Source organism: Lottia gigantea (assembly GCF_000327385.1).
Source record: "Lottia gigantea unplaced genomic scaffold LOTGIsca_3, whole genome shotgun sequence".
In the NCBI taxonomy this organism is placed as follows: Eukaryota; Metazoa; Mollusca; class Gastropoda; family Lottiidae; genus Lottia; species Lottia gigantea.
In genome coordinates, this window is record NW_008708986.1 from 1897147 (window position 1) to 1967874 (window position 70728).

Here is a 70728-nt window from a genome sequence, read left to right on the forward strand (position 1 = left end):
ATTTTTTTTCCGCGAAAAGGATAGTGGCATTCAATTCAATCATTAATTATTTATCAAATACAAAAGCACACCATATTAAGACTTTCCATACTCTTTAAGGAAATGAAATGAATGGAGTTTTACGTCCTACTTTTCTGCACCATGTGGGCTAATGAAGACGGGCAACGCCATGCAGGGTGCAATGAGGGAAATTTTGCCAGGACAGCGGCATTAGCCTGCTCTTTTTGGATTTCCAACTGTCGAGGGATCTTTAACGTGCACAGCCTGTAGCACACGGGGCCTCGGTTTTTCCGCGAAAAGGATAGTGGCATTCAATTCAATCATTAATTATTTATCAAATACAAAAGCACACCATATTAAGACTTTCCATACTCTTTAAGGAAATGAAATGAAATGAATGGAGTTTTACGTCCTACTTTTCTGCACCATGTGGGCTAATGAAGACGGGCAACGCCATGCAGGGTGCAATGAGGGAAATTTTGCCAGGACAGCAGCATTAGCCTGCTCTTTTTGGATTCCAACTGTCGAGGGATCTTTAACGTGCACACCCTGTAGCACACGGGGCCTCGGTTTATTGTCCGAACGACTAGACGCTTTTTCCATGTCAGTCCCTCGTACCTGCATCACTGACAGCGGGGAAACCGGGTTGAAAAATCCGAAGGTATTATCTCGACCTATGCCGGGATTGAACCCTGGACCTTCAGGTTAGCGAGCAAGTTTCTAACTTACTGAGCCACCGTGGCTCCCTGCCTCTTAATGAGAAAAACAACATTTGCCTATCAACATCAATACTATTTACAGAAAATTTGAAAGCATAAAAGCATGAACAGTGCAGGAGCAAGCTCCCTTCTTGCCAGACGTGGCTCAGAATGATATTAACTTCTTCCCCAAGTTCAAGAGGTTCATCAAGGGAACCCGTTGCAAACATATGGTTGACATCAAGGCCGTGAATATGTGTCTGCAATGATTCCCAGAGCACTCCTTCCAGAAATGCATGCCTATGGCAAAGATTGGAAAGGAAATTGTACGAGGAAACAAAAAAAATCTCCAGTCAGTCTTTTCCAGTATGTTGATAATTAAGTTCAGAGCATGCAATAGAAAGGAAAATGATTCTGAATGGATGACGAGGATCTTTCTTGTAGAAACAATCGGCAACACATATCAAACTAATTTGATATTATAAATCTTGTCGGAAATGCAATATTCTTGTCATGTAAGCTCACGCACACATTTTGCTCAAGATTCATGCGGCGACAAAAACATTGACCAAGACCGTTAGGAACATTTTTATTGACTCTTTTGTTATACAATATCTAGTCAAATAGCATTGATATCTTGTCAAGTACAGGAAGTTGCAATTTACTGATTTTATTGAGAAAAAAAAGCACAATGTAATATAAGTACAATCTTATTGATAAAATAATATAAGAAATATGAATTATAGATTGTGGCCAAACCTTATCTTTTTCTTGATGTAATCAGGTGGTTAGGTACTTGTAGACTAATTTCAATAAGCAGATATGTCATTTAAAGGATACAATTTTTCTGTAGGACGGCATTTTAAATGTGCATCCATATAATAGGACTTAATCTACATGTATATGAGATCCAAGAAAAAGACCTGCAAATTATGTCATATTTTGTGCCTGGATACCAGTATTGTCATAAGTACTTCTGATCCGAACAAACAGTAACAAGTTCAGAGTGCCACTTATGTGCATGGAAGGTTTAAATAGGGCTATCTTTATGTTTAATGTTTAAATTCCTATCGAGCCGTAGTGGCTCAGTGAGTTAAGACGCTTCCTTGCTAACCTGAGGGTCCAGGGTTCAATCAGATAATACCTTTTTAAAACCCGGGTTCCCACTATCCGTGATGCAGGTAAGAGGGGCTGACATGGTAAAAGTGTCTAGTCGTTCAGATGGGACAAAAACCGAGGCCCTGTGTGCTACCGGCTGTGCACATTAAAGATCCCTTGCCAGTTGGAAATCGAAAAAGAGCAGGCTTATGCCGCTTTCCTGGCAAAATTTCCCTCATTGCACCCTGCATGGTGTTGTCAGTCTTCATTAGCCCACATGGCGCAGAAAAGTAGGACATAGAACTCCATTCATTTCATTTCATTTTTCACAATTCCTTTAAGTTTATAAATTCAAACAGATGTAGCAGAGAAATTCCAGACATTATATAACATTTATTCATGGTTATATTATAAATAATCTGTATCATCTAATATACAATTCATATAACAAGTTTTCTTTCATAAATTTTTAGTGTGGAAAGTCTACAGCTTATGCCTAAGATCCGGTAGAAAATGAAAAACACATTAAAATTGTAACCAAGAGAGTGAGCACAAAGATTTTCTGGAAAGATTTATGGAAACTATAACCGAAATTATAACTTGCAAACTTGATCTTCTTTTTAGGTATATTGATAGCAAGACAAATTGATACATTTGACCATTTGTTAACAAAAATGACTTGAATCGAGGAGCAAGATATGTCAACAAGAGTAGCCATTGTAAACAATGTTAATCACACTTAACTAATGTTTACAACATGAAATGCATGTGTTAATATTTGACTTGAGTAACCAAACTGTTAAATAGTATCAATCAATTGTATCTTTGTTTTAGGAAAGGCCAGATGCATTTGTTGCTTTCATTTTCTTAGAATCAAAATCAAATGAATCAGGGAGTGATGCATAGAGATTGTAGAGATTGAAATTGATATTTCTGAATTTAAATCCTTTCAATTAAATATTATTGCTATAGAATGAATCTACCATGGCCTGGGATGATGAAATTTTCAATGTAAAGCAGTAGTCTTCCTGCGAAAATCTTGATTATCAATTATAGATTTGTTGAATTAGGATCTGTTGTCACCAACAAAAGTGTCAATAACTCTTTTATATTAAAACACGAAACGTACAAAATTGTCTTGTTTATACCTAATAACTTCTTATTGTTGTATGCTTATACATCAAATATATACAACTCTTTCAATATTGGTCAAATGGCCATGAAGATATTTTCTCAATGGATGAATGATACTTGTAAATTTTGACATCACCTTTCGTGGAGACACTAATCACTATGTGTGTATTTTAACCCTTTGTTTCCAGATTTGTGTTAACCCATGTAAATATTGACTTCCAAAAAGACTTGACTGTCTGGCCCTTTAACCAAATTAGTCTTGATCTACCAGACTTAGTGAGCTCTTACCAGCCATGTTAAAAGTAACAATTGATTTGATTGGTTTAAACTCATCATATCCTAGACATTTGTACATCAATCATATTAATCTTGCCGTTTGTTGACGCTTCTAGATCATCATTGCCAAAATAAATCTTGAGTTATTATTTTTCGATCATTTATGTCTGCGAGACATTTGGCAGTTACTGGTGTAAAATTAGGCCAGTAAATCCAGTGAGGATATAGGTCACATTTTATTCTCACAGTATTTCATCTTCACATTCACTTTCAATAAGTTCAGCCAAATTAAATCATGAAGCAAGATAGAAGATTGCTCACTGTTATGGAGATTCTGGAAAATTAAAATAACCAAACCAGATCAGCAACCAAAATGGCTAATATGCTTGTTGTATCTGAATGACATTGCCATCCAGAACTTTCAAGATCTCAGAAGAGGGAAAGTTCTCACAATCTTTGGCACCTAGTGTGGTCACTAGGCATAAACTAGTTGTATCTAAATCATACATACAGATATCAATCTTCACAACTTTCATACTTTGAAAGAGTCAACAGCTCAAGGGAAAAAAATATCAGAATTTTATGAAAAAGAATCATTTGTGAACAATCAGCTATCTTCTTCTAGCTTAACTTCCCAGGTGTAAAGTGTCACATGTATTTTGTTGATGGAGGCTAGCTTCAAGACAACTTACTATATTGACATGTCACGAACTTTGATCTTTTGAACCTCTAAATGACCTTCACATGAAAAGGAGGACATGCTAAAAGTTTTGTAAAAGTTTTTACACTGGTATTTGAAAGGTCATTAGGTGCTATATTTGCAGATTCAAATTTGTACTAAACCAAAGGTGGTTCTGATTGGGCAGCAGCTTCCTAATAAGTTTACAGCAGAATTTTTCAAGAGCTATGTTCAAATGACTGATGTCTAATTGCCATTTTTGTGGAGATCAGGAATTTCAGATGCTAAATTGGAAATGAAAAGCAAACATGATAAATATAAGATACAATCCATTTCAAATTCTACTGAACATGATTTAAAGAAAGATTTTCTCAGATCATGGTTGACCAGTGTAGTCACTCACAGAAAATCACTCCAATAAAAGTATACTTGAACTTAGGCATAAGTACTGTCTTGTATTTCTGTTTCCATGGGTATGTCCAGATTTTCCTGGAATATTCTTGTACAAAATAGTAATAGACAAAATATTTCTTAAAAATAAATATATTCATTTTTTTATTTCACATAAATCATAGTAATCATTGTAGAATAGTTTATATTTGTCTCTGTGCATGTCTTGAAATTAATTAAAAAAACATACAAGTTTTCAACTCAGTGCATTTTTACTACCTACGATATTTTTTTTTTATTATGACTACAAAAAAGAAGTGAAAATAAACATCTATTTTTAACATGAATAACCATTCAGGTTACATTCTTTTATCTACCAGCTATTCCTTGATATGAACAAACTTCTTGGCAATAATCGTACTAAACCAAGTTTTTATACAAAACAAATATTACTGCAATTATGACAGTGGTCAAGAAGTCATACAATAGGGGTTGCTTGTAATCATATTCACACTGTATGTAGAAGAGTGTTGATTAGTCAGTTTGAAAATCATGTGACATCATGAATACTTATTACCTCAATCTCTAAAGTGAAACACATTAGAAATAAGTAATGATTTTTGGTGTGTTGAAGAGACGATGCTGGAAATGGTACATGTCAAATAACAGGAATAGACACACATGCCTTATAATAACATTTTACCATTCCATTGACAATATGGCTACATCTGTCCATTGTTATAATTCTATAGTACTAAATACCACATACCATCAAATACTAGTTTCACCTTTAACCTATATTAGTACCATCAATAGTATGTAAATTACAGCACCTGTGTGGGGTTCTCTGAAGGTCAATGTCTACAGATAAACTACATGGAAATATAAACACCAGATTACAGACTTATGGTACCAATACGAAAAGATCTGACATCTTTGATGTTGATGCTGTATCTTTGAAACCTGGCATTTCATTTGTTGACCAATCACATTTTAGTCTGCGAAACTGGAATTTTTTAGCTGAGCTAATGCGTAACAGTGTTCACGGCTCACCGTCAAAATTTAAGCCTTAAAATCCATGTGTGTCCAGAATTACCTGCATTTGAATGTCAAAATGACGACTCGTCAATTTAAGATACTTATTAGTGAGTAAAATTACTAGTTTGAAGTACCGGTATTTTTAAACGAATTATTGTGTTGGAATAATAATTCTGTGTTGCAAAAATATTTTTTAGTATAATTTCTAATTTCAATGACCACTGATTGATAAATCTAGTCTCTAACAACTGATTGTTTAAGTTTCCCAATGTTGAAGGCAGAATATGTTTCTGCAATCATAGCTGATAGAAAATAGCCAATTTCTATTGTTTGACTGATATAAAGTTTGAGTTTCATTCCCCAGAGTCAAACTTTACTTTTTGTCAAACTACATGTTGATGTGAGTTTACATAAAAATAATTAAAATAGAATTTTTTACATCCTGGCAAGAAAAATATGTCAGCCACAGCTCAAAGAAGTATTGATTTGAAATTTAATTGTAAAGTTTCTTAGTCCACCTGAACACCTCATTAGGATAACAAATACTATATCCTCTTCCTTTTAAGGTTGTTTTCTTGTACTGGCTATGGCGTAATCCAAAACTGTCTTATCTGATAATGCAGATGCAATGAAAGTTACTGTGGCTAGATTGGAAATGAAATTTGCTGATAGGAAAGAATGGTACGAGGAAATTGTTCATTTTAAATATATGGCCATTTAAAATCTCTTCAGATTGTTCAGGATGTTGGAAAATCCCAGTAATCTTTATATAACTGTAGCTCACAATGACTAAATATCTAGCAGAGGCTGCTAAGATTCAACAAGTTTCAGACTAGTGATGGATTAAAGCTACCACGCATTCAAAAGTCAACTTAACACTGTATGTTATTTCAATGATTTTTTACATGAAAGAAAGACAGTTTAATTCTAATCCTTTTTTACCAGGGACATAACAAATGGGAAGTGAAATGAAATCTATGACTACTATAATCTGTCTACATCAGAGGTTTTTCTACAATTTCAGTTGAAAGGAACAATTATGCAAGAACAGATATGCAAAGTAAGTTCTACCAGGCAGAAGGATAACAACTGCATTGTCACCTGCAGGGCAATAAGGTGCCATTGGTTAGAAACTAATAATCTCCTGATGCAAATAACCATGGCTATCATTCTCTTTCAAAAAATTGTTTATTCTATTTAAGTATCTCTTTACACTGGTTGTGCTTTCTTTTTCTGGCACTCATACATTTAACAATGCAAGTGGTAGCAAATTCAAATAAGATGGTGTAAACTTCATAACAATCTTGATGTTAATTGGATTTAGTGGACCAAATATATAGGTAGATCTCAATTATAGTTAAAGTACCCAAAGCAATGTTATGAAAATACAATGTCAGGTTTCATGAAAATCCAAACATATACTCACAATAGTCAGCAGACAAGAGTAATTGCCTGTGGTCAAGACTATCAATTCAATAACTAGTGGCAGAGTTTGAATGTGGCAGGAGGAAGTATCTTGGGGTTTCAAGAATGTCTAGCAAATGATGAAATAAACACCTAGTTTTATTATTGTACAAGGAAGCAGACCACCAATGTTTATATAAATAATACTCTCTTACTCATTTGTCTTCTCTTATTCTAAAATTATTCTATCAGTGTAACAGGTACTTGCAGTATATTATACTCTACAGTCATTATTAGAATTCTTGAATAATACAAAAGAATCATTCAAGAGTAAGAGCAGACTAATAGTAATTAGACCAAACTTTTCATTCCATATTTATATTAGCTTTTATTTTTACTCGAACACTCTAGATAAGGTCTAACATCTCCCTTCTTTATTCTTTGTATGAATAATGTTCATGATGACATCTTCATTAACCAATCAAATCATACTGGTCTGGTCTCAACAGCCAATGACAAATCGTGTTTCAAAAACAATTGGCACAATGTTCAGTTTCTGGATTTAATAAACTAATTTTATGGTCCTCCATACACACCTCTTTGTTTGCGCTTCCATTTACAGCTCTGACAAGGTTAGGAATTTGATTGTCCGGTAGTGTCATCAATCAGATGAAAGTTATATAGAGGAGTTAGACCTTATCTTGTGTGATTAAGTAAAATTGAAAGCTCATAAACATACAGAATAAACATTTGGTCTATTTAGACTTGAGTCAGGTGACCGAATATTTTCACATTTTTGGCAAATTTGATGCCTATCTGACATACGTTTTTGTCCACAAAAACATACCTCATCATTTATAACATCATTTGTAAAAAATAAATTCTGCAGGGAGCCATTTTTTCAACCATTTTTCAGAAATATTGTCAATTGTTCTCTCCATCATTTAAAATGTAAGTCATTTAGATTGAAACAGATAACCAACATTCAATAAAAAAAACCCTTGATCATTTTCCAGTTAACACTATTGTCAGCTTGGCCACAATTCATCTCAACACATTGTGTTTTATACAGATCTAATGAAATTTTCTTCCTATTATGTTCAATGAACTATTTCAATTGTTTTATTTTTGCAACAGTTGCAGGAGACAAGCTACCTGCTAGACAACCACAAGTCACATTTTTAACTTTTCAGTCATTGATTCAAAATGCAAGGTATTTATATTTCTGATTGATTTGATCAGTCGTTTAGGTTAATGACAATTAACTCCTTCTCTAGCTTACTATCATAGAACTTTTTCACAAATTTACATTTTTTACAAGACACTGATAATACTTTTTATATCAACCTTCTGAAAAAACCAGAACACTCTCACGAGCAGAAGAAAAGAAACACTCTGTTGGGAAACCAAAACATGTTGATCTATCACAGTTTGAACTGTTAAATAAGGCAATTTAAGGAAATCGTAGACTAACAAATTTCTGGTATTCTTGAAGGCTTTAATTTCAACATGGTAAATAAGGACATTTATAATCGTTAATGATGCCTTGATCGCCCAGACGGAAAACGACAGGACAATCGATTGATCATAGAATGATATAAGACCATATTAAATGACTGGATGTTCCAAGTTATATTATAAGATATTGTGATAATCACGATGAAAATTTACGAATATTAAGTCAGAATCACATTTCAGTGGACTGAAGGGTGTCAAATAACTCCACAAAATCAAATAACATGTGAGAGATCAATACATAAAATGTCTTCCTCAACAATTCCTTCATATTTTTTTTACAAATTGAAAATTGAAACTCAGAAAACAGATAACAAGAAAAAAGGAAAATCTTGATAAATTGTTTCAAATACTTTAGTTTTTAGGTCAATTCCATTTAAATTCTGAATGGGAATAGAACGTAACACAAGCTGAATTGAGTTTTAAAGAAAGTTTATTTATCAAATGTCAAGATAGAACTAAATTAAGAACTTTAAGAAATCAGTGAGGAACGATTCAGTTGAAGCAATCTAAAAAGATTCTGTAAACCAAGAGTCAACTAAAATGGATCACATGTGTGAGTGGAGATTTGTAACTTTTTATTAATGTCACAAAAAATAACAGGCTTTATACTAAGAACCTTTGATTATTGTTAAAATAATATGTGCAAACTAGCAATCTTGTCAACCCTCACACTCTTGGCAAATGCACCATTCAAAACTGAAACTTTGGGAGTGAGAGAGGAAACAGATTTTGCTTGGATCCCAAGAAACTAGTGCCAACTCACCGACTTAAAACTTATTTTTAAAAAATTCACCATTATTTGAAAGGTTGAACATCCCCTTTCTCTTCATAACTTAATTGCTCTAGTGATGTATGAAGACAATATATTGTGGAGATTGAAGAGCTAATATTTACTGCTTGAATTGCCTTATTAAAAATTCTTATTCCACCTAAAATAGTTCAGAAAATTCAAGTCAATGACCCCCCTCTCAGAATACCCAACTCAACATCTGATTTCATCTCTCAAATAACTGTTTCTCAGAATGTAATTGTTGGGTTGAAACAGGAAACAACATTTCAGCCATTTTCGTCTCAATAAAATCAATATAATTACCAGATGTAAGATTGTGATAATCAGGAAATCTAAATTGAGAAACCTATCATTTTAGAACAACAGATTTACGTTCTAAATCAGAAGTAGGCCACGACTATCCTTTCAATGCATTAACAGAACCATTCAGGTAACAGAACTATGAAAACAAATGACAGTATGACTAAACTAGTTTCTATTTACTACCAAAAATAATGGTAGAAACCTAGTAAAAATATCCAAATATCACTACCAATGACTGAATTCTAGCCTTAGAAATAACATTTTTAACATTTCTGCTACTGCAGTTCACAAACCATTTTCTGCTAGAGGGAGAATGGGACAGAGAATTTTTTAAATTAGCCTCATTAAGTTGTGTCTAAATCAATAAAGATATCATTGATATTGACTTTCTTGATATTAACTTTCTTGAGATACATATCTAATCAAGATACATGACTAATCAAGATAATCATTGTACACAATATAAATAGCTATATATCTAACCAATTAGAACCTGTAATGTTCAAAACATCAATTTTCTCTACAGTGCATGGAATTAAATGTTAATCTTCCAGTGCTATAATTAACTTCTGTTGTTCTTTCTTCAGCAACTCAGCAAATGAGAGACTTTGTTGCTAACCAAGACAATTTTGATGATAACACTCATATTGTAAAAGTTGCAACTGTATGATCACACATTTCAGCTGCTTTTCAGCTGTGTTTATAAAACCTGATGAGGCCAATAATCCAGATTCTGTGTGAAACATATCCCTTGAAGAAAAAATCTAGAAGAGCCTAATCCTAAGCCCCTAATACCTCTTACATACGGCATAAATCTGTTAACCCTCTCTATAATAGTGTGTAGGAAGATCGTTAAAAGACTACTCAGACAATAAACCATTTAATTTCCATTCCACCTCACTAGGACACCGACTCCAACTGAACTATGATTCCAATTACATTCCTGGTTTTTTTTTCCACCAATATAATCATGGTTAAATACAGCAAGTCATTGGTATTGTCACTGTTTACATTATACCACAATACTGTAAGACATAAATTTCAGTCATAACTTCAGTTTAAAAGCCAATGGTTGATAATAGCACTATCCAACTACAGTTAGGACTGTGTTCTTGATTCTATATAATTTTAGATTCTGTTCCAAGTCTAATTATACTGTAGATATGGTGCTTGGAAATAACAAAACAAAAGCATGGTAACAAATAATCTAAGAGTTTGAGCAAGTTGACAAAATTGAAAGATAAACTTGTCAAATACGACAAATAACTCATAGAGGAGAACATAATTCAATTTAAATATACATCCTACATAAATCCATTAAATTGACAATTCAAATCAACAATAATTGAAAATTACATTTACTATTGGTAATCACATCAAAGTTCAAAATTCCGTTTTAGAAAAATTTAACCTGATCAACAGTTCAATTTTGTTAAACCATACAAAGTTGTGTATGTGAATCTCTTTATATTGTTTCAGAATTTAAGTTGTACAAATATTATTCATAGAAATGGAGACCAGGAAAGCCATCTCATAAATAATAATCTACTGTACTTTTTGTGTACTTTTATTTAAAAGTGTATTAACTAGGTAACCAGAAGTTGAAAAGATAGCTTGCCAGGCAAAGTAATATATGCCAAATGGCAGCTTTGATTTTAAATAAAAATATTTAGCAGTACAGTAACAATCACAAGTATGAAATATTCAACCTTCAGTCATACACTTCTTTTGAACTCTATAGAGCAATACTGAATAATATTGAGTATGAGTTATCACCCTTGTTCTTGAAACGTGTTCAATTTTTAGCTCGTGAAAACTCGAGAAGGCAAATATTCAATCTTAAGTGCGGGACTGAATAATAAAACCAAGTTTCGTCAAAATACAGCAAGAATCATGCCTTTTAGAGCTTAATTTGAAAGCGTTTTCAAGAACAAGGGCAATAACTCAGACTAAATATTATTCGATTCATCTGATTTTCAATAGAGTTCATCCTTGGGTGATTATGAACATTCATACCAAGTTTTGTCAAAATCCGTCAAGAATTGTGTCTTGTAGAGTGTTTACGAGCAATTGTGGATGGACGGACGGACATGGGTGACGGAAATATACGCCCCCCATTTCATGTGGGCGTATATCAAAATTAGAACAGCTTTTTTGTCTAAAATTGTAAAATAACCTATAAATTTATGTTAAAAGGGAGAAAGTGTTGTCAGGCAGTGCCTGATGTTTTTAATATCCCCATTGCAAATAAACCAGCAAGCAATGAAATATATTTGAAATCATAGGTATTGTTAAGAGGAATGTCTATTGTAATTGTCTTATTTCAACTCATAGTCAGAATTATATCATCATTGGCAGGATTCAGATGAAATTTCCCTTACATGCTTTCAGCTATACATAATTAGTAGTTAGAACATAGCTTACAATACACTTTACTTCAAACGAGCTATGGAACATAAATTCTGTTTGATGGGAAAAGGAAATTTCAACCAGTCATTTCTAGAAAATTCTGATCAAAATTAATTACTTTCACTTTGACAGCTTTGATAATAGAAAAATCTAACGAGCAATTTGACGGCACTTTAAGCCATTTCAATTTACAGCCAAGATAGCATATCATTTTGACGGCACTTACAAGGCTGTCAATTTGAAGGCAGGAGAGCATGTCAATTAATTACCAAGCAGGACAAATTGACCAGTCTCATTAAACTAGACTCCAAATATCTCATGTAAATGATGTGATTATAGGACAGCTTGTACCAGAGGCTAGAAATCAGGGTTAGAATTAATTGTTCACAAGTCCTCTAGGTAACAAATCATTTATTTGCAAAATTGAGGTTTTCGTGAATGCACAAATGGCATCATGTCTGCTACAGGCAGTTTGTTAAGGGAACACAGAGCATTGAGTCATAAGATATTGCCTTAGTCTTAAGTTATTGGAAATATCAAGAGCATAATAGGATTAAAAGGAACTAGTATGAAAAACTTGTTTGAGCTTTCTGACAATGTTCCTCAGCTGGAACTTTATGCGACATTGCATAGACATTTAGTGATCATTAAATGCTTGGATAATAGGCATAAAGGAAGATTAAATATAGTCATAAAATTAAATTCAAACTTGTTGGAGTTTCAAAAATTTCTGATCTTTAATGCTTTGTATCCATGACAACATATTGAACAATTTAGACAACAGACACAGTTTTGCATTATCAATATATTAATTAGGAATTATTAATGGAAAATGGAACATCAAACAATAGTTAAAGACCTAATGAGACCTTATTTCCTCAAGACAAAGACATTTCAGTTCTTGTTACGGTCTTCAACCAAGCCATAAATTTAATAAATCTAGACATGGTTTTTAAAATAATATAGGCTACAAATACTGTATAGTCAATCAACATAAACCTTTATCTGATCAAAACAACAGGCTTATGTTTGTAACCTTTGAATTGGTTTGCTGTTGCATTTTTCAACCTGATTGGATTGCTGTTGCATTTTTCAACCTGATTGGCGTGCTGTTGCATTTGCAAACATGATTGGTTTGCTGTTGCATTTTTCAACCTGATTAGCCTGCTGTTGCATTTGCAAACATGATTGGTTTGCTGTTGCATTTTTCAACCTGATTGGCCTGCTGTTGCATTTGCAAACATGATTGGCTTGCTGTTGCATTTTTCAACCTGATTGGCTATATGAAATTATGCCCTATTCTAAAGTTTTTTTTAGATTTTTATCTAGTCATAGTCATTCTTGTAACAATGCATCGAGTAAAATATTCATTTATTCAGATTGGACTGAAGGACGAAAGGAAACAAAAGTTATATTCAAAAATGTTCCTAAAGTGAGGTCTTTTGTCCTGATCCAGTTTTTATGCAGGTGTATAAGAAAGGATGCATTACAAGAATCCATCTGGTGTCAGCTCAGCACATTCATTAAAATTGATTTGTTAAATTAAATTATGCCTGCTTTTTAAATGTATTATGCTTTTTTATCCTGTATTGAAACAATATACATTTATTTCAGGACAGAAGGAGTCTATTCATATAAGAACATGAGGCATTCAAGGTCAGTAGAAAGCTGTTCCTTAGATGGTGTACCTTATTTCTATTTCTGTGTAGGTATTTAAGAAGAAAGGATGTATTAAAGTAAAGAATGTATTAAAACAAAGGATGTTTTAGAACAAAGGATGTATAACAAGGCCTACTTACAGCTCCATATTGAAATACTTGACAAATATCAACTTACCTGAAATGTAAAATATATTAATAAATTGATGAGTATTTAAAACTACAATAGTACTACTACTACTATAGACATCTTGTTGTAAATCTAAAATACGACCAAACTGTTGTAATGCTACGTCAGATCAGGTAAAGAACTTTCAAAGCGGAAATCTTTAGTATTGGCATAAAATTATTTCCCTGCTGTTTTGGGACAAACATTTTTTGTCAGAAAAGCAATCATGAATTTTAACTCATGCACATTAGGGGGCATATTAGGGAAACAAATAATTTAGGATTCAAAAATATACCCCAGATAGTGCTTTAATTGGATAAATATCATTAATCAAACACCATATTGGACAAGCAAAAGCTGGAAATCCTCTCTTAATTCAAAATCAGATAAACATTAATTCTAGGTCAAGTCAATCTTAAGTCATCTTATCCCAATATATTCATAAGTTAATCAGTGGATTAAAGTTAACCTGTAATGTATTCTATTCACATGTTGGTCAAGCTCGGACACAAACTATAGTAATTAATGTCTGGGCTTATTTACCAGGGAAACTGAAGATTTTCATCCATATTTCCATTCTGTCCACTTGTTGCCATGGACACCAATATAGTGCTATGTATCATTAGCTTCAGCATGCAATTATCAAATATTAATTTTCTCCATGGGTTACTTCAAATCTAACATTGTCAGTGAAATTCAAATAGGATGAGAAGTCTTGCCTACTCTTATGACATTGAAGCCTAGAGCTGATTAAGCTCAATTCCATTGACATATTGAAACTATTCAACCTTCAGTCATACACTTCTTTTGAACTTTAAGGGTGATACAAAATACAATACATGCCAAGTTTTGTCAAAATCTGTCAAGAATTGTGCCTTATAGAGAGTATACTAGTTCTAGAGTTTTCACGAGCTAGAGTTTTCACGAGCTACAGATTAAACACGTTTTCAAGAACAAGAGCAATAACTCATGCTTAATATTTTTCGATTCTTCTGATTTTCAATAAGGTTTATCCTTGGGTGATTACAAACACTAACATCAAGTGTCAAGAATTGTGCCTTCTTGAATGTTTACAAGCCAATATATACGCTCCCATTTCAATGTGCAGCAAATTTTAAGGCAGCCTAAGCTTAAGTCAATTTTGTTGCATTTTTGATTTAACTGAAGGAAGATACAATGCAGTTAAAATTTGAAATAGAAATTATACAAAACCTTATAAATGGCATACAAAGTTTGCAAAAATAAGACAAAAAAGCCTCTAGTTAGATTTTCTTGTGATTACAATATAATGTGTCCATATAACAGCAGTTTCTTTGACACATATTCAAATAGGCATAAACTAAACAAGAGGCAATCATCTATGGTAGGAATAAAATTTAATGATGACTCCTTGAGTTAGAAATTTTAATTGCCTTGAGCTGGTAATAGCATTTACCACATAGTTCCATCTTACAAAACAATTCTGACTGACCTATCCAAATCAATCAAATGCATGTCAAGTAGAAAATCCAGTAAAAATTTAAATTCAGATTAAACATCTGAAATCTTAATTAATGATTTTCAAAATCGGGTTCATGGAAAAAACAACAATGGAATGGAAAACAAATGCATTCTGAAACTGTAAAGATTTATCGAGTTGCTAAGCTGATTAAATCTTTAACTCTTCTATTTAAAAGAGAAGAAATAGTGCGGTAATTGAATTATATATTGTAAATTGGTCCAGGGAGACGTGGATGATAAAATACCTCACACTTTCTTCTCAATTCCATCTTTAATCACATGGATTAATCAAATATGGTCTGAAAATTATTGTCTGATACTCCCAGAAGACATTGCTCATTTCAACACTTCCTTTCTGATTTTACTGAGTGTCAATTTCACACTCTCTAGACTTCTTACAAGATATCTGTCTCCCTGTAGATTCCAGACAGATCACTTTCAACAATTCTTAACCCTACAATTTACTATAGTCTCCAACTCTTTTTATGGATATGAAATTATCTAGTCTGTTGTTTATGAACAAAACATCAAAGGCTCATTTCTTGATATAATATTATCCTTGAAAGCAGGCAACAAAAACATGAATCATGTTTCTCAAAGAAAAGCATCTGAAAGGTGTGAATAGTAGACATACTTTCAGGTACAGTTTTTTTACTTCAGACAAAACACATAGATTGTCATCTTATGCTGAATGACACATGTTTCTGATATCCAAAGTATCACTAGATCAACTGATTTGGAAAACAACTTTCATCAATATCGGTTGAAAACTAAGAGTAATAGCATGTTCAAGATTTTGGGGCAAGGGCAATAACTCTGCTTCTAACGGTCGAAAATTGGAACTTGATCGCCGTTTTAAGAATATATATACACATACCGAATTTCATTTGATTCCATCAAAAAATCTAGTTTTTAGAGCGTTTACAAGCAAATGTTGACCGACGGATGGACTGACAGACAGGGGTGCCAACAATATACGTCCACATAGGGAGATATGGGCATATAAAGTATCAAGTAAAAAACATACTCCAGCTTGTCATTCAGACAGTGAAAAGTGTGAATAGATGATAATTCTTCCTCTTGACTAATCCGACAGTGACAATCTCACTTCATTTGTCTCTGGTCACATGAATGAGGTGACAAATGACACGTTTGATCCCTGGTTTGTCAGATTTAAGGGAAGAACATACTAAGTACAGGTGTCAAATATCAGATAACTATTTCTACATGGTCACTTTAATTATAGATATACATATCTTGAAGTGTCTTTAACACACACTGAACTCACTTTGATGTTATTTCACAAGGTTCTGTAAATATAGAATTCCATTATTTATTTCATGTGATTTTTTAAATATGAGTAAGTTTGTAGAATTAGAATTATGGGTCAGTATTTTCTTGGGTTGTCAGGAAATTATCTTTCAACAGATAAAAAGCAAAGATTCTGTGTTTTAACATTCAAGTAATGGCGAAAACAAAAACGAAAATATTTTATCTTAAAATCTGCTCTACTTTTGTATGTTCAAATCAATAAATTGCAATCAAATCTTGTTTTTTGTGTTCAAAATTTGAATGAAAAGTTGAAAACAACATCAATATTGACTTTATAGTCCTAACAGATTCTTGTTAAGAGAATTTAAAACCTCAGCAATAAAAGATGTTGTTTTAGTCTTGTACATATTTCACTTCCAGTGTTAATGTATCAAGATGTTTTAGACATTATAAGAGGAAAGTGTTAAAAGACGAAATGTTAACACTTTTATTAACACTCTCAGGTGAACACATTAAAGCACTTTTAAACAAGATTAAACTGTTCTTACTCAGAACAGGTCAAATTGACAAACTTGGTCACAAAGTATCCTCAGATGTTAGGAAGAGTAAGCATGATATAGCTTGATAATGTGTAGTTTCATTGGAAAATTAACCGATGCAATTAATCAAAAGGTAACTTTTGAATATTAAATTTTTATCCATTTGTTAAAATTTTTCCAATTATATTATTCTATTTTTCAACTTGAAACCCGTTTTAGAATAACCACATAGGTTATGTTGTTTATTTGGTATATGTACATGTATTGTCAAAAAATAATCTCTATAAATATTGTGTCTGATAGAAAGTTACCATGTAGGTGTATAAAATGTTGATTCATTCCGACCTAGATACCTGTAATCAATTCACAACTACAGTAGAATAAAGAATTCAGAAATAAAATGAGATTGAGAAATAAAACGCCATTGTTACATGAATTTAACTGATATTGACTATCGCTAACTCACTTTAATTAATTGGTTTAAGTATTGTCGTGGAAACTATTCAATTTTTATCTCTTAATCAACTTGTTCTTTAGGGATTTCTCACTACTGGTTATGATAACACTGGCTTCACGCCATACTTGCCGTGTGTTTTATTACTCCTATCAAATCAGACAAGTGGAGCTGTCACGTTAATTTTTTTATTAACTATTTTTTCGATAATAGTCATATAATTAAACTGTTATTTCTTACTAGCAAAGTTAATTTGTTATTATAACTTGCGATTATTCTTGATTTAAACTAAAGTTTTATATCTAGAAATATGCTACAACTCTCCTAAACCTTAAGGAACTAACTTCATTGGCAAGATGGATCTGAAGTCTGAACTTCATTTTCTATTAGGTGACAATCAAAATTTAACTTGATAAACCAAAACTGATATTTGGTGTGATACATTGCTAATCAAATTTTTCACTAATTGAACCCTGATGACAGAGAGTTAGATAGAGCTTGCTCCCCAATTCAGTTTATATGCATAAAGATGTATTCTTACTACATCTGACAGAGTCACAGTGAGTAAATTGATTTCATGTGAACTGAAAAAAACAAACACCTTTCATTATTTGGGATATAAATGAGAGAGAATTAAGTATCAATTTGTAATGTTTAATGAAAATGGACAAGCTTATCATTCTCAACAACCTCCCTAATCAGATGATTGCATGTTAAAATTATGGTTAACACAATTAAATTAACATCCAACAATATAAAATAACCAGTAAATTACATGTCAATCAAATACATTATGAAATAAAAGTTTTACAAAGTGAGGACACTTGAATCTGTAATCGGTTGTACTTCTTTTACTATTACTGATTGAGAGTGGGTTTTTATGTTTTAACTTCTGCTATCCATTTTCATTATCAACCCTGTTAACAGTCATAGTTTTCAGAAGTGTATGGATAACTTGTTTCAGCATTGGAAAAGTGTAGGAGATAGCGGTGTCATGTCATCTTTGAGTGTTTCCTGTGAAATTTCATGTTCAACTCTTGGAACTTTCAAGGGGTTGTAAATGTCAAAAATTTAATTTTGTAAATTTTAAGTAAAATAAGACAAAGTATAAATAACATAATCAAATTATGAAGAGTCTGTTCTTCTGGAGAGTATACATGTAACATTGTAACCTTTCCATGTCTGTTGAACCACTTCCAAATTTGTTGCATGGACCCATGCTAAAAACACAGGGACACAACAAATCTTAAAATCGGCAAACCAAACAATCCTGTGAAGATATAACCATATTGAAAGAGTGACAGAGGCTAATAAAAAGTGAAGACAGTTTAATATTGATAGCATTATTTATATAAACTACTTTAACCTTTCCATGTTTTGTTATAATCTATATAAACATAGCTACCCAGTCAAACAAACCCTGTGACACCATGATACAGGGTGGCTATATTAAACTGAACTGCTAGTTATATTAAGAAATTTTGTCACTATATTAAGATTGTGCCTCAACTTCATTTTGTACATTGTCTTGTCTCACTACAGTCACGCTTCATTACATTATCTTACACCTAAATTTACTATAAAACCACACAGCTTTGTAACCATATACCACAAGCAATTAAGGTATGACTAAGTCTTTTGGCGTGAAACTTACATCTACCCATCTAGAAGACATTCAAAGGGTCATTTTTGCCAATCACTTTGATAGTTACATGAATACCACAAGGGGCTAACTTATGAACTATATGTAGCAATTCTTCCCTCTAACACTGGGTTTAAACACTGACTTGTTTAGGAAGTTTATATTAATATTGCTTCTTGTCTGCTGGGCAAGGGATCCATGTCTTAACAAATATCAAATATTCAGGTAGGAATTCGCAAGCCTTGAACTAATTCAGATTTCAGGAACAAATTGTAATTGGAATCTCCATATAAATATTAACATACTGGTTTGGTAAGACCTTTTTAATCAAATATACCCTCTTCATTCAATAGAAGAATGCATTAAACTCCCTTTTATTGTATACATTTGCATATATTTTCATCATTATGAAAAAAAAAGTTTTCAAAACATATAAATGATTAGAAAAGGTATAACCTTCACCCTTACATTTACAAGTTGTCAACTAGTAGAAGCTTTCAGTTTACAGACTTGACAAACACTAGGTCTATTCATCTAACTTTCCCAATGATAACCTGACCATTCAGCTGCTCTTCCGCCCCAATATTATGATAAAAAACACAGTACACAATGGTCATCTGTCCAAAGCTTAGTTCTCCCCCAATGATTTTGACAGTAATGTGAGTACAAGTGATATTATCTACACTACAACCAGATGTTTTTTAATAATAACATTGGCTCAAACTGAGTGACCAAAGGTCAAAAAAAAAATAGTGATTAGTTGTCTCTGCCTTAGTGGCCAATAGTGAACATAGTCTAAACCTAACAACCACTATTCTAAATTTTGGTGATTACAGATCAAACCCAGATTGACTACACTGTCCAAATCTTTATTGTATTCCCACAATATTTGGTAATCAGACTGATCACAGTTCAGGCTATTCAGAGAAAATATTCTAATTAAAAATAAATAAAGTTACAGCTATTTCCAAAATGGATACTGGTTATAATATACAACAACTGGATTCATGTCAGTGTCTCTTATATTATTTATACATTGTATAAGAACCTTATTTAAGGAATCAGAAGGAACCATTAGGCACCAAAAATAAGCAGATAAGCACCAAACTTACAATCTCTCAAGTCAATGTGTACTACAATTAATAATATGTAATAGTACCTTATGCTGGGGGCAGATGAGCACATTTTATTGCTCCAAAGATTTGCTTGTGTGCTCATTTGGACAACAATTTTTTACGGCCATAAGAATCACTGGTATAAAAAATGTTTATTTACGCTGGCGATTGAGCCCGTGCCCCGCACATTTTGTTAGTCAATTTTGTGGCGTTTAGAATGGCCGCTTCTACCATTGTGTACCAATCAATTGATCGAAATTGAAAATTATGCTGAGTGATAAATGCTCTAAAACAATCGCTACCTGTGCCCCATCATGACTGGTTGTAAAAAATCGCTGGCGATTTTAATAGACTTGATCTGGCATAAATATACGCTAGTCTGCCCCTAGCATTAAGGTACATCTACATTTTAAATTATTATTGTCTATTGGAAGATCTACCTATCATCATCAGATATTATTTGTCTCCTTGATAAAGAATAACAAGTCTGTCTCAAGTAGTACTTTAACACCAGACTTGTAATGGAGTGAAAACAAGAAGAAATTCCTGCTGACCTCTCATGTCATATATAACAATTGGTAAATAATCTCTTCTATTCTGACCAGAATGAATTCTGTACATTTCTCAATAAATTCAGTTAAAGGTTTGATAGGCAAAGGTAGCCCAGAGGGAATTCCTTTAAAATGCTGAATAACTTGATAATGAATTGTGATTGTCCAAGGTCTAAAATTATTTTGTTACAGCCAAAAGGAACTAAAAATATAGTCAGAATATGTTTTCAGATGTCGCTTGTTATTAACCCATATCTGAATGGACACTGCCACCAATTAAATGCCTCTTGTTTTTTTGATAAAGCACAGATTATATAAATACTTCAAAAAACATTGAGTTGTATTTTAACTTCCAGAGCCAGGTAATAACATCAAATAGAACTTGCTGAGCAAAAGAAATTGTTACAGCTTGTTACACAAGCATATGTATCAAATGTTGAGAAACCAACAGTTCCCCATTATCTGTTTAAAATAAGCTTTGGAAATACAAAACAGAACAGAAATATGATTCATTTGATGATATTCATGTTGATACAAAAACATAAAATCTGTCATACACCAACGGTTTATAAAACCATAATAAGTGTACAGAAGCATGTAGAATTCAACATATTGTCAGTGAGGCTGAAATGTGGTATTTAGATTTTGTGATAATACAATACAAATAAATATATATACATTAAATACATGATTTTATTAAAAAAAATTGTAATTTTGCTTCACAATTTGGTCAAACTTGTGCAATTTCACCACAATGACAGCAGCAGGCATTAATTCACCTATGTTATCTTTACCTGAATAACAGAATTATGGTCTAGAAAACATAAATTCTATAAAAATTATCAGGAACTACTGATTCTGATTTGTGATCAAATTTGCAACATTATTCTTTAAGAGTGCATTAAATGTTTGAAAGCTATATTTTCTGTTGATTGTGATGAGATTCAAGTAAAGGCTCAGATCTAACAAACTTCACTGAAATAAGTGTAAAACAATTTTTTATCTAGAATGCATCACAGACATAAGAAAAAAACTTATCTAAAATTGAAATTTGTATTTTTTATATCAGGCGAATATATGTATGCCAGTATATAGCCACTGAAGCTTAACCAGAACTATCTATTTTCCATAATCTATATTATCATCAAGCTGTTTTGATTTCAATATTTTAACAATATTTATTCAAATCTCTACACAATACAATAATAATATTTAAAGCGTAAAACTAAATAAATGAAACATGTACGAAAAATCTTTTCACCTGAAAGCAGAGCATGACACACAATATAAAATATAATACATACAAAAACAAAAGTGCAATGGGTGAATCCAGACCAGAATTCCCCTGATATCCATAATTTTCAATTTCTAATGAACACTTCACAGTACTTGATATGGTTCTTCAGATACAGTTACAGGAGGCACATTCAATTCATGTTCGAAAAATTAATTGTGTATGTCCTGTTCTCTACTTCTCAAGAACCTTATTTTCTTGATTAACCTATTTCATAATCTAAAGACAATATTACGACACAATAACCTAAGAGGAACCCTAGGCTTCCAGAACAGCAGATTCTTATTTTACTGAGTGAACTTGGGCAAATATAAACAAGGGAAAATGATGTCATTTTTCAAATACTGAAATAGAAGTTGTAAATAATTAACAGCCCTTCTCTTTGAAAAACCTGGAGTCAAGAAACAGCGATAGGTTAATAATTAGTGGGAAAGTTTTAGAAATTGTCTGTATGCTGAACATGATTTGATATTAAGACATTTGAAAAGTGGGAGAAAGAAAATGTGCCAGAAGATATGTTTGTTTGAGGCCAATCAATGACTTAGCTATACCAGATCACAACTATAGTTTTCTTTAATGACGCAAGTTGTCGAAATATTCATTTATTCAGCTTTGAACTTCTCTTTAATCAAACTGACATTTATTTTGCCGCTGAATTTATTCCTAATTACTTGTATTTTTTGTATATATTTTTATTTTCTCATCAAAACATATTTATAATTGACATTGTGAGTTCAGTTTGTATTGATTAAGGTTTTGAAAGGGCAATAATAAATGATCTTTCTATGATGGCAATAAAGTGGATCTTTTCGAACAAATCTAATTCAAAGTGTCTTATTATTAGGAAATTATTGCAAAGGTGTTTTGTCTTGGCTTCACATATGACAATATTTTGTACTAAAAGTACAAAGGCATACTTTCTCTTATACAATTCAGTGCAATTTTGATTGCAATAAATGATAAGCTCATGATTTCTGTAACGATTGTGATTTGACATATTATGGGTTTGAGACCTAGAAATTTTTAAATACTTTATTCAGGTAAAGGACTAAAACAGTCTAATCCAAGGACATAATAAATATTGGAAGATGAAATCAGGACAATATTGAAACTAGACAAAGGGTCAATACATTCATTCCTCAATTTAAATACAAACATTCAATAGTAAACAGATGTTATATACAGACTATTATTCTCTCTGATTGCTGCCTTTTACCGGTCAATATCAACCATATACCACAGTTGATATATTCAAATGAACCAATGAAATGTGCAGATTAGAAACAGGTTTAAATGACAGGTGTGCCAATTTAAAAACTAAAATCTTTCATTTTCAAAGGACAATTGACATCTTAATTGAACGTTCAATACAAAAAAAGAATTTAATAATTTTTCCAATACAAATATTGTTATTGTGTTATATTAAAGAGGTTGACTGCTAGAGAGTACAATGAGTCATTGAATTTAATAACAAACCATAATACATGGATAATACACCACAAACCCTGTCAGAAATTCATTTCAATTTTATTAAAGTGTTTATGAAGATATGGAGTTGAAGAATCAAACCATTAAATTGAACATGTAGGATTCCTGATAATAGCCAACAACAAAATACATGTAATTAAAAGAAATTTTAGAGGGTGGATTTGGATCATCATATATAGATAAATAATTTTCAGAACTACACAAAATCGCATAATCCATCCAAATATAATTCAAAGTAGAAATTTCACTTTCTTTTTCTGTATATGGTGGATTGTCAAGAAAAGATGAGTCATCTTTCAACCACGGATAATTCTGTACACACATGGATTTAAAACCTCAAACCACGAGCCAAGATTAGCAAGAGAATTCTGACATTTTTAGACCATGTGCTATTTACCCAAACAATCACATTTCACAGAAGAATCTGTTGAATATTGAATGTAAGATTATGAGTGAAAAGTGGCATATGGCAGTTTAATTTGCCTGTCATAAAGATAGAGTAAGAATCCCTAACCATTAATTATTGGTGTCTCTAAGGTACTAAACTCTACGATTAAACAATATTTAATTTCTTCTGCAAGAATATCTAATGATCTTTAGTTTACATGATGGAAGCAAAGCGAATGAAACCAATATGATGATCATAAACACAAAAACAGATCCACAATACAGCAATAAAAATTATTGCCTGTTACATCTGATTTTTATGTTTGATTAATGGTTAGAGCATGTAATTGTTTTTTATTCACTATTAGATTGATTATCAATTTTTCATTAATTAATAAATATATAGCTATATAACAAAAAATATTATATACATTTTTGTAATAACTGAAACAATATAAACTTTAAAAGTCAAGATTTGGGGTAGTTGCATGGTTTTCCTTGATGTACAACTAAGCTTTATCTAATCTGTTGACTGTTATCCAGTTCTAGAAAGAATAAACACAACATGAACTTATTACTGCTTTTAAATTCTTCAAATTACCAGAACTTAAAACCTTAAAACTACTGAAGTGAATAATAAAGGTAACTAACATCAAACGACTAAGAGAGGTAGTAAAGAATGCCATAGTTTATCTATTATTTATAGTAAATAGCTTTAACTTGACAAGTGTTCATTCAATAGAAACTATGTTATAAATAATTTCATTCAAATTCAGTGAAATTCATTCAAACATTTAATACTTTCAAATTTTTCAATATTCTCCAATCAAATTTCAAATTTTCATCAACATCAGTTAACTATCAAAACCAAAAGAGACTGACAGAATTCTAAGGCCAGACTTTTAAGATCAAAGGACTATCATACTTACAAGACAAAAAAACTGTTGTCACAGCTCCGTCGTTAGGGTGGGGTCTGTGTGGGGCTGGTCCCCAGCAAAACCTTCTTCAGTTCAGCAGAGATCAATTCATTTACAGTGTCTTTGTAAAAAATCAAAAATTTTGATGCGTTTTTGGCACCTCAAAATTGTCAGAATTGAGTTCTCTGGATCTTTAATTTTTCAATTTTTCCGAGTACAAAATCTGAGACCCAGCACCAATTTATTCCTCGCGACAGAAATGTCAGATCTTTAAAACTAAGAGATTTTTATCTTTCAAGGATAAGAGACTCTTCAGACTTTCAAACAATAAGAGACAAAAGAGACTTTTTACTTTCAATCCCAAGAGATCATTAAACTCTCAAAACTTAAATATAGAAAACAAACATACATCCAAAACCATAAAGATCTTGAACACCATATCCCAACAGTCTTTCAAAATCTATTAGTGATCACAGAAGCCTTGTCAGACATGATCACATACTTCCAAAACAAATCATTTACAGGCAATGAAATATTGCTACAAACCAGAGTCCATTGCAATGATAATCAAATTTGGTACCTGTCAAAGAAAATTACTTATATATCTGGAAAGTAATTTGATTAGGTCTTAAATTCCATGTAGTTTTCAATAAATTTCCTATCTGGAATACCAATATCTATCAAGATTTTCAACAAGGTCACACGAGTTCTTGTCAACCAACATTTGATCTAGTAAATTCATATATTGGCCACTGTTGTCTAATAACCAATTATTGTCTTAATATTCAATTAGATCAATCTATCTGAAATAGCTTGGTATTTTATTATGTTCGACATTCTACAGAATCAAACTGTTCAGAAATTGATATGAGTATCAAAAATCAAAAATCTTAAGTGTATAAGAAAACAAAGAAAGTTAGTAGACATGGTCAAGTTAAATTAACATGGTTCTTTCTAGAAATCAATCAGAGGTCTGAAAATCAACTAACTTGATTCATTAAAATAGATTTCTCTAAGGTAGTCAGCTTACAAACAAGATTTTCTGTCTGTCTTTCAAAGTCTTCAAGACAATGTATTGACCTTGTCTTTAACTTTTCTTATTCCTTTAAGAATACAATTATTCCCAGTTTGATAGAAACTTGAGAATATAAGGACTTCTGAAAGTCAAAATTTGGACTAATTCACACAAATCTCTATGCCAGATATTTTTTACTATGAAATTCTGAAAACATAATGGTACATTTCAGAATTCAATGGTAAGATATCTAAAATGTAGCCTCCCCCTTTTCTATATGGCATATGTTTATACATGAATTAATCACTTCAAAACATTGTACTGTACATCATACACACTCCCTTTAAGTATATTGTATTCAGCAGTCAATATTCTATATACCCTGCTAATAAATGTGGTATATCAACAATAATCAACAGTTTTTATATAATATACACCAGATAAACCATATCAATATACACCTACAGGCTTCTTTACTAATTATCAGATGGGAGGCCAGTATAACTTTGTCACATTTTGTGTTAATATGGTTTAAAGGAAAACTTTATGTTTGTACAAAAAAGTGAATATAAACTTCATACATATATGTTTTGACTTTCTTAATTTTTTCTATATAAAATATAAACAGATTAAAAACCTGTGTTTCAAACAAAACATTATTTATAAACAGAAATATATCATTAGAAATAGAAATATATCATTAGAAATAGAAATAGACAAAAAAAAATTACTATTAAATATATCATTATATTTTTCCAAAGGCTGGTTTTACAGGTTAAACTATCTAATTGAAAAGTTACAGACTAATTCAAAAGGACAGGTGAAAACATTCATCAGTTCCACACAAGCTGTCAGAATTTGCTGGTTGAAGAAATGGTAAAATTATACGGAATCAATTCTATCATTTATTTTAATTGTCTGATTTTTCATTGAATAAAACAATGCAATTTGAACAAATCAAAACGAAAGTTAGACAAAATACCAATATTCTTATAAAAGAAGCAATTGGGTGACCATTGGAATTCTATCAGTCTATAGATCTAGGATAAAGGAATTTAAACGATTCCACAGTCACATACAGAGGAATCAATGGAGAAGCTGAACAGAAAGAAACTATGAAAACTTTTTGTTTACTTACCGATTACGCCGAAAATGACAAGCGCTAGCATAACACATGGTAATGCCCAATTCATGACAGTATCCGAAAAAAGTTTTCACAAACGTGTCCCCATTAGAAAATAAGAAAACACAACTTTTAGCTTTTAAATTCCTTCAATTTTCTATGGGAAACAAGCGTGGGAATTCTACACGCTTTGCATCTCTATAGTCGACATTAGAGCGAATCTAATACTGTTTGATGTTTATTATCCAATCAAAGCACGGGTACCGGTTACTATCAACCAATCAAACAGCTTTAATCAACAAAGCCTGAAGAATGAAAACATGCGGGAAATCTTCGATATTTTCCGTCAATTTCCGTCAAAGGTAAAAGGTCATAGGTTTTCCAGGGGTCAAAATAGAAAAGCGACATCTGATGGTAAGTTGTCAATCCGTGATTTTGTAAAGGAAGACCCCACATCTTTCTCTTTGGCTAGGTAAGATGGCGGCGCCCATGAGGCGAGAAATGGCTCTGTGCTATTTCGTTTATTTCTACTCGTATTTTGATAAATTTTGCTTCTAGGGTATGAATAATGATTGAACTGTATGGACCTTTGAACAAAAACATGATCATTGGGTTTATAAATACTTTATTATTGCAAGCATGTTGAATCTGTTCCTTTATTTTTACTTATTTGCCTTCATTCCCAATCCCTTAAATTACTGTCCCTCTCATTGTCAATGAATTTTAGATATCGTCGTGTTTTACGTTTTGGGTAGGTGTTTGAGTGGTTTCTTTCTAATTATGAACAAATTCAGCAGATTAACATTATTTTGGAAAAGATTCATATTTAATCTCAAAACTCGCACTTTTATATCAAATAACAAGCCTGTAAAATATATGCCATGGCATGTGCTAGACCGACAGTTGACTCTACAGGCCAAGTTGATAATTACATCAATAAAGGATTAATTAAGGTGTAAGAAAGATGAAATGTTATCATATTCTTGCCAACAGATTACATGTCTCTGATTAGGAATAACAAAGCAATTTATTCCAATGTCTTTTTGATTTTATGTTAATCCATCACATTAATTGATCAATATTAACAGGTTTTTAATTAGTTTATTACAAATTAATTAGGGGAGGAAACCACTAGGATTAAAAAGGGGTGGAAACCACTAAGAGGAATCCACTAGGGAGGAACTTGTAAAGGGGGGGGGGAACCAATACATGCCGGCCAGAGACAGACCACCAAGTAGCTAAATATGCCATTTTGTATGAATACCAGTTAAAACGGTAGCATGTCAAAGCGGTAAAAAGATTTAATAGTCAAAACGGTAACAGATCTGTTAAAACGGTAACCATATATTTAGGTTAAAACTGTAACAGATCTGCCAAAACAGTAACAAGATATTTGATTATTTATACTGAATTTTACCTATCTGACACAAAAAGTTTCATTTATAATGTTAACGGTAAGATATACCAAAACGATAACACCATAAAATGTACTGTAAAATCTTATTTTCTTTAATTGTAAAACATATAAAGGTAAGTTGACATTATGAATTTCAGGAAATATGTCGTTAAAATTATGATCAGTATATATACCTAACTGGAACCTTCGAGTATGAGTTATTATGAATAAATTTTGTTTTGTTACTTTTTAACCAAAATATATTGTTACCGTTTTTACTGTTAAAATTTGTGACCAAGTGTTAGGTAATAATGGATAAAAGATGTACCTTGTTTACAACAACTTGACATTATGTACTTGACTTGTGTACAAAAAAATCTGAAATAAGATATTTGTGAATTAATGTTAAATTGGATCTTATGGGACCCAAAACAATATAAGATAACAAAATATCAGTGCCTCAAATAAAATGAAGTACTGGTACCTCAAATTTAAAATTCCAATTTTGTTATTTTAGACATCTTGAATCAAGATGCAGATCTTTGTAAAGACCCTGACGGGTAAAACAATTACCCTTGAGGTTGAGCCAGCTGATACCATAGAAAATGTTAAAGCTAAAATTCAAGATAAAGAAGGTGAGATGGTAGATTACCAGTCAACTCGTCTACATATCTGCTTGTTGACAAAATTTCATTGACAAAAGTTAAATCGTCTACAATATTTGCAGAGTCAACTCGTTAACAAAAATATGATGGGGAAAGTGTTTTCATATACAAAAACTACTTTCATTATAAAAGAGTTCTGATCAAGAGGAGACAGTAAAATTGAACGATTAAATAAGGATCGATTTGATTTTACTTTTTCAGTGATAGCTTGAAGTAGCCTACATGGTTATATCAAGTGTTGTTAATTCCCTAATAAAAAAAGGATCGCAAAAGAGGCCACCGTACCCCTTATGTCAAAATCAGGGCATGAAAACAAGGTTCATTGGCATTCTGCAAATCATGCCATGGTATCAAATATATCGATATTCGTTCTTAGTTATTGTAAATTGAAGCAATTGAATAAAGTAAATAACAGATTAGGGGACTTAATTTGTCTCTCATTTGATTTTGAATAATCCGTATTGAAGGAAGGGAGCTTATGTTACTAAAAATAGATAGTATCCCAGCAGGTGTTCTTTGTGCTGATTGAGGTAAAATCACAAAGCAGACGGTATATTGAAAAGACACAATTTTTCTCACCTGATTTTGGATCAAAATGATATTGACGACTTGACATGTAAACGAATTGACTGAACACCAGATAGTAAACCATATTATATATGCATGACTGTTGCTCTCAAGCACATCATGTATATTTGTTGAATCTAAATGCATAATTATACACATCTTCAGTAAGTCATTGTTGACATATACCATCCAATCAGTTGCCCATTAAACGATAATTTTCTTCTCATTTTTCAGGCATTCCTCCAGATCAGCAACGTTTGATTTTCGCTGGTAAACAATTAGAAGATGGCCGAACTCTTTCAGATTACAATATTCAAAAAGGTAGGATTTTACTCAAAGAGGAACTAACAGAATGAATTAAAAACATATACTCTTCAACTAATCTAGTTCATTTTCAGCTGTTGTTGAAAAATTGAATTGGGTTATATAATATATATATTATGGAATATGTACTAACCATAAGAAAGAGAAGAATAAAACCTGGATGTATCTACAAGTCTTCTAGGTAATGGTCCTGTCACTGAACTCCTGTAATTCTTTCACCTGCAACTAGTGTCGGTTCAATCAGTTAGTGAAATGTTTTTTTAATTTCAGAATCTACACTTCACTTGGTATTGAGATTGAGAGGTGGTATTATTGAACCGAGTTTACGTATCTTGGCTTCAAAGTACAATTGTGACAAAATGATTTGCAGAAAGTAAGAAAAATAATCAATTTCTATAGTAATATAGCACTCTCTATGATACTCTGAAGATGCTCTTGGTACTTAAAGAGGCAAAATCAGTTTTGCTTTCCCTGGTGGAAGGCAAGTATAAAAGAAATGTTATTGAGGCAATTCCACTGGGCTGAAGTGATGGTAAAATGTAAATGAAACAATATGAGAATACAGTTATATCAGCTATAAATACTTAATAATACTGTTATTCTCATTACAAAATTTGGGGTTTTTTTTTCAGATGTTATGCTCGTCTTCACCCTCGAGCCACCAATTGCAGAAAACGTAAATGTGGACACACTAGCAGTTTGAGACCCAAAAAGAAGCTCAAATAAACTGTACAACTGTTTGACTAACTCGAATAAAATATTGAGTTCACACTGTTATTGGTTATTGATAGTAATTCGATGATTTTATTGTTTAATGCCTTTTTATACACCCACAAATATATTTTAGGCATATATTGTAAGCACCCTGCAGACTACAGGCAACAATTCTTTATGGATTTTTATTTTGTGGGTCTATGTCATGAAGATCATCCCTATCGATTTTGGTGATGATGAGATAATTTTTCTCAGAAATATCATGTCTGACTCATGTCTGAGATATTTTCAATCTATTAGCTATATTGGGCAACTCTGCTCACTCTACAGGCAACAATTCTTTACAGATTTTTTTGCTTTTTATTTTGTGGGTCAATGTCATTATGAAGATAATCCCTATGAATTTTTCGTTTACCTTGTCCTTGTAAACACTAAAAGCTGTAAGTGGGCGTATTCTACCTTGCCGGGCAAGCTAAATTCACCCTATATTCAAGCTGCTTAGTGTATATTTCTTAATTGGCTACAAGAGGAAATGATTAATATATTCTTGTTTCTGCCCTGGCAAATCGGTGTTGGTAATTTCTTGGGACTTACCCCAGAAAACCGGATACTCCCCATTACAAGATGGTCGCAAATAGTATTCTTGTTGCAAAAAGTTGGTAATGAAGATATACACAGTGAAGGGGAGATAAACATGTTATGGTTGGCTACAGACATTCAAAAATTCCTTGCCACTGAATCATAAATACATGCATTGGTCAGAAATCTATTAGATTATTTCTAAATGCAAAAAAGGGGGTGGTACAGAGCTTTTTTAACCTGAAAAGTATTGCAGTAAATGCGCTTGACCTCTCTGAAGCACGATGGTTACAGTTATTGCTTTCAGCTTATTTGGAACACCAGTCTGGATGAAACTCGATATGCTGATGTAGATTGATATGATCTCGATGGTCAGGTAATATAACGATGCTTGAAGTGTTTTAGGGTTATTGCTCTTGACATAATCAAAACTATTTAGACATAAACTGCCAAAACCAGTGGTTTGTTTGCATAAAAGAAGCTAGAGTTCAATTTGGATGAGTCATGGGATCCAGAAAAAACTGCAGAACTTTTTATTTCCGGATTATTCAAAAAGTACCAAAGCTAAGAATTGCACCCCCTTCTCATGAGACAAAATTGCTTTGGGATTTAGAATTGTGTTGATTTTCATAAAAAAAAATGCTCACCCCTGATTTCCGATTGGAGTCCAATTGGTTACAGACCGTGGGATATTTGGCTCTGGGTGAAATGAAATAAAGTACCTCTTGATTTTGTTGGAAAAAAATTTAAGGGCAAAGAGGGGACAAATTCAACTAATATCCCTATGGTAGTAGAGACACTGATTCTGTCCCTGTCTGCTAGGCCAATATTGGCCAAATATGTAACTTTGGGCCTTTGTCCTGAAAACGTTCGATTGTAAAGTCTTAGGTATGTCTATATGTGTAAGGATATAAAATCGTATTTATCATGTCTATTTATATCATATTTCTAGGAAGCTTCGTAGTAAAACAACTCGATTAACTAGTCACGAATTAGGAGATATGGTCAATGAATTTTATGACTTATAAATAGGGACTAAACTTTTACACTGTAATAGGTTTTTGTTATCAAAATGGCGACTTTCCTCATATTTAAAGTATACCGTTTTTAAAAGGTTTGGCCTAATTTGATCAATAATATTCGAAGGCAGGTAATATACTTTCAATTCACATATAATTGACTTTTACACCAATGCCATGGTATGTAATGTAGATGTTTCATTGCTCAAGAAATTCATTTAATATATTAAATCTATTGTTTTATTTTTACACGTTAGCCTAAGTTTTTGCATCTACCGTTTCATGTGCCACTGTCTTTATAATTAACTCTTAAAACTATATAAAGATTGGAAACAGTAATTTCTCATAAACTTGTCTAGACCATCGGAATCATTGATCTATCTTCCCCAGTATCATTGTCTATAAAGCTGAACCGCCAGAAACATTATGACTTTCCTAGTATCATTGTCTATGAAGATTTACCACCAGAATCATTGTTAATTCCAAAGTATGATTGTATTTAAAGCAGTACTACCAGAATCATTGTTAATTCCAAAGTATGATTGTATTTAAAGCAGTACTACCAGAATCATTGTTAATTCCCCGGTATCATTGTATTTAAAGCAGTACTACCAAAATCATTGTTAATTCCTCACTCAGTATCATTGTATTTAAAGTAGTACTACCAGAATCATTGTTAATTCCCCGGTATCATTGTCTTTAAAGTAGTACTACCAGAATCATTGTTAATTCCAAAGTATGATTGTATTTAAAGCAGTACTACCAGAATCATTGTTAATTCCTCACCCAGTATCATTGTCTTTAAAGTAGTACTACCAGAATCATTGTTACTTCCCCGGTATCATTGTATTTAAAGTAGTACTACCAAAATCATTGTTAATTCCTCACTCAGTATCATTGCATTTAAAGTAGTACTACCAGAATCATTGTTAATTCCCCGGTATCATTGTATTTAAAGTAGTACCACCAGAATCATTGTTAATTCCCCGGTATCATTGTATTTAAAGCAATACTACCAGAATCATTGTTAATTCCTCACTCAGTATCATTGTCTTTAAAGTATACTACCAGAATCATTGTTAATTCCAAAGTATGATTGTATTTAAAGCAGTACTACCAAAATCATTGTTAATTCCTCACTCAGTATCATTGTCTTTAAAGTATACTACCAGAATCATTTTTAATTCCAAAGTATGATTGTATTTAAAGCAGTACTACAAGAATCATTGTTAATTCCTCAGTATCATTGTATTTAAAGTATACTACCAGAATCATTGTTAATTCCAAAGTATGATTGTATTTAAAGCAGTACTACCAGAATCATTGTTAATTCCAAGTATGATTGTATTTAAAGTAGTACTACCAGAATCATTGTTAATTCCCCGGTATCATTGTATTTAAAGCAGTACTACCAGAATCATTGTTAATTCCTCACTCAGTATCATTGTCTTTAAAGTAGTACTACCAGAATCATTGTTAATTCCCCGGTATCATTGTCTTTAAAGTAGTACTACCAGAATCATTGTTAATTCCAAGTATGATTGTATTTAAAGTAGTACTACCAGAATCATTGTTAATTCCCCGGTATCATTGTATTTAAAGTAGTACTACCAGAATCATTGTTAATTCCTCACTCAGTATCATTGTCTTTAAAGTAGTACTACCAGAATCATTGTTAATTCCCCGGTATCATTGTCTTTAAAGTAGTACTACCAGAATCATTGTTAATTCCAAGTATGATTGTATTTAAAGCAGTACTACCAGAATCATTGTTAATTCCAAGTATGATTGTATTTAAAGTAGTACTACCAGAATCATTGTTAATTCCCCGGTATCATTGTATTTAAAGCAGTACTACCAGAATCATTGTTAATTCCAAAGTATGATTGTATTTAAAGCAGTACTACAAGAATCATTGTTAATTCCTCACTCAGTATCATTGTCTATGAAGATTTACCACCAGAATCATTGTTATTTCCTCAGTATCATTGTATTTAAAGCAGTACTACCAGAATCATTGTTAATTCCTCAATATCATTGTCTTTGAAACAGTACCACCAGAATCATTGTTATTTCCTCAGTATCATTGTATTTAAAGCAGTACCACTAGAATCATTGTTAATTCTCCAGTATCATTGTCTTTAAAGCAGTATTACCAGAATAATTGTTATTTCCTCAGTATCATTGTCTGTAAAGCAATACCATCAGAATCATTGTGACCTGGCTAGTATCATTATATGTAAAGCAGTTCCGACAGAATCATTGTTAATTCCTCAGTATCATTGTCTTAAAAGCAGTACTACAAGAATCATTGTTAATTCCCCGGTATCATTGTATTTAAAGCAGTACTACCAGAATCATTGTTAATTCCTCAGTATCGTTGTCTTTAAAGAAGTACCACCAGAATCATTCTTAATTCCTCGGTATCATTGTCTGTAAAGCAGTACCACCAGAATCATTGTGACCTGGCTAGTATCATTATATGTAAAACAGTTCCGACAGAATCATTGTTAATTCCCCAGTATCATTGTATTTAAAGCAGTACTACCAGAATCATTGTTAATTCCTCAGTATCATTGTCTTTAAAGTAGTACTACCAGAATCATTGTTATTTCCTCAGTATGATTGTATTTAAAGCAGTACCACCAGAATCATTGTTAATTCCTCAGTATCGTTGTCTTTAATGCAGTACTACCAGAATCATTGTTAATTCTTAGGTATCATTGTCTTAAAAGCAGTACTACCAGAATCATTGTTAATTCCTCAGTATGATTGTATTTAAAGCAGTACTACCAGAATCATTGTTAATTCCTCAGTATCATTGTCTTTAAAGCAGTACCACCAGAATCATTGTGACCTCCCTTGTATCATCCCGAAACAATTTGACTTTCCGAGTATCTTTTTCCGATACTGATGGACCACCAGAATCATTGTTTTGCTCTTAGTCACATTACCAATCAATATGGTTCATCTGTCATTTCCCTATTCCTAGTTTCAAAAACTGCAAAAGAAATTGTTTTTAGGAAAATCTTAGTAACTTACCTGGAAAGAAAGATGGTGAATAATCCTTGTTGATAATTTCTTTTTCATAAACTTTCGTAGTAATGCGATGGTTGCATTCTCATTTCCATGTTTATTTGGAAAATTGGAAAATTCATAAAACTAAGTATTTTTTGAAAAACGCTTTATTTTAATATTAAGCGTTTTTCAATGGTTAATTGCATTTTTATGGATACATGTAATTATTAAGTTTTTTGGAATTACCGGATTATATCAGGATCCTGTTAATGAATATATATGCTCTTATTGACCAAGTTTGAAAATGTAATTTGCTGAGCTTGTGTGGATTGAGTTCCAAATTGATGACGTTTCGATTAACAGTTTCATAGTTATTGTCCCTGACTGTATAGCGTCAAAAATAAACGGGCGTTGTCCACCTTTTCTGCTGTCGAGGGCATTTACTATCCTTTTAATTGAAGGAGAATCGGATGTACGACTTTGATTCTGAAATGCGTTACGGATAGCTGATGCCGATATTGTGTTTTTTCATCTGGCTAATCAAATATTTAGATGACGTTATCCCTTAACTGTATACAACCGCCCAGTTTAACCTATTGGTATTCATTTCGATCTACTAATACCAAGGTATTTTGAAAGGCCAGGTAAGCTGCCATTGATCGTTATATATTGGGCCCGCCTACAAACAAATTGCAACCAATAAGACCTTAGAAAACATACCTTTTAAGAAACTGTCTAGAGGGTCATCATCAACCAAAAGACGCCATTTTGTGTTGCAATCTTGAATACAAATATTATTGGATTGTTAGTTGTTTATGATTTAGCTGCAGCCTGTTAAATAATGATTAAACCTAATCTAATTTAAGGTAACAATGTAGCCTAAATAATAGTTTCGTTATGTTGTACATCATTGTATGAAATATATCTTTATATTTATGAAGGTCTATGTGTCTGATTCATTTTCAAATGCGTGTCCTTTGGAATATATAGTATAAATATTTATATAGCAGGAATTAGGTCCCAAGAATCAAGACGTGTTTATATTCATAACCATGGTATACAGTCAAAGTTCGAAACATGTCATTGAAAAGAAACAAAACTATTAAATGGATGGTCCGTCTGTCTGTCCACATTTAAACGCCCTAGAAGGCACTATTCTTGACGGATGTTGACAAAATTTGGTGAAAATTTTTTTTAACATGTTGAGAAAAAGTCGAAAAATATTTTATTTTATGAGTTATTGCCCTTGTTCTTCAAACTACTTTCACTGTTTCGCTGATTGAAATGCCTTTATTTCAAGCTTGTGAACACTAGAAGCCACTCTAGAAGTTTTTATCATCACTTAAGGAAGAGCCTTATCAACACATAAAAAAAGTTCTGAAAGAAATATAAGTGTTGGATATTACATATTGCTGATGGTTGCCGTTCGCCCATATGTTCTAATTTTAACAAAGCTGTCGGTAGGCTATAGTTACCTTATGTATTTAATTATAGTTTAAAATCGACTGCACGGGGCTTTGAGAAAAAACATTGATCTTCTTTTCTGAGGAAAAAGTTATTTTTGTCACTTTACGGATCTTGTTAAAAATTTGATAAATTTTTGTAGGCATTATTACTTATACTTTTATGGAGGTCTTTAAAATAATAAGATTATTATTTAAGTCGCTAAAGACTGTAAATATTGCTGACAACTGCCAGGGCGTACCTTGCCTTACCTGGCAAGCTATCTTTACATACTTTAGTTAATTGATGTGGAAAGGAAAGGCGTTAAGGTCAGTCATGTATAATAATCAAAAATTACAAAGACTACGTGTTTTTGTACCGTTCTAACTTTTCCACATTATTTTATCTCAAACTAAAGAATTTGAAATAAGAACATAATCAAAATAAAAATAAACTGTGATTTTAAGGGAAAAAATGCTTTTCTAAGATACGTGCTATTTTTCTCTTTTTACGGATCTATTAAAAAATGTGGCAAATTCGTTTGATAAGGCCTACCGGTCAACGCCTGTGAAGAACATATATACATTTATATATTTTTATTACACAAAAAAAATCAATTAAGTACGGTATTATACTTTTGTCATTTTGGAACACTTTGAATTAATTTTGTAATGTTGATAAGCCCTACCGGTCAACGCCTGTGAAGAACATATATACATGATAGAGTTTTAAGATAATTTTTACATGCCTAGGTGAATTAATTTCCAAGAATATTTCCATAAATCAAAAAATTATTCTTTGTAAAGCAATAACAATAACATCGTATACGCATTGATTTTTTCATTTTTGGTTAGCTATATACTTTGGATTTCGATCAACGTTTGAAATTTTTGTAAGTAGGCGACTAATTGATGCCTTTTTTCCTTTTTGCATACATTAATTATTTTGACACACAAAGGCTACCCATTTTGGCAATGTTACTGAAAATTGATATATTTTGTATATGCATAATTTTTGGAATACTTACATCTATAATCTAGGTATAATGTTTTATTATTGTAAGTATTGAAAAGGTCTGAGTTATTTTTTGAATACTTGGACAATTTTTGCACATTTTTGCATTATTTATGTTATAGTCTTAATCAAGATTTCAAAATATTGCTTAGGTGTAAAACATTTGAAATAAGATTCATGTTGAAAAAATTATAACCAATAAAGATACTAAACTAGTCTAACTCTCTCTGCTGATATTAATTGAAATTTGTGCATACTTTTGTCATGGTAAAATTTACTTAAATCTATCAGTTTTATGGGCCTAAATATAAAAAAAAACTTGAAAATACATTAAGTTAATGATGGAATAATTTGAAATCAAACTGTTTTTGAGAAAGTTTTCGCCCAATTAAAGTCATGTAACAAGTATTACCTCCATGAATTCCCGAATTAACGGAGACCATTATGACTTATGAATCTGTCAAATCAATATTATTGTGCATAAGATTGACGATACTAATTAATGATTTTAATTAATCATTAGTGCTATACTATTCGTCCTATACGTCATATCGAATAGAAGTAGACCTATACGAATACATTGTAGTTTGCTATTTTGGCGGTGGTCTCTCCCAATCCATCCAGGATTCGCCAGAATACTGGAATACTTAATTAGTACACTTAGTAAGGATTGTCTTAAATATTTCGCTACCGTTTGTTTCTGGAGAAGATTACTATTTTTAGTGACCTTATGCATGTTCAAATAAATATTTATAAAAAAAACTAGGAGTGTTTGGACAATTTAGGGAAATCACCGGACTCTTGTGCAGTGTATTATCATTGGATAAAATCTAGGAAATGCCGCTATTCATATGTATAGTGTTTGAAACCTAAAATATACGAGGCAAAGAATTCAACGAATTTGTGAAAGCCCGAGGCAGACCGTATTTACGACTTTAATGCTGGCAATGAAAAAACAAATCAAGGAATCCTCCCCCTATCGGTGTTATATCATGAGACGTCCTGACGTCACAGTTTTAATGACAATGTATTACATCTAATCGTATTTATCTTAGGCTCAAACGTATGTGTCTATATATGTTAATGCTTTTTGTGCACCATCTTCATAATGTCAAACATAGACTTATACCTTGGCTGCAATAGACATTATTCTTGTTCCGTGGAAGTTTGTAAATGCAGCGATTTGATTTTAATGTGTGCAAGCGAATAAAGTTAATCCAACAATAAGCTATGATGTGTTCGCAATGTAATGTTTAGTACCATTTTTTTCTTTTCTGATCTGTGAAATAAATTTCCTTACTTTAAGGACAAGTGGGCAATTTTGGGGGGTTGATTTGAATCTTGAATATATATAAATTGTCTTCAGAAGTAGGCTACTAGAAATATTATCAAAATATCTCAAACCAGGAATTTCTTTTTCGATTTTTATAGCGACGTCTTTTCATTTTATGAAAGTGTCTCAAATAAAGACGACTCTTTTTAACTTTAATTAAGTTCTGGCCACAAATGGATTTGACGATTAGCTGTGAACGCTGTTACTGATTTGCGTAGCTAAAAAACGTTTTTGAGACTTAAGTATGAATGGTCAAAAAAATTGCGCATTTGCCCCTTTAAAATTATATGCTTACAACTGATCTTATTACACACAAATTGGAAATATGTGTTACAGTAGAGACATTATGAATTTTATCGAATTGCGGGTAGGCTACAATTCGCATTCCTTTAAAAAATACTGTAAACTTATTCCAGATATATATATATACATCTATGGCCAGATTTAAATAAATGTTATATAAATAACATGAAATGTTAATTGAACAAGAGTCAAATATGAAACTGAAATTTTTGGGGGAATACCCGAATTATTACCAATGTTTCATAATGCCTTAATGACTTATATTATATATTTATAATTAATAAAATACAGTCTATTGAGCGACATGTATTTCCTTTCACTTGAATACCATTTTATATTTCACAAATATATATTTATATACATTTATTGCTTTGTGTGTATAACCTACAGCACAATATAAACACAAAGCAAACTTTATTAACTCTTATATCGTATTCTTTCAATGTTTCTGCTACCAGGGGCCGGGAATAGGCCTATATTTGACATTCGACAATCCTTGACAGTTTTTCGAGGGACCTTCATGGTAGACCGTTGAAGAAGGAAAAGTCTAATGTTTGGATTAATTATTTACTAGTAAAAGGCAGATTTTTAAGTCGGGACATAACAAAATATCAAATAACTCAAACAATGTATAGGCTTCCATTTGGATTAATGAATTGTGGAGGTAGCAGATTCAGGTTTTCAAGAATTGTTTTCGTGGCGTCAGTGCTCGTGCGATACAAATTTGTTTGCTTGAGACGGTTGGAATATAACCAGACATGCAGATGCTATTTTGAAATGAATTAAAAAAAAAATGAAAAGGAAATCACCAGGCGAAAATATACCCAACCCGAGAACTTGACTGTGGTCTTACATAACATCGTATCCCAAAGGGTTTTGACATAGTATGATTTATGCGAGTGTAGTTTGGACACGATGCCATACTTATATACGAAGCACCAATGAACTGATTTAAAAAGGGTTTAAAATTTAAAAGATTAACCTCGAATGAGGAACTGAGGTTATAATCATTTTTATAGTTAGTTTGGTAAATTTAAAAACACATACGAAACTTGCCGATATATAAATAACGGCCACTCCTCTCGTATGAACAAAATCAGAGTCACTTCTTTTTAAACCTTGGTCCCATCTATTCATTGCATTGATCAGGGGGTGTAGTTTGAAACGCTTTACCTGAATTTATTGAATATGTTTGTATTTCAGAGATGGAATTACACTTGGAAGAAGACAGTGTACCTTTTGTTGTCCGAGGTCCTGATAATGTGAAAGACGTGACTGTACCATTTATTGCCAGAGGTCCTGATAAAAATGACACTATACCATTTATTGTCAGAGGTCCTGATAAAAGTAACACGATACCAGTGGTTGCCCGAGGACCTGATATAAGTGACACTGGTGGTTTTATGGGCATACCAGAAAATAGTCCACGATCCGATGAACACTTGAAAGAAAGTATTTCCCTGTGTTCTTCAGGAGTGTCATCAATGAACAGTTCGTTGACCAGCTCTGGTGATTTATCTCCTGAAGACACATTATCAAGAATCTTAGTACATCGAGATTATGAGGAGCATTCTGACGATGGTGACAGCCGACTGTATGGGTCTGGAACAGAACCTAAGTTGTCGTCCTCAGTAGAAGTTCATTATCCCCCCTCTACATTAATAGCCAAGAATCCTACCACTGTGAAGCCATTAAACGTACTTGTGAAGAAGGCCGATGAAGCGAATCCAGAATTAAGAAAGAGTTTCAGCCTTTATCAGTCCATTTACACCGACGCTGTTGAAGCCCAATTCTCAGACAATTCAGACATTTTAAGTGGCTTTTCTCAGCTTTCAATTAAAGACGATTCCTATCCGCATGTGTACGGCGGAAGGCTAGTTACAGGCGCAACAGAGCAAGATATCACAGGATACAGATCTTGCGAAGCTGCCATTGACAAGTCTGATTTGATGAAGCCTGATGAAGATCATGAACGTTGTCAGGGAATGCTTGACAAGCTCAAATCATTCATTGATCAGGTAAAGTGTGACTTCCCAACTTCTAGTTTTTTTATTTTTAATTCAAGTTGTCTCATCTAGGAGTGCTACCTTTCCTAATAGAAATCAGAAATGAAATTACTGAAAAAGACTTTGTCCATACTGTATGATGTCTCTCTTGGTGCACAATTTGATCTCCTTATGATGTTATTTCTTTATTTTCTAATACGTTATGATGCGATTACCTTTACTTGATCACCTAATGATTGGCTGCACAGTAGTAGCCAGCGAGTGGTAGACATGGAACTGTGATAAGGGTTGTTGTTTTTTAGCCTTGCAAGTTGAATATTAATTAATGTTTTGTGTTTCAGAATAAGATTTCCGAAAGAGGAAAGAATAATAGAAATAAAAGCTATCATGAAGTTCCGAGACAAGATAACGCCCATGGTCCAAACTCACAGAGACGGGGCCCATATAATCGCTTTCCAAGTGCACCAGCTTCTACAGAAGTTTACCCAGAACCCTTCAGGGGAAATCAATATGGCAATATGCCAGAAGCCATGCAACAACATGAACTACACGAAAATGATTATGTTGAAGAACTCGTCTTTGTTGATAAGAGTGTTATGGAAGATTTCATTATAAAGTATTCTCCAGAGAGAGATCCGATGACTGATACAAATGAACAGGTTATTCAAGGACCCCCTTTAGCTCTCCCATCTTTTGTCAAAACCTTTCATACTAGAGCAAATATGTACAGTACTGCGGAAAAACAAACGACACCATATCAAATAAATCACCAGACGAACAACGACTCAACACAGTATATGAACAAATTGAATTTGGTATCTCAAACACACCACAATGCATTATGGAATAGCCAATACCAGTTTACAAACCCTGCCGTCAATCCCTCACCACAGTTTCCTCCAGTTAACATATCATCCCAGGGATATAATGCTGCAGAGACCAACCACTACAACATACCCAATTATGATCAACCTTTTGATTCCTCAACGAATATGCAGAACGTAATGATAAACGACTATAATAATACGTACAGTAATCAGTCGTTTGCTGGCCCAGCTGGTATCTTGTCTTCACCGACTCGTCCGCCAATCAATGTTCCAAACCATGGACATTTCAACATGATACATTATGATAATCAAGGCAAGGGTACAAGAAGGACAAACATCTCACACAATAGTCCTACAACTAGTATTGTGCCCTCATCTCCAACCTCGTCAGAGAAAAGCGTACCATCGCCAACCAGTCAAACATCTTTAAAAAGTCCTGCGATGATGGAAGCTCAATCACCCTGTCCATCAACACCAGAGGGCAACATTCCAAATATTATATCAAATTGTAAAAACCTTTCTGTGTACAGTTCAAATTCTTCTCTAAGCTCTGGACACAGCTCGTCGTCTGCCAAAGCCACTGCAGGTGAATCACCAAGAAACTTTAATGATCAAGACGGTCCAGTGAACATTCAGGGGTCTATTGGAACATGTTTCGTATCATCACCAGATTATCCACATCCAACGTATTTTGGCCCAATCCCAGAAGTTGATGACATTGCTAATACTACAGGTGAAACAGCCCAAAACCCAAACAGAGAAAACTATTCTGAAAGCGACAAAGATGAAAACGACGACGATGATAGGAATACGTAAGCTAATCTTTCCTCTCTACGTATGAAGCCCACTCTCTGATTTTTCGTAAAGAAGTAAGCTTGAATGTCGTGGAGTCTACATAGCAAAATTATATGTTGTTTTCACTTTACTTGGATGAGGGGCAAGTAGAACGTGAAGGTGTAATTCATAGAAAGTACTCCTTGTCACCTGATATGAATGGCAGAAAAAACACGCAGCGAAATATTAAGAGCACTAATAAGATATTTTTGATCCACTTGAAGAAGGAAATGACTTTCCAAATTTTGAAAGATCATTAACAAAACATTGAATCTCATTTCAGTCCAGTTCATGACCTAGCCTATTTAGCAGGAGATGAGTTTAAAGCAGAATGTAAGATGTTTATGGAACATGACAATGGTAGTGAATTAAGAAGGTCAATGAATGTTACTAATGGTGATGAAAGGGTAAGCTTCAGCATTCTTTCGTGTAATACCCATATTAATTTTGAAAAGAATAGGCTTTAGTCTTCACCAGATCCAATTATTTGTTGATTTATAACATCTTGTGCGACATTCCATACAGTTAGTCATCTTCCTTAATGTTCATTGAAGTGAAGCAAGTAGCTCATTTAGTTTAAATAAGAGTATTGCTGGATGAAAGCTCATATATTGTGTGACTTGTATGAAGATGTTTTATTGTGCGCCCTTATGCTGCTGACATGGGTTTCAGATATGAAATCTACCACCATGACCAAGAGCTATAAGTAACATATTTTTTAAAGATTTCCTAAAGATGAAATTTATCTAACATATTGACGTATTTCAGACACCCCTGTATATTGCTGTAATCAGAAATAATATTGTAGCTGTCAAGTGTTTTTTAGACCAAGGTGCCGACCCCACTAAATACTGTTATCGAAGAGTCAGTGTAAGTAGTCTCCTTTTCGCAGTTTGGCTTTTAACCTTTCATCTGACTGTCTTTGTAGATCGAATATTTAGATCGGGTTTTCAACTGTCAGTGATGCAGTTAAAAGTCAAAGCAATACAGTATAGATCCATTGGAAATGACAAAATGGTACACTGAAAGCCTTTGGCGCATTATGAATTGTAATGAATGTGAACCTTTGAAATCTGACAACAGAGCCAACAACATCGTTAAACTGGGGTTAACAAGGGTTAGGTTTTATATACAGGTTTCCAGGTTTCCATTATGACCATGATCAATATAGTTCCGCTTTGAAGTAAGATTATTAAGTAGCTCTTCTTATATTCTAGTATGGATATGGTAACTATATGCAATACTATGAAAATGTACTACATCTGGCTTGTGAAAAAGGTTTTGAAGAATTGGTTGATTTATTGGTGGATCATCCTTCCAAACAAGACTTAGTCAACGCCAGACGACAGGGAGATGGTAAGTTGAATAATGATATACTCTGGCCACAATCTGGCCAGACTCTGATACTGATTTACATCACTGGAGCAAGGAATAGAGAAATGGAATGGAAAAAAGTAGACAATTTACACGAATTAACCAGAAACTCATAATATCATTTATATGTTTCAGATAAAACACCCTTACTCATTTGTCTAAATGCTCATGATGTGAACCAAAATAGACTGAGGATTGTACGACAATTATTAAGTAAAGGAGCTAATCTTAATCTGAAGGTAAGATCTTTTCCTTGGAAACCATCCGAACGCGATAGACGAGGAATACGCTTCTTTTTTAAGGGTGTTATCCACCAAATTCGCCGGGGTTATGCATATTGGTAAGTTTAAATGATTTAGAGACGCTTTTTGAAAAGAGTAAATCTGACATGAAATTTGCTTCTGTGTGGGCGTATGGCTAATCGGTTGAACTTTCAGCTGTTTGATTATATCGAAGTCCCTTTGTATTTGTTATGATTTTCATTGTAGGAAACACATAGTGGTAAATCCCCTCTAATGTTAGCCATAGAGAAACACGAGATAGATTTTGTGAGAGAGGAATTGGGCAGATTGAATCCAGATTATCGTAGAGAACTACTGGAACAAACAGATTATGATGGCAACACATGTTTACATTACTCAGCCCAGATAGCATCACGTGACAGCAATGGGAGACCACGTGATAATCACACGAAACCTACACATACCAACCTCAAACCACTTACTGATGAACAAGTGCAGAGATTCAACAGTTCTCTTAACCTGGATGGTGCTAACATTGATGCTCAAAATCTTGATAAAGTTAGACCTAAAGATCTAAGGCGTGAGTTGGTAAGTTTACCGATCTTGTTTGTTAAATATTGCACTATGGTCGGTTAAGGACAATTAAAGCTGAATAACGCAATAAATAATACTACATTGGCAAAGTATATTCTCAGAACATTTAGTAAGTGGTACGTCAGAGTATCAGAGAATGTCATGTCGTTCCTACCTTGCCTGCAACATGCGCAATGTTATTAGGCTTATATATTCTGCTAGAGCAGTAGGCATGATTAATCAATCCACTTGTTATGTATGACACGGGGGGGCTCACTATCTCCATTGTTGATGTATCTTGACCATACTTAGTTCCAACTTTTTGAACAAGACATTGTGACCTTTAATTGGCATCTATATAGTACTAGTTTTTCAAAACTTGATATTTTATGTTTTTCTGCCCATACATCGATTTTGGTGAAGATGGTTAAAGACATGTAGCTAAAATTAGAAAGCATGCATGTACTATAATCCTAATTTATTTTCAGATTGCAATACCCAGAGGTTTGCATCGCAAACGGTAAAACAGGGGTATGTTGTATTACAACCGGATGAAAATGCCAAGATAAACATGTCTACAATTCAGTATGCCTTGTAGTCGCAAGCAACTAAATATAACGATGATCTTTGTAATACGACATCAATTTAGGAACCTACTTGATTTTTATAAGAAACTATATGTCAGATATGAATCAGGTTGTATGGGGAACTAGAAAACCCGGAGAATTTTGCGCAATAGTAATTAATTGTTGATCCGTGGATTATTTTCTCTTTCCGTTAACGACTTTTTGATTTTTAATTGGATCCCATTCGTATCAGCTTCGGGGCTAGAATGTTGCAAAATTTTGCTATCCAACCAAACTCAATCTTCAGACAGAGTTGTCTGTTCTTGCCCATTTACGGGACAAGATGTCAGCCTTTCACGACCAAGTCAATGTTCAACTCGCTGAATCTAATGAACATTGGCAAAGGTTGAGACTAATGAGACGAATCACCCATATTCTTTCCCATATCTCTGTCGTTCAGCTAATGTTAAATGTGAGCAACTGCACGCGGTTCGCCTTTGAGGCCATTTTGAAGAGTATATTTTACAAAATATTTTGTAATTAGTTTTTTTGATTTTTGAGTATTTTTTATTATCAATTGTTTGTTATTTTCTCATTCCGGTGTCTTTTTTGCCTAAGAAATATATTTTTATAAAACTGTTTTGATGTGCTTTTTTGAAAAGAAATTTTTAAGAATTTGGCAAAAAATGTATATTCAGGCATTTTTAATTGAAATAAAATATTTTTTTTATAATATATGTCGTGTCCGAATGAGACAGCGGATGAGTTCGACTCGTTTTGTCCATGATCGGTTTAGTATTTCTTTTCTTATGCCAGTTAAATCAATCGTGAAGCGTTGAAATTTAACGGCCATAGAATTGCCCTATCTGTATGGTTTGATAGAGGCAGAAAAACCGTTGTATCGTCAGCGTACATGGCAACTTCTGGTAGGTCATTTGTAAATACAACAAACAAATAGGTCCTCGGACGCTTCCTTGTGGTAGCTGCTCTTTGTTCCGTTGACTCGTACCTATTGTCTCCGGCCTCTCAGAAATTGCCGGATCCATTCTAGAACGTCACCCTTGATTCCTCAACTTCCCCGAAATCTAAACTAGGAGGTTAGTGGAGCTTGATGGTCTGGATAGGAAACCATGTCTTGTTAAAGTCTGGTTTTGGCATATGGCCAGTAAGTGACTTTATCTCTTAACACCCTCAACACAGTTCGCCAACTGTCTATTTCTAATCTATAACTGTTCATTCTTAAAGAGGAACTGTACATTATTAATTGTAATAATGGACAATTGTACGTTAAGACAATTAGGTTAAGACCTGACTGTGGAATTTAGGTATAACAAACAGACAACAAAATACAAAATTTATTATAGCCAACCGGTACACTCACGTAATAATTAAATAAGGCAATTATATGGATATAGGCCTATACTTCTGGAATATTTATTACTTCAACGTTTCAATGTGGTTCTCACACAGTCATCAGGAATATAATGATACAAACATGTAACTAGAAAAGATATAGGCAACAACAATAACAACTAAAATATAGAAAACAAAGGTACAAGATATGAAGCCATACTGTGGATTAACTACTTACTACGTAACGTAATAATGTTTCACGCCTGGAAAAAATGAAATAAACAAAAAAAGTAATATAAACGTATATATATAGATTTATAATCTAATGAATGACATATCTAGCGATTTCACATTGCCGCGAGTGGAGTCAACATACAAAATTATTTTAAAATGCAAATTACAGTTAAGTGATTACTTGGCATTTTTCAAAAGCAAAACATTACGTTTTCCTATAGATTTTAAGATCGTTGAACATAATGTATCAACACTTATTATTATTTATGATACTGAGTGTTTTCAAAATTGCTGTAATTAATTATTGGTGTATAATATTTTGTATTGGTGATTTGGTTCCCATCTAGTATTCAGTGAGCATATCGCATTCACAATTGGAGTTAATCAGAAACAGTTTATAATTAACTTACCTCAAGGTCATATATTTTTCATACATTTTCATTGGACATCTCTCAGAGTATATTCTTTGTTTTCATATGCCCTGGTTATTTTCGGTGTCATTTTTCGATGTTGTAAGCCTCCTTGATTTGTCTTTGAAACATCCTCGTGATATTCTAAATATTTAAGGTCCTGATTATCTAGTTTGACTGTCAGTTGAGACAATGTACTCTACGAAGATTACAATGTTCCTGTCCAGCTCTTAAGGCGAAATGGAGACCCAGTTGAAAGACTAGGGTATCCAACAGTTGTTGTGGACTGCTGGTTCCAAGAATCCCATTATTCCACATCATTTCTCATTTATAATATCGGCCTGTCGTCTCTGTACACCTTTTAACTGGCGGTTCAAATCTTTCATTTTTGCATCCAAAACAGCCTTCATTCCACGAAAATCACCATCTTCTATCATAGAAAGAAAACGACCATTCTGTCGCATATAATATTGGGTCGAAATAATGATTTCATACAATGTATTTGGTTTATAATCATCACCTTTTTCATTTTTGATTTCTGCTATAAAATATCCAAGTAACATATTAAGATGTTCATTTAATAGATTAAGGATGTCACAATGCTCCACATTTAGTCCATCTATGTGCCCTCCATTTTTGGAAAAGATTCACCGCCAACTTTGATTTACCTTCAGTTTTCTTACATAAGCCATCTTTCACTAAAGTATTCAAATCTTATCTTGAACCGGCAGTTCATCTTCATTTGTTATTTCAGGAAATAGATCACTTTTTAATTGAAAATTTGGCTGGGCACTAAATGTTGTTTTGTTAAAAAAAAACATCCCCTCGACTTGAAGACATGATGCTTGACTAATCAATGAATGATAATCATTTGATTTATTTGTTAATGATAAAATCTACTCAAGTTCATGAGTTGTGTTAAAACATAGACTTGCGGCAAGTCACGCAAGCGAATACGCCCACCAGCAGCTTGATAAAGAGCTAAATGTGAACTGTAAAACAAACTGTATATCGTAGCCTGTAGGGTGAGCACGAGCCAAAAAAAAATCATCGGATCCTCACCAAATTCAATAGTACACATCTTCATAACGCATACAAAAGATCAAAAGAATCAATAGAGAATTGTAGTCTGTAGAGTGAGCACGAGCCAAAAAGTGGAGAAAAAAAAACGAACGCGATATCAGAGTTTTATGCGATATCTCTAAAGAAAATCATCGGATCATCACCAAATTCAGTAGTGCACATCTTCATAATGATATTGACACATGAATGATATTGAGGCTTACGCGCCTCGGCTGATCTATTCTCTTATGTATAGTTTTCGGCTGCTCTCCCTACAGAAAATGTATGACTGGCTACGTCGTCGTAACTGTGTGCGTTGACAACGTAAGAATGTATGATAGAGGTTATTTCGTCGTTAGTGTCCGCCGACAAAGTGCGACTGGATGATAGAGGATATATGGCCGCAGCTGTGCGTAGACCAAGTGTGACAATAAGCTTCCAAAATGAATGACGGCATTATGAGCCGTTACTAGATAGTGGAAGAATATGTTTGATTGTCAATAGATTTAAGCGTGAATAATCATGAATTTATTTTCTATTTTTAATATTCTATAATACAATAATGTAGGTCTGTGGTATGTATAACAAAAAAAAAACATTTCCATATAGTTAGTCAAAGGGTATACCGGACATTAAACGTTTACTCGCCCTTGAACCTAGCGTTTGATTACAAAGAAGACAAAACGCGCTGAAAAAACTAATATCTCGGTACATGCTTTTGCAGCTTGAAATTCTGAATGACAAACAATTGTTAATGCACAAAAAAATATAGGTATATGCAGGTTCTAGGTAGGCCTATGTTCATATAATGACATCTATGTGGCGAAAAACAACAGCTTGGATGTCGGCAGCTATTCAACTAAAGTGTGTTGACACTATCAACATTTCTACAACGTTCCTGTTTCCATGTAGTGGACAAATGTTGGGAACAGATGATACTGACAACACACCTTAACACTTTTCAGTGATTGTCACCGATATTCTCCTATTAATTGAATAATTGCCAATAATAGACAAATGCGTCAGTAAACTCGCTTATCATTCGGTCAGGTTTTTGACAATCGTTCGATGAACCTTCACGACGTAATGTAAATTATTGTCATGTGTGGTTTGAAATGAGGATATAGTTTGAATATAAGTATGGATTTAAATGAAATTCTAGACGAGTTGTTATCTACATCACCTGATAAGATAACAAATACAGTGTATAGTCAGTTTAGTTTTACAGGTGACCGTTACTAACCTCTTTTCACACGAATAAAGGTAAGTATATAGCTCAACCTTTTTTATAATGAGTGCACAGGAGTCCCGTGTTTACAGGGGAAGGAGGGGGGATTACCCCGTTCCCCTCTGAGAAAATTCTGACAACCACCGAATTTCGTTACTGCAATTAAACACCGTACATCATTGCCTCTCCGGATGTATTACATCCGAACAATCAAGTCCGACTACGGGCCTGGTGCACAGAACTGCTATTTTTCCTAGTATAAATGCCAAGTATGTGAAAGATTCTTCTTAATGTTTCTAAGTAAACCACTTCGAACTGCTTGTCAATGTGGGATCTGAGTTGTACCCAAATTTTTGTAAATTATTTTGTAATCAAAGGTCAGTTCTAGTTTAACATTTGCTTTGAGAAAAAAAAACATTGAAAATCATAATCTTGTCAAATTTTTTCCCTGTATTATCATGATACGATTGGTGTGTCGAATTAGATTTTACTTAAATTAAAAAAAAATTCTATTTAAATATTTTAATCATTCGTAATTTTGTACTTTTCCCCCTTCAGGTTATAGCTGGTCTTTCACTCACAGTTGATTACTATGGCGCTCTGGTCACTATTTACGCTCATTGGTGTTTCATTGGCCTTTGACCTCAACGATCCAAAAACCAATCTAGACAGTGTGATCCGAACAACAGGATCAACGGATCCAAACATTCAAACAGTCAACTATATCAACGGAACTATATTCTTACGGTTTCCAGGTGGTACTCTGCAGAAGGTTTTCCTTTTGGAAGGTTTCAATATCGCTCGAAAGGTACCAAAGTCTTTCGGATATTTGTCTTTATCCAAAGAATTTTTGGTTTACAGAAATTACAAAACAGGGGAAATAATAGACGTGTTAATGAATCCTCAGACTAGAATTCCAAATGAAGTATTTTATATTCATAATGATCCAGTGAACGTTAACTTTACATATGGACAAATTACGCCATTTACTATACTAGAAAATGATCGAGTTGGCTTCAATAATGATATCTTATTGCAGTATCCAAATGTTCTTGATCCCCAGCACTACCCCAAATACACAGCGGGACCAATATACGAAGCTGATGAGCTGTTTCAGTTCTACACTAGGTACAGCAAATTGGCTACTACCAATATTCAGGATCTTAATTACACGAGCACATGGTCAAGACGATCGCAGTTCCTACCCTGGTTGGAGCTTGGTGGCATCAATGGACACATGTACTACGTCTCCACGAACTGGAAATGTTTACAAGGCTTTGCTGACGTTCCACAAGACATATTAGACATTGTTAAAAACAAGTTTCCTGATTTTCTCAATGCTCCAGACACATTTGAAGTTCCAAACGAAACGACATGGTCGGCCTTTAAAGCTGTCATAGACCAAAGGCGAAAAGAAGGTAAACCAGATATTATAATACCTGAAGTTAATATCAAACAGGGACTAAGAAACAAACCAACTCATTTAGATCCACTGATTTATGAAACTCTTGCCAAACTAGACAGTTTTACAGTAACTTTTACTGGCAGAGTTTATTCCGAAATTACTGGAAATAATCCCATAAACCTCTTTAAAGTTAAAGGAATACTTACGTGTAAAGTGAATCTAACTCCAGGAGGACCTCAAATTGTTGCCACAATTAAAGGGAACTTCTTAGATCCAAACACTGATCAGGTACTTACAATGTGGAAAAATCCCTTAACAAATCAAACGAACTATGTTCCACCCATTTCTGGTAAATATGGCAAAACTTTGTTTAAAGGAGACGACTCTGTATGGTCACTTCCAGTTCCCAAACTCGAGGAAACTGCTGTTGTTGGCGCCACTTCGCGTTCTTTTTTCAATAATGCTACAGGCACGGAAGATTGGAGTGTTCAACTCTTGGATGTGTTCTTTCCCAATGAAGATCTTAAATCAATGAACCCTTATATGTATGGTACATGGATCAAATACTCATCGTGGCCGGAATGGATGGGTATGACCGGTGATGAGGGTTTACTGGTTTGGCGTATGAATTTAGAACTTCTAAAAAGTAAAACAAAGTATAAAGGAAAATCAATTATTGGATGAAATAACTACAATTAATCTTTCTAATATTTCTAAACTCAAATTTGTCCATATAAGATACATACAACTTTAAATTGCTAGTTTGAAATTATTATTGATATATTCATCAAAAATATATGGATTTCCCTGATAATTTCTAAATATTTAATGCCCACACTTCCAAACTTCCTGAATTGTTTGAGTTGACTTCAGTTATATCTTTGTCGCCAGAATCACACGGCTGCCCGATAGCTATACACCCACACAACTGAAAATTTCATGGCAGCAGCGATGTTTTCTTAAAACATTTCTAATTCATCAAAAGATGATGAGACTCTTAGCAAAAACTTTAAAGCTATCGTTCTAACAAAAAAGTCATACCATGAAAACAAGATCATTTAATTTATCAGCATAAAAATTTCATCAACTCTTCAGCACAGGCTTTTAATAATAATTCATATATTTAAAGGCTAGCGCACACGAGCTGAGCAAAATTTTATTCGTGCCTCTTAGCTCATGTGTGCGGAGTTTACGTATGTTTTTTTCTTTCGAGGCGTTAAGGAAACTATCTGTCGTGTTTGATAATATTTTCCTCGAATGAAAAATACCTTACCGTGTGCGCACTCGAAAGCTCTTAGCTTTCAACTTTGAATTGGGGCGCATGCGCTAGCACGTGATCAAACAAAAATGGCTGCGCCCATCGGTGAATGCGAGTTTGTATCTGAAGCAATTATCGAAGACAAGTTGGTGGACATATGGGCGGAATATCCGTGCCTGTACAACGTACGGATCCCCCAATTATTCGGCGACGACGCAACAACAAAAGAAAAAGTAAAATTTCTTCATATTCTGAATCATTCGAAGGGTTGTTGACGTCCGACATTTTGTTTAAGTCACGTGAGTGTGACGTGATCTAGTTATTTGTAGACGTCTTTGACTCGACACCCGTTTACGAAAGCTCTAAGCTTAGCGTGTGCGGGGGAAACCGACGAAAGCTGCGAGCTGAGCTGGGAGACACGAATGAAATTTTGCTCAGCTGGGAGCTCTCGTGTGCTCTAGAAAGTTCGGTTGAGCAGTGGCATGGTAGGTTGGTTAAGTCATGGGCGAGCCAATCCCTGGCTAACTCCAACGAACCAACAAATTCGAAGGTAAAACGCAACAAAAGAAAAAACACCAAAAAAAAAAACTAGAAAGTTATATCCTTAAGGACAATCTCGTGACACTGCATTTAAAGTGGTAAAATTACAACAACGATATAATAAGAATAATATATTTCCCTTCTTCACAATGTAAAGCTATTACGAACTTGACTTGCAATAGCCACTATTCTTCTATCACGGAATACAGCGGTTTGATTGGATTGGACGACAGCGAATACAACCAATCAATCCTAGACAGAATAGCTGCAAACATTATGGCTTTGCGTTCACAGACTTTCTGTCGATGTCCCTAATGGGCTGTATTTGCTAGCGTATCAAATCAAATCGTTTCATTTACAAACTTCCACAATACAAGATAGGTGACTATTGCAGTCAAGGGAAAGCTTGACTTTTTGAAGATGAATATTTGCAGGAATAATTACATTGCAACAATATTAACATATAATAATAGTAAATGACAAGATTACGATTGTAAAGATTGATTTAGACCTTAAGAACATGTTTAGAACATTGTGACCGAATCGACCAAACTCCATCAGCGCAATCAATTAAAGCTATCATGACATAAATAATAAAAATATCAGTCAGCTATCAAGTGTCTGTCTGTTCATTGGAGGACATGCAATTTTCCAACATAACAGCGACAAGAATACAATTCAAATTTTTTCCCCATTGCATTGTAGGTGGGTTGCCAGTTCAAAACTGTAGATTATCCAGAAAAATAATACAACACGGTGCATTTGGAGACTAACTATACTTCCGATGGCATTCTCCTTAGAATATTGTCCAAATAATCAAAAATCACTTTCTGTGGATTGTAGCCACTATTTTAGGTTTATAATTCAATTGTATGTTATTCTCGAAGTTTGTCATTACCACGTTTCGTTGCCATGACGGCCATACCAAGATGACTTTCCTCCTAATAAATTGGAATCATAATGAAGGGATTCTGAGGTAATTTTTGGAAATACTTTCATTAAAGATTCTAAAATGTCTGATTCTATTTTGCTAGCATACTTTCTTGGTACGTAACCGTCACGTGCAGACCTACAAATTGTCACAAGGCGTGGGTTTGGAAGATTTTTAAATATGGTAAGTAATTGCTGAGTTCTTGCCTTGATTTGTTCAAGCGACGGTGTAAAAAAGAGAACTAGAGAATCATTGGGACGATTATAACCAATACAGTACTGCATCCCCTCCATGTGGTCATAGTACATTTGTCGAGGAGAGCTTTTAAGGCAAATACCGGTTTCTGCAATGGCCTTTAATTGATTTTTGTTAAGTCTTCTTAAATCTTGGATATAATAATCGAGATGATTCGAAAAATCGGATTCGACACACAAATGTTGAGTCAAATTCCTTTGATTAATAATGTCTACAGTTTTCGATACAAGATTTCTCTGCGTTTTCGACAATTTCTGAGTTGCAATTTCCTTCAGTAGATCATAATGAATCTTATCAAACGCCATCTCCTCCTTAGCTGTGCCAGCACAAAATAAATTTTCAACACTTTTTTCCAAATCTTCGTCGAGAATTTCTTCGGGTATTTTAGCCTTTAAAATTTGGAGAATGGCCGCTTCACAACCATAATAATCTTCATCTATATCAAAAACAATATTATCCTCCGAGGTAATCCAATCTGTAGATTTCACGAGTTTGGTGGCGTATTTATCGGTTAGAATTTCTGATATTATTGTATGTTTTAACTCACAGGAATTGGGCTTTATTTCCTTTTTTTCTTCACCGGTATCTACATCTTGTAGGACGAAGCAAAATGGAACTTCAAGAGGGACAAAATATTGGTAACATGCACATATGGAATTTTCGTCTTTATGGGTCTTACCATGTACGTAACCAAAAGACACTAACGTTCTGTCATATTCACCATTTGTCTTCTTACGCTCCTCATCCCATGATGGATATATAAAAATGATTCTCGAGAAAAATCCAGAATATGCGGAACTCTGGAAAAAGATTGATAAATTTATAATAAATTTCATAATAAATTTGCAACAATCACAAATACCGTTATCGTATATATGCCTACCATCTTTACTCCTTAAAACTCTTACAATTAAGGTTTTTTTTTATATAAAATAGACAACTTACAATGCAATATTATGTCATCTGAATAGTATTGAATAGAGCCCCGCAATAAAAGCAAGTTTAAACAAATGTAAAGTTACCATAATAAAAGCATCGTTTGACGTCATCAGATTTTTAATGTCGGATCTTTTAGTTGGAAATCTGAATATAGAGGCATTAGCAGGAAATGGAGGTTCGACAAAATCAGAATGGCCATCTATATGTATCTGTAATTAGAGCAATAAAACAAGAGCAAAATATATGTAAGTCTGAATATTGTGATGTCTTCTATGACACCAAATACACTAGCTAAGAGTTCAACATCAGTTAACCGTATATCAGCTGATATAGCAATTATAATGCCATTTGATTGCATATACTGCGCTATCTTGTAAACACAATTTTAAACCAATATAATTTTAGCCCTTTTAGTTCTGAATGGCTTTATTGAAGGATATGATGTTTGATTTTTTAGGTTTCTGCAGATATTATCTTTCTTTATCTTAAAAGCTATCAATAGATGTATTCAACGACGTTTAGCACATTGCATCAATTGCGATATGTGACTGATATTTTCTTAAATGATCTCTTACCAATATATTTCCGTGTTTTGGTATTCCACCCTCAATAGCTTCTTGGAACCAATATGGAGCAACTTAAAAAAATGAAATAACTTCACAAGAATTGGTATATTGTGCTGTAGGCTACTCAAACAAGTTGTCTCCCAGGTTATATTGGGCCTATACTGTATAATATATTTGACATAATCAACATGTTTTAATATTTCCGCTAGAAGGTGGACAAAACCTGGTGCATTAGTTTAATAAAATAATGAACACTATATTTACAATTTAAAACAATAATAAAGAAAATAATATTGCAAAATATCTAATGAACCATTATCCTTGCTTTCGAAACATCGATTTTGAAGCTCGAAAACGGCCTAAGAAGACACAGTTCTGTTTATTATGTCCCAAGAAAGGAGAAACTTTTCGAAAAAATTACATCCAGTAGTATTCATTGTCCAAAGACGACGAATGACGAATGTGGAATTAATTTCGAAATATTAAGCAAATTTTAGCCATTTGTATGTTCTTAGCTTTTTTAAAAAAAAAACTCTTTCGATTTTAAGCTAGAAATCGACAATCCTAGTTCTTTTAACATTACAAATCGTTATCAATTACGTCAGTTGATATTCAATTTTAACGTCTGAATTCTAAATTGAAAAGAAAGAAATATGTCACTTATTGACATCCAGGTTCGAACTTGTAATAATAAACGTAAAGTTTTATATTTGTTTCTATAAGCATTCTTATAGACACAATAGACCTAAAATTTGTAACAGGTGGCCTTATTATCTGAAAGCTTATAAAACACTGCCATGTGTTTAAACCGTACAGTTCAGAGTAGGAAATGTGTCAACAGAATTCTAAATATACATGACATAAATCCACAAGTCAATAAATCTAAACTCAACTAGTATGTGGCATCTGGATTATCTTTTGTCAAATTGAATTGTCAATAGCTACCCACACATCATACACAAGTGATATTCCACATCCGTGTCGGTTGGTTTGAAGACTCTGAAGGCTGAGAAAGGTTTGGAACCACTGCTCTATCTGGTATAGGCATTGTTTGAGCAGCTGATGTCTTAGCTCAAGTAGATGTAATTGGGTTTTAAGCCTCTTTATTTACCCCTACTGTATCTAACCAAATTACAATGGAATCACTCCACAAAATCACCTTAAAGGGCAACAATTGGGCGTTTTGGGAGTTGATCTGTGCTCCAAACCAAGCCTCCATTCGTCATATTTCCTTTTAAAACCCATGATACGGTGATTTTTACCTTGAATACACAGTCTTTAGAAGTGCTAAAATTAAAGTCGCAAGATTCTCCCGTGCCTGAATATTGTACGGTATGTCGACAGAATCTATAATAGCAAACTCAGTATGCGCATGCTCTAGTGGAAATGGCCTTGCAACTTAACTTATTACGGATACTAATGGATAATGAAGGAAAAAAGTCGACAGTAAGCAGTTATACTAAGCTGGATAATTTCCATTTCTGAGACTTCGGTACGATTGGTCTTTATGATGGTGAACGTGCCCCTTTCAGATGTAACTCATGCCACGGTTCTAATTCATTCACATTGGGATGCCAACGCTACAAGCTGGTACGATCTATTGGGATCTGAGAGCGATCGCTGTGATCTATGGCACTCAAACTAAATCTGATAGCTAGCATTGCTCAATTAGAGCTCTAGGCGATCCGATACAAAACCTGTTACGTTCTGCCATGCCCATCAGTTTTACGCTGGATCTCCAAGAATTGCTGACAGATCGCCACAAAGCGCAAAAGATAGAGAAACCGGATTTCTTGGAGATCACTCACGCTCCGATAGCGCTTCAGTTACCATCTTGGCTACAAAGTAGCGCTCCGATGGCGATTTGGAAGGTCAAGTAGCGATATGATGGCGATTTAGGCGATCAAGTAGAGATAATGATGGCGTTCTTGGCGACGCGCCATGTATCTTTGTGCAGAAGAGTACATCGACGGCGACCTTGGCGATCATGGAGCACCGTAGATCGCCGCCTAGTGGAATGGGGATTTTAACTGAAATTTCTAAAAAAAACGCCCAGCTGCAACCCTGTCGCACAGTGAGATCAAGTGAATTAAGGGTGATTATTTCATATACAACTATTGCCACTTGCCATAGTGATTTTTCAGTGCTAAAAATAAATATTTTTTTTTACATCAAAGGAAATATTCAATAACATAAATTCTTTGAAAATATATCATATAAAAGGATAGAGTCGTAAAAAAATTGCCAGATGAATTGTACCTTTATTTCTATTAAGGCTTAATATCTGACATCTGGTTCGACTTTAATTAAATTTTCAAAATTACATGGTATGCGACCAAATAAATTCATATAGTACCATCATTATACGTCGTTGAATCATCTTTTTGTCTTTTCTCTTTTTTGAAATTCGTCTTTTCAAAGTCCAATTTTCATTGGAAAGGTCAATGTCAAGAGGTCTTGCCAAGGACCAGCTATAGTAGAAAAGATCCTTAAAAGTGAACCTAAGTCGTTAACTTCCCAAAATATGATTACTTCTGTCTTTCTTTCATTGAACGGGCTGACCGACGGAAAGTTGACAACAATATACCCCTAAACTTCGTGTGAACGTATAGGAAGCTCTGGAATATACTTAAATTGTGGAATTGATCTAAAATTGATCCAATTGAAAGGAAATCAAATCGTAAGGAATATCAAAATGAAATATGAATATAAATACATTTATATTTAAGAATGCACAGTTTTAGGATTTCACAAAAGGTACTAGGATTGATGAGCCTATTATTATAAATGTTGAATATAGTTTTTGATTAAAAAAAGGAAATCCTTAAATTTCCAAATTTTGCATATTTACAGGGTTCCCAGAGATACGACTATACGTTTTTTAAAATTATCATTAACCTTTGCTCATGCCTTCTTTGGAAAATTCCAAACTACGTTGCCCTCATGAGGATTATGTATCCGAAAGACATGTCGACAGTAGCCCATTATCTCCAGTTCATTTAATAATGATGAATTATAAATAACTAACCTTCATGATGTTCTTCTACAATAAAAACAGGAGTTGTTGTCCGAGCCTCATCTTTAATTAATACCTCGTCATCCGTCATATCAATCACCAACTTCTCCTTAGATTTGGAACTTTTGGGTTCTGGATGCCCAAACCCTGTACGAAGTTGTTTATTTGAAATGGTATTAGATTGTTCAAGTTCAGATTGTCTAATAATGTTCACATTACTTCCATCTTCGTGACGATATAGAGATGGAATCCTTAATATATACAAACTAATACAACAACAAACAAAAACAATCGGGCAAACAGTTTTAAATTTTACCACTCGTGAAAACATTTCGACAATTCTAATTTAAAAAATAAAATGAAATGGAACCTCTAGAACCCAGGGTACTAATATAAAGTAAAAACAGTGCGAGTACTTTATGTTATGGCTAATGACGTATGAATGACCAATTTTCCACCACATTGAATGCCAAAAATCAATCATTATTTCCACAACATGTCAGGTTAATTGAGTGACGGGTGTATGAAAAGAAAATCTATATCAGAAGAATGTATATAATGCGGAGAAATTTGAAATCAGAAAGAAAAACCAGGTGCCACCTAAAAAAATCCATCCAAACTATAATTATTTTTTTTATATAATATTTAGTTATATTGAATCCTATGTATATAGGAGTGATTTATAACTTACACGGCAATAGCATCGTCTGCTAGTCGCGAATAGTCACGCGGTCAGTCTTGTCTTCTGCCATCTTGACTACAGGCTTCTACTTTGATTAACCATTTTTTTCAAGTATTCTTCTTATAATTCACCTCCATTTACCTTTTGACAGTTTTCCGGCAGTTGTAGAATTTTTATTTGGTGTTGTTAACTCTTTTGATTGAAGTTATTAACATTTAAACTGTAGAAACTTCAACTGTGATATGATTTACAGATTCTGGAATCAAATATGTCGTCTTCGTTGTAGTTATTGATGGTGCAGAATATATCCAAAGGCAAGACTCGACTTTACTCGCGTCTGTGTGTTGGTATTCATTATGAGCTCCGGTCAACGACCTAAGCGTACAACTGGTGTGGATCTCTACAGATAAACAAGCTGGGCATCAGTGTCCCCTCTTTATTTTCAAGAACAGAATTACGACTCCTTTTAGAAGCTAACTTATTGCATGTAACCCGAAAACCATACTAGTAACAATTCACAGTACTAGTAATACATCTACCACTAATACAACTGATACCAGAACACCACAGACACTTATACCTTCTTCAGTGTCACAGATTCTGTTACCAAGCTCTATTGCTCAGGCTACTCTTACACAACCATATGATCATTCAGTTCCAAGTGATTTACAACTTATTCAAAATATCACTTCTTATCAACCTACATTGAATTCGGCTCACCCGTCTGGTAACTCACTCTCAATTGGTAATACCAGTGGAAATTTGACAACTCCATCCATGATATCTTCTACTTCTATACAGCAGGATACTCAATCAAATATTATACAGACTCCAACAACTTTTAGTATGCTGTCTGCAGACCCTCTCCACAGAACTTCCCTGTTACAGAACCAAAGTGTCAAAACTGTTTTTGATCAAACTAGAGACTCTAATATGCATCCTTACTATTTAACTGTGCCTAATTCTGGACCAAGTCTTGCTCTTGATATCAATGATGCTTCTCACTATTTACATCCTACTATTAGTACCCAAACTATACAAGCTCAGTCTGTTGCACCTTGTACCCAAAATGTACAAGCTCATGTATATTCCATGTCAACTTGTACTCAAAATGTACAAGCTCATAATCATTCTGTTCCTGTATATTCTATGCCAACTTGTACCCAAAATGTACAAGCTCATAATTATTCTGTTCTAACTTCAAACATTTTATTTTCAAGATTGTACCCACAATGTACAATTTCCTAATACATCTTATAATTCATTATTACAGCAGCAAGCTTCGCAGTTGCAGAATGATGACACTCATTCTAGTTTACCTGATACAAGTCATACAATTAATAATCATTTATTTCCACATATTTCAATCGTCGACCTGATGTAGCATCACATTCACATGGGCCTGCTTCTAATTCTATTTTGGGATCAATACGGAGTGCCACTACTTTTCCATCTCAACATCATCGACTAGTGTCCATTCAACCCACAAATCAAAGATCTGTTATACCTAACGGTATGAATCTTCATAATTATTCTGATTTACCTTTTGTAGATTTTAGGAATATGCAACGTGCAAATGCACAAGATTTAGCTTATGTGGACATGGTTTTCTCCTGATATTCGCCGGAGAATACTGAAGGGAGAAAATGTTATTTTAAACAAGCTCTTGTTGTCTCATACAGATTTTCTTGATTCCTGCATCTCTGACAAGGTAGATAAAGGGCGAACTGATTCCAGACTAACTCATAATTTATCATTAAGTGAATTTATCATAGCTTTTAATAGGTTCAAAAGATTTTTATGTGATCCAACTGCTTTTCCATGGAGGTCTGATGAAATGGATATTTACTTAAATCACATTATTGAGACTGCCAGTATTTGGCCAGATAAGTTTTACGAATATCACAAATTATTCTCAGCAAAATGTGCCAATGCATTGGCAAGGAATCACATTAATTAACTGGGCAAAAGGAGACCCAGACTTGTTAAGGAAGTAGTAGCCGGGGCTAAAGTTTTGTCTTGTGAGGCATGTCATTCTACTGAACACAGTTCTGCCATGTGTCCCTTTGATTTGCCAAACATTCAAAATGCTATGCAGGGTTATAAGCTCAGTAAAACAAATACAGCTAAAAAAAACTTACTGACACGTATAATCGTCTCATAAAATTTGTGGGTGGTCAACCGATCTGTAATAATTTTACCTCATCTGTTGGTTGCAGTAATTCGGCTTGTTCTAGAGTGCATTGTTGTGGTTTCTGTCAAACTTCTGATCATGATGTTAGTAGTTGCCCTAGTAAGTCGAGCTCTCAGAAGAGGAAAGGTGACAAGGGGTCAGTACAAGAAGTTACTCCTAAAGCTAAGAAAGATTGACTAAATGCAGAGTTTATTTCAGAACCTAACAGCATTGTTTCCAACAATCTCAGTTTAATAGCCACTACTCCAACAGATGTTAATGCACTTGAATTAGAATTATCTAATGGAATAAGAGTTGGTTTTGATACCCTGGCTGAGTTAGAAAACGCCACTGTGCATTTCGAATGTAAGAATCTCAAATCAGCTAGAGATTTTCCAGAAATTGTGGATGAGTTAGTTGCAGTGGAAGTTAGTAAAGGTTATGTCAAGGGTCCTTCTGTAAAAGCTCCATTTAAGGAATTAAGAGTTAGTCCCATAGGTTTGGCAACTGGTACTGGTAAATATTCTGGGAAAAAATGTCTTATTTTAGATTTGTCCTCGCCACACTCTGATTGTGACATAGACAGTATCAATGATATGATTGATAAAGAACTGTGCTCGTTGAAATATGTGCGTTTGGATGATGCTGTGACTAAAATCAAACAATTTTGTCCAAAAATCAATTTTGTGTAGATTAGACATAACAGATGCCTTTAAGAATATTCCTATTACTCCTTCACAATGGCATTTATTTTGTTTCAAATGGAGAAAGTTATATTATGTTTTTGTTAGACTTCCTCTTGGTAGCAGATCCATTCCAAGAATTTTTGATACCCTTTCACAGGCCATATGCTGGATTGCCACCAATAACTATGGCATTCATACCATTTTTCACCTGTTATATGATTTCCTTACTATTGATTTCCCCCATGCTGAAGGTCACAGAATTATGGCCCACACACTAGGAGACCTACTGAATGAGTGAAGGTCAAAACTCTCCTTTGACGCACTGGTTCCGAACCTTCCCATCATTTTCACCGCTGATTAAGTAGTTTGTACAATGCACTGTGGAATATTACTTTATATATATCTTTATTATATGTTTATTGTATCGATGTAATGAGTGCTAAAAAAAATTGGAAGTCGGAATGTTCCGACCCGACTTTCGTACAAATGACTGAAAATACTAAATAGTGTTATTTCTTATGAAATATTGATCTATGTAATTTTATTGTTAAAATTTCATTAATAAATAAAATTTAAAATTTAATAAAATAAGATTGAAATAGCGTAGTGTTTTTACAACAAATTAATTTGTTTCTTTTTCTAATCCAATACCCCTCAGAGAAGAACACTCAACTTCACTGAAAGACCGTTCTGAATTATTGCCTTAAATTTTCTGATAAAACAGTTTATATTATATATTTATCTTGTTTCCATTCTAGCCATTCCAGTCTCAAGTCGACTGACATTCAAAGTTTCTTCTCGAATCCGTTTTCAGTCGACTTGGACGAAACGTCTGTATTCGAAAAATTGCAAATGCGAACGACTGAATATTCACAAGGGAATACAGACGTACAGTCCTCGATTAGACGAACAGTCTATTGTGATAGGTAGCGTACTATCTAATTCGCTGCATTTACCAACTTTTGTGATACAGGAAAAGTGCTGTCAAGGTCAGTGCCGGATTTTGGACTTGTTGGGCCGTAGGCAAACGAGCGGTAGAGGGCCTAATTTATTATTTTAGGGAGTGGGCATGGTGTGATTACAATTTTATGGCAGGAAGTTTGCGATCTTTTTTTTCAGGAACAGATCAATCAACTCATCAGCATCAATCGTATGCGCGATATCGGCACATCTCGCTCCTAGTAGGACAATTTTCGATGGACCTGCGTAAATTTATTAACTATTTGATAATTTTTACTATTACAAAATTTGTCATGGACCGAATTTTCCATAGGCCGTAAGGCAGCTGCCTAGTTTGCCTATAAGTTAATCTGCCTCTGGTCAAGGTATAAGACAGAGTTGGTGACATTGTGAAGATTAAGATATTACGTGTGAACCAAAAAGTCTAGATTTAAATGTTTTTTGGGTCAAGACTCAAGATAACACTGCTCTAGAACACGCTTTACTTAAAATGTAAACATGACATGTAAGGACTTTTTCAAGACAGTCAAATTGAAACCAAACATTCGTTCCGTTTTATATTAGCTTTTATTTTATACGCCAACATTGAATGGGGGGCGTATATTGTTGTCAACATGTGCGTCCGTCCATCGGTCCGTCCTTCCGTCCGTCCACAATTGCTCGTAAACGATCTCGAAGGCCCAGTTCTTGACCCTATTGAAAATCAGTTAAAATCGAAAAATATTAAGTATGAGTTATTGCCCTTGTTCTTGAAATGTGAAGGTGCAATTCTTGGCGGATTTTGATGAAACTTGGTGTGAGTGTTTACTGTTTGCTGAACCGTATTGAAAATCAAAAAGATCGAAAAATAATAAGTATCAGTTATTGAAAACGCGTTCAATTTTTAACTTTTTAACACTTCAGAAGGCAGAATTCTTGACGGGTTTTGACGCAACTTAGTGTGAGTGTGTGTTATTAATTAAGGATGAACGCTATCGAAAACTAAAAGAATTGAAAATATTTAGTATGAGTTATTGCCCTTGTTCTTAAAAACGCGTTCAAGTTTTAGCTCGTAAACGATCTATAAGTTTGAAATATTGACAGATTTTGACGAAACTTGGTGTGAGTGTTTGAAATCAACCAATGATGAATCCTGTTGAAAATCAGAAGACTCGAAAAAAATATTTAGTTTGAGCTATTACCCGTGTTCTTAAAAACGCGTTCAAGTTTTAGTCTGTAAACAATCTAGAAGGCCCAATTCTTGACAGATTTTGATGAAACTTGGTAATTTTATACAGTATTGCCCCAAAAGGTTCAATGTTAGTGTGAGACTGAATGTTGTATATTTCATACTGGTAATTGTCACTGTACTGCCAAATATTTTTTATTTAAATCTTGAATTTAGCCACAGTTATAGTATCTAACGACGGGACATCCCTTAGATGATACCACCAGCCAATCAAATTGTATCCCTCTCCAACGCTTTGATTTTGTCAAAACAAAACGTTAAAAGGTGTATTGAGTATCTAATGTCGCAAACACAATTTTATAGATTTGAATGATCTTTTTTAGTATAAACATGAAGATGAACAGCAGATTAATGTTAGATGATTGACCCTTAACTATATAATCTGATGTTTATACGTTTTTGTCCAAAATATGTGTCAGGATGCAATTAATCAATTCAATTTATCTTGACAGAACCGTCTCAAAAGCTCCTTGAGAGGCTTGCGACTATGGCGTCTCCATTTTGCCACAATTTTTATTCTGCCTCTACCGTTCAGTCTGCCCAGTATTTGTACACTGCCTACAAATGTTAATCATACAAAGTGTCGATGGCTCATGTCATGAACATACCGGAATCATCAAACAATTTAACACTGTACTGATATGTATGGAAGCCAGCTGCGGCCATATCTACTCTCGCCCACGAGACAGCGAGGAAAAAGGCGAGGAAAAAGGCGAGAAAGCGAGGAAAAAGGCGACAAAAAAGCGAAGAAAAAGACGAGGAAAAAGACGAGGAAGCGAGGAAACGGCGAGAAAGCGAGGAAAAAGCGAGGGTAAAAAAATGCTAAAAAGTTTGATTAATAATGCTGCAGCCTATTAATTTTGTTCTCGTGGGCGAGAAGTCGAGGGTAATATGGCCGCATCCGGCTTCCATAGATATGGTAACATATTTCATTCACACCCCAGCAATGCATCCGGTTAGCATTTTGAAACCTGTAGAAGACACGCTTTCATTTTATGATAAGCTAACTACTTATAGGCCAGGACACACCACTTTTGGGCTTGTGGAAATTGCGGTGGAAAATAGTTTCAGCTGGTTAAATTCGGCCAGTACTATACAGTGAGGTACTTAGTGTCACATTGTGCTTGTCCACTTCCATCTGTTAACAGCACTCGCTAATTTTAACGGAAACTTATTTCGTAGAAAGAGTTCCACTGTTCTTGGAGACGATCACGATGTCACGATTAACACCATATAGAGTTTTTGAAGTTACCGTCTTCTTCTGTGTTGTATGGACCTTCTTAACCACATTGTGCTGGACATGGTTCTTATGGACTGACCATATGGTAAAATCTTCAGATATTTCAACAGTTCAAGAATATTGGGAACCAGTTGTCCGTCTGGAGTCCGATCTATTGTTTGAACCGTTACGGCTCCAGAATCCACTTACTCGCGTGTCGCCCAGACCCAAAGTTACACCAGTTTACATTGTAGAAGAACATCACGAAGGTTTGTATCTCATTCTTGGTTACTGCTTTCGTCAACACCATTTCCTTGAAAATATGGTCTTCCATTGTCTCATTGTTTCTCATTAAATACATAACCCCCGTGATGATAACCTATTTATTTCTCCAAGGTGATTTGTGTTTGATCTACACTCCAACAGCTGGCACATGCAGCATAGCTGATACATAGAATTCATGTAATATAACTGTTCAGAATTATAGCATTAATGAAGTATGAATTGTACCCACACGAAAAAACCAGACACTTTTTGAAAATGGACACTGGGGTACAGGGGAGTCATTTACCCCACTAGAAAAATGGTTTGCACCCCCAATTGTACCCCATTTTATCTTTAACAGATTTGAAAATATGATTTACGTTATTACGACTATGGCGCCTCAACAACATATTTGCCGCATTTAGAATTATTTTTTCCTTCTACAGTATTGTTCGTCATTGATTTAGTCTGTCCCCTATTTGAACCCTTAGTACCCGGAGGCTGGCGCCGCCGTTGAAAGTGGACCTATGTGTCTCATTGGAAAGGGTAGCTTTGTCTATTTTATTGTGCAAATTGGCCGTATTTGGTGAATATTATCTGTAAGGGTTATTATCTTGTTTTATATTTCAGTTTTAACATATTGGTATAATGCAGCCAATCGAGGTCTCTTACCAACACAGAACAACACGTTGGTAAGTAGGCTACGGTCAAATCACCTTTTTCAGCAAACTTTTCGAGGAGCTTTCCCTTCCAAATTAACTAATCTATATAATTTTCCAAGGAATGTTCCATGAAGTTTAAGACCAGATCGAAAAACCTATCAAGGTAGTTTAAAACATTTGTTCGCCTCCATTACAAGGTAGGCTACATGTTACAACGACATCCTCTTCACACAGAAGTAAAGTTATGTTCACTTGAATCTACTTTTTACACAGTGTAAAACATACTCTTTGCCTTTAATTTGTAAGCATTATATCTATTTGTTATTTTTTCAGTTCCATATTGATGCCCATCAAGATGGAGCTTCACCTGAGAACTGGCAGGCGGTTCCTTTTTTCCGATTTCCGGTTTCAGAGCATGAAATACGCCTTATGATGCAACAAAACGACGCCTTTATATTTGTAAGTAGAACGATTTATCTTTGACTAAAGTTAGGTTTAAGACAATAGAAATGTTCTAATAGATTTTTCTTTTAATCCACTTATTTTTAGCAAAAGAACCGTATCTTTCGAGTCTGGCTTCATGAAAAGTTACAGGCTAATTTTAACCACCTTGCTGCTTGCCCTTCATGGCCAATGCCCTATCATATTATTATGTTCCACCCATCTTCTTTAACACAACACGAAAAACAGGTTCTACAACAAACTTGAAAGTTTTATTTTGAAACCTGCCAATTTCAGGAGTCAGTTATAACTGGGTTTATCAACAGATGGATCTACGTCTTCTCTTCTTGGGATCCTGAACAGAAACTTGAGGACGATTATTTAATATATACAAAATATATCGGTGCTTATACTATGGCGTCCGAGAATAAGACGAATGCCATTTGCGAGTGTGACTTTGAAGAAGAGCAGAGATACTGCATGCTACAAATTGGAGATCGCGAATCTCAGCAGTCAATCGAAATTCCGCCTGATCATTGCGATATAAAGCGAATAGTCAAAACGGAATATATGTCAGAGCAGAAGGCAATCGAACTTCTGAAGACCACAGATTGGTTGTCACCGACAGAAAACTTGGTTCTGGACATCGATGAAGATTTTTACGGCTGTGAAGCGAGTTGTATGCCACTGTATGATGTAGGTATACTGGAACCAGAAATACAAATGTTAAAGGGGTTGATAGCTCGTATATTCTGTCCAATGAATACGTTGCAAGAGCGTAAATTGGACCAGATATTTTACCGACTAACTCAGCGATTCATAGGCTGGAAACCAAACAACCAGAACAAGACCAAGTTCCTGCAGGAGAAGAAAGAATTCATTGAAATTGTGATTAAAGAAGTAGAAACGGTTGTTGATATGAACAAAGTCCAAAAGTGTCACAGAAATACCCTCTTTCGGGCATATTTACGTATGCTTTTAAAGAAATTCGAAAAATATACAGACGATCAATTGCGCGCCCTTGGTGAGGTAGGACTTTGCTTAGGAGGTACCCCAAAAGCAGCAGAATTTGAGTATCAAAGGGGTGCAAGGATCTGTGATGGATACAATCGACCAAATGAATCGATGGTATATTTTCACACTCCGACGGTTCAAGAAATTATCGATCGCACAATCCAGCTAGGAGAGATTCTTCAACTCCTTCCAGAGCCAGATGTAGTGACAATCTGTCGATCCATGAGAGATGGCTACACTCCTAGAAAGTTCTTCCATAAAATAGAACACGATGTATTGAAACTGCTTGAAGACAATTTTGAGAAAGTAACTAACGATTCTGTGCATTATGATAATGATTTACTTGGTGGAAGGTATGGGTGGCCGGATAGGCATGAAGTATGATACTTTTTTTTAAAGGGATACTACATCTTAGAAAAAACATAAAATTTAAGAATTTTAAAGTTGGCCAATAAGAGCATATAGTCATCAGTAGATATACCTGGTATCATAAATAACATAACAGGATCCTTATATAATCCGATAAATCTAAAAAACTTAATAAAAATGCAATTAACTATTGAAAAACGCTTAATATTATGATTAAGCATTTTTCTATAATTACTTAGTTTTATGAATTTTTCAATTCTCTAGATTTTACAGGGAATCTGTTGTAACTTTATGACACCATGTAAGTTCACTGATGAATATATTCTCATATTGACCATTCTTGAGAATTTAATTTTATGTTCATTCTAAGATGTAATATCACTTTAAGGGAAACCCAATAGTTAATACTCAATTTTGGTCTTATTTATCTCACAATTATTTTGATTTTATGAATTGAAAACGGAGAATGGGTGAAGGCGATCTAATCTTTACCTCTGTCGTGTTAAAGAGATGTCCATCTGTTGCCTGAAATAATATGGTATTATGTCAATGACATTTTCATAGTCGTCATCCTTCTGAGAATATTGTTGACAAAATTCATTGAACCATTTCGATAGCAGAGGCGGCACCATTTTTTTTTTTATATATAAATTGATTAAAAAATTTGAATATCATTCGTCATATTTAAATTCTAGGTATTTGTTACTCAATTAAGACAATAGTCTAAAAGAAATAATTGATTGGTATTTTTATAAAGTAATTTCGTTGATTTTTGACTGCTTTAAGTTTTATGTCCACTCCACTTGATGAAAATTTTATGTGTTTTGCTGTATGAAAGCTATCTCAATAGAACAAGATAAGAAAAACAACTACATAAGCAATTGGGATCCCTGAAAATATTGAGCACGAGATATGCTAAAATAAAAACAATGTTAATCTTAAATAGTTCATTTTAATTTAAGTTTTGCAAATAACAGATAAAAGATATGATACAGAAACCATGGTAACAAGATTGAACCCTGATGAGAGCAATTTCAAAGCAGTTCACATATATACAAATTTTCACAAAAATTGATAATTCAAGATTTACATATAAAGATACATAAAACAAAGACAAATAATGAAAATACATAATTATGATGAAATTTAACCAACAAAAGATAACTTATATTGATCATGATAATCTTAAAGATATACAGCCCTCTAGTTATATGATATCCAGCTAAAACTCCTTAATTTTACCGACCCATAACACTTTTCAAAATGGTAATGTGAACTGAAAATCAGATTTTGATTTGGAATATTAACACAGGTGGCCAAAATTAAAAACTAAGTGTTAAAAATTCAATTATAACCTTAATTAGTAAATAAAAGTTGAAGTATTACAGCTTTATCTTGAAAACAACTAGATCTTTGGAATATGCTAGTCAGAAATCAGGGACTGAAAGGCACAACAAGGATTTACATGTGATAGGAAAGACTTGATGAATACATCACATAATAATAATCACATTAATACAATTCTCTATACAGGGTCACAGATATTCAGCCACATGTTGAATCAACATAACAGTTCATTGTGACTTGAGGGGCCTTGCAAACTATACAACTTCAACTCAAACCACATTGTACTTATTATCACTAAATCTAAGACATGATTTTAATCATAATAGGGTGTGCATAAAAAAAACCATTTGCTTGACAATGTAGTCTAGAAGGTAAGTAAATCAAACAATTGAAGCTCTGGGTAATAAAATATTTCAGAATCTATTAAAGAGATAGTTATATAAATATGGTTTCATTATCATTATCTCTGTATTTCTGCTAGACAATCAAAAGCATTATTTAAAACAGACTGACAAGTCAATGTTAAACAAAGCTTTAGAATGTATTTTCATCAGATTGATTGATATGATAAATAAAGATGAAATATAAATAGAATTAAAATATAATGTGTCATGACTAAGTGACAATTACTACATACAGTAATGCTGTTTTACTCTAAGAATATATTTCACATAATCAATATAATCATTTAAACATTATTATATATCATCAATCTCCCATATGACTATATATTCAATATAACATACATATACCATTTTGTTTTCCTTTGCGTTTTGTGTATGTCTCCTGATGTACATAAATATTATCGGCTATTTTTAGTGAATTCAT

The 70728-nt window shown here is 33.7% G+C and overlaps 5 protein-coding genes across 5 annotated transcripts; 4 read left to right on the plus strand and 1 right to left on the minus strand.

Annotated features, from left to right (window-relative positions):
* Nucleotides 1-28789: 28789 nt before the first annotated feature.
* Nucleotides 28790-29845, plus strand: LOTGIDRAFT_104946 (hypothetical protein; the record flags this gene model as incomplete). Its single annotated transcript, XM_009057132.1, has 2 exons — nucleotides 28790-28892; nucleotides 29724-29845. The coding sequence occupies 2 exons, from the start codon at nucleotides 28790-28792 to the stop codon at nucleotides 29843-29845; spliced, it is 225 nt and encodes a 74-aa protein (XP_009055380.1).
* Nucleotides 29846-39748: 9903 nt separating this feature from the next.
* On the plus strand, nucleotides 39749-41254 carry LOTGIDRAFT_228531 (hypothetical protein; the record flags this gene model as incomplete). The annotated part of the gene is made up of 2 exons (XM_009057133.1): nucleotides 39749-39900; nucleotides 40440-41254. Coding segments are annotated over exons 1-2 (852 nt in total), but the record flags the coding sequence as incomplete, so codon positions are not given.
* Nucleotides 41255-49756: 8502 nt separating this feature from the next.
* Nucleotides 49757-52160, plus strand: LOTGIDRAFT_228532 (hypothetical protein). Its single transcript, XM_009057134.1, has 2 exons — nucleotides 49757-49980; nucleotides 50504-52160. The coding sequence occupies exon 2, from the start codon at nucleotides 50538-50540 to the stop codon at nucleotides 52032-52034; it is 1497 nt and encodes a 498-aa protein (XP_009055382.1). The 5' UTR covers nucleotides 49757-49980; nucleotides 50504-50537; the 3' UTR covers nucleotides 52035-52160.
* Nucleotides 52161-54042: 1882 nt separating this feature from the next.
* On the minus strand, nucleotides 54043-60316 carry LOTGIDRAFT_153216 (hypothetical protein; the record flags this gene model as incomplete). The annotated part of the gene is made up of 5 exons (XM_009057135.1): nucleotides 54043-55134; nucleotides 55357-55482; nucleotides 55849-55910; nucleotides 58868-59106; nucleotides 60258-60316. The coding sequence occupies 5 exons, from the start codon at nucleotides 60314-60316 to the stop codon at nucleotides 54043-54045; spliced, it is 1578 nt and encodes a 525-aa protein (XP_009055383.1).
* A 5482-nt stretch (nucleotides 60317-65798) lies between these two features.
* On the plus strand, nucleotides 65799-68568 carry LOTGIDRAFT_153217 (hypothetical protein; the record flags this gene model as incomplete). The annotated part of the gene is made up of 4 exons (XM_009057136.1): nucleotides 65799-66072; nucleotides 66698-66759; nucleotides 67063-67188; nucleotides 67468-68568. 4 exons carry the CDS (start codon nucleotides 65799-65801, stop codon nucleotides 68566-68568), a joined length of 1563 nt encoding a protein of 520 aa, XP_009055384.1.
* Between the last annotated feature and the right edge of the window lie 2160 nt (nucleotides 68569-70728).

Excerpts from the sequence above, each read along its gene's own strand:
- LOTGIDRAFT_228532 (XM_009057134.1), top strand. The coding sequence starts at position 50,538 with ATGGCGCTCTGGTCACTATTTACGCTCATTGGTGTTTCATTGGCCTTT.